At 45.5% G+C, this 52,566-nt stretch overlaps 4 long non-coding RNA genes across 4 annotated transcripts in view; 1 reads left to right on the top strand and 3 right to left on the bottom strand.

Moving 5' to 3' along the window:
• Positions 1 to 6,326: 6,326 nt before the first annotated feature.
• LOC130521738 (uncharacterized) lies at positions 6,327 to 11,226 on the bottom strand. The gene is made up of 3 exons (XR_008949432.1): positions 10,089 to 11,226; positions 7,072 to 9,082; positions 6,327 to 6,982 (listed from the first exon to the last, which is right to left on the bottom strand). It is a non-coding gene; the product is annotated as an uncharacterized LOC130521738 (long non-coding RNA).
• A 12,410-nt stretch (positions 11,227 to 23,636) lies between these two features.
• Positions 23,637 to 25,594, top strand: LOC130521739 (uncharacterized). Its single transcript, XR_008949433.1, has 2 exons — positions 23,637 to 24,623; positions 24,886 to 25,594. It is a non-coding gene; the product is annotated as an uncharacterized LOC130521739 (long non-coding RNA).
• A 2,443-nt stretch (positions 25,595 to 28,037) lies between these two features.
• On the bottom strand, positions 28,038 to 29,405 carry LOC130521740 (uncharacterized). The gene is made up of 2 exons (XR_008949434.1): positions 28,457 to 29,405; positions 28,038 to 28,379 (listed from the first exon to the last, which is right to left on the bottom strand). It is a non-coding gene; the product is annotated as an uncharacterized LOC130521740 (long non-coding RNA).
• A 12,129-nt stretch (positions 29,406 to 41,534) lies between these two features.
• LOC130521795 (uncharacterized) overlaps positions 41,535 to 52,566 on the bottom strand; it is a 20,859-nt gene continuing 9,827 nt past the window's right edge. Inside the window, exons 4-7 of the long non-coding RNA XR_008949454.1 lie at positions 46,857 to 50,693; positions 46,649 to 46,720; positions 43,857 to 45,994; positions 41,535 to 43,323 (exon numbers count right to left, since the gene is read on the bottom strand). This is a non-coding gene — a long non-coding RNA (uncharacterized LOC130521795). The remainder of the gene's footprint in view (positions 43,324 to 43,856; positions 45,995 to 46,648; positions 46,721 to 46,856; positions 50,694 to 52,566) is intronic.

Raw genomic sequence — 52,566 nt, 5'->3', positions numbered from 1 at the left:
CTGCTGCAGAATTAAAGAAGCCAGTGAAAACCAACCAAGGCTCCGATTTACTGCAGCGTGGAATTGCACATCTCAGCAAATCACATTAACTGCGGGGATTTTATTTGCAATACAAAAACGTTTTTGTCCACAAATATATGAGAGAAACACAGATTATAAAACGGAGCATCTCTGCCATCATTATCACCCATATTGCATGAAACATGTCAGCCGTAATGGTATACAACTGACAGTTTTGCTCATCAGTTGAACGAGCGGTGCACTTGCTGTCCGTTAGGGGGCAGTATAGTCTAAAGAATAACGCAGAGGAAAACGCGCGGGCTGAAAAGGTCGTTTTAGGATTAAAGCCTGGAAATTTCTCTTTAATGTTTATTTCAAAGAGTTTGTGTTTTTCTTATATAAGCCAGCGCAAACATGCAGAGACTAAAACTAACTAAAAGAAAAGTGCTGCTCAACAGCCTGCCATGCAGCCTTGCTGCCCCATCCGCCCCCTGAGCCTTGAGTGATACTGTTGTTATTATTGTGCGTAATGGTTTCTGCCAGTGACATATGAGAGAGGGATTCAGCTGCCCCTGACTGTCATGCACTTGGCTGAATATCGCCGCTCTTCTCGTAATGGCTGCTATCAGAGGTGTTCCTGCGTGCACACGCCTCTGAAACAAGGGGTTTTCAGCAGCTTGATTCTAAATGTGCATATTAATAACAAGAGTGACCCTCTCAGACACTTCCTGGATCTCTGATTATACTCCCTTGTTATGGGATTTCTGCTGTAATTACTTCACAAAACCTTCCTCCCACTCTTCACACTGGTCACCAGCTCCACTTTATATCCCTCCGGGTCCTCTCATCACCTTTCTTTCCACCCTCCTCCGCCCACTTGCCCCCTGTGTCTCCTAATGCAATGCACCCTCTCATCCTCCTGCCCTCGGCGTGGAACGTGGTCGCACCTGGCCTATAAGAATGAGCAATGAGTGAGGGTGAGCCACGGAGTGTGTGGCGGCTCAGGGCGCACACTATCCATTAAGGAGCTAAAGTACTGCCAGCTTGCTAGATGAGGGGGAACTCAGGAACTTCACCCTGGGACGCACCATTAAACTCGCCCTCTTTGTCTTCCTGTGATAGCGCATAGAAGTGTGCACGCACACATAGACATATATTCCATATGTGTCACCGATGTGTTTCTCTTCACGAATAAAACATATCTAAACAACAATCACATCAAAATAACCTGCAGCGTTCCTCCTAGTTCTCTGTAAAAAGTATCTCTAATTAGCACAGGAAAAAAGGCCATTTTTTTCAGAGGCTGTTGCAGATCAGATCAAGTAAAACCTCAAAAGAGCTTCTGGGAGAACCTTGGAGGATCACCGTTCACACTCATGGATATCGATCTTGAGTGAGGGCTGTTTGCAGTTGGTCCTGCACTGTTTACCGCCTCCTCCTCATTACTCCAACATCATTCCTCAGCAGAGGAGGCCTGAAAGAGAAATTAAAAAGTGTCCTGTTCATTCAAAACACATCCCCTGCAACTGAGACGATCTGGGGGTTGGACATCTCTCCTCCTCTTCCAGTGAAATTATTCAACTATTAGTAATTAGCATGCTAATAGGCTAATAAAAGGCCTCTGGTCCTGTGTTGCCTTTGGGGCAGAAATATGACAGAAGCTCATTCTAATTAGAATGAGCTTCTGTTATTACTTTTTATTGGGCTCATTTTTCATTAAAAACCTTTTATGGAAACCTTTTGTGTAGATCTCTCTTTTCTATGATGAGAAAGATGGTATGCTAGCGACACAATAACCACCAACTGCCCAAGGTTTCTGTCTTTGACAGGCAACTTGTCATTTTTTCATGACTACAGGAAGAAGGCCAGGTCTTATTCAATCACACAACCTAATTGCTTGATAATGCTTGTCATGATTTTACAGTAGGGCCTAAAAATAGCATAAGAATCAGAATCCAATTTTCTCCCTGTGAGCATGAAACAGAATACTGCATGCCATTCTTTTTATATGATACTCTAGAATAATTGTTCTTGTTCACTTATGAGTCAGACATTATATAAATATTGATGCATGCCCCCTCAATGCGTCGCCATATTTCTGCAGACTTGAACAGGAGCCGTTTTACTTACCGTTGTATTACATTATTATCTCTAAATGTTATCAACTATAGTCAGTTTTGGCCACTGAAGCACAATGTCACTAATTTGATACATCTAAGAAAACGGACCCCTGGAGTGGAAGAACACGTGGACATAGATTTGATGAATCTGTACTTATACACCACACTTGAGGACAGCTCATCCATATTTACCACCAGATGGCGCCAAATCGTACACGCTAGCTCCGATCAAGCCGTCTGCAGAAGATGCATCTTTGAGAGGTTCCAGAGTTTATATTAAATGCTAAAATTGTTCCTTGGTTAGTCTGTTATCATGCTAAGCTACAGCCAATTTAGTTATTAATGAAAAATACCGTTGGCAGAAAAAAGACTTCACACAGAGGCTTTGTATTTGCATTCAGCAAACTTGTCATGCATGGAAATGTTTTCATATTTTGTACCTACCGGTGTGCTGCTGTGATGGGAAACACAACATTGTGATTTCACAATCGAGGCTAACAAAGGTTCAGATCGGGAGAAAAACAAACAGATGATCATCTCCTCCCCATCAGCGCCGGGACGCATCTCAAATGCAAATGAGTCACATTCAAATGCATCTCTGGAAGCACAAAACAGATGAGACTTGAGAGCCGGAGCAAATTTTCAATCCAAAGTGACCGCGTCTGTCCTCAGGTGACGTCCTCGGTATGATAGCCCGACAGCGTTTGGCGTGCACGGAAGGCTCGTCATGAAACCCACAGAGATCAGTGTGGACAAGCGAGACACAAAGCCGAGCGGACTGAAAAGTGACTTTCCTGCGTTATTCAAGACTTTGAGCCACGCAGTCACGTCTTTGTTCGGTGCGTTTGTGTTTGTGCTGCGTTCAGGTCCTCGTGCCTTCACAGGAGCTGCACGCTGGAGCAATGTAGAGGACACGACATCAGGGCGCTCCGGGGGCACGGCGTCAAAATGGGACTCCTGTGCGGACAGGCAGAGTCCCCACCATGCTGATGTGAGCGGCGGCCCTGATCAAGAACTATTAGATGAACAAACAACAGAGATGGAAGTTACAAATTCAGACAACAAATTATACGCAGAGCTCTTCTGATGCCATTCAAACACCGTATGACATCATCACGCCCCGGAGAGGAAAATAATGATGCAATATCTGGCTATAACTCACTAATGAACCATCTCTCTCTCTCTCACACACACACAGACACGCACACACACACACCTTTGTGAGTGCGGTGGCTGACTCAGTCCTTCTCTGCTCACGGAATATTTACTCTGGGTGAAGAGCAGCAGAATCCTGACCACAGTACCAAGAGAGCAGCTTTCGATCCGGCCCTACAGGAACGTCAGTAAGGTTCCACATAAAAGGGCGCATTTGAATTTACATTGTAAAGCACTGTGAGTAGTCCCCCTCCCAATGCTGGGGAGGGAAGCGGCCTTGGGAACATCAAACTGACGACTTTAGGTAAGATGGGTGCACCCTGGTCCTCTGTGTGTGTGTGTGTGTGTGTGGGAGAGTCTAAATAGAAGAGACCAGAGCAAAAGCTTCTGGGGCTCACATCCTCGGGCTTTCATGAGGAAACTCTGACACAAACTTCCTTAGAAGAGGAGGGACATTTATGGAGGGATGACTCATTTCTCTGCTGTTATTTTTGAAACTGCGGCTCTGTGTTTGATGCTGTGTGTGTGTGTGTGTGTGTGTGTGTGTGTGTGTGTGTGTGTGTGTGTGTTGTGTGTGTGTGTGTGTGTGGGTGTGTGATCCGTGACGTCAAACAGAAAAAATCGTTTGGCTATAAGATTGATCTGCATGAGTTAGCCTGCACAATCACATCGTTTCATTTGACAAGCTCTTTAGAAAGAAAAACAACGATAAGAATGACGCTGTTCCAGGGGGCCACATTCTGGATTCCTCTACTATAAAAGTCACCACACAAGAATCACTTGAGGAGATTTCTGAGCACAAGGAGCCGTTCTGATAATGAAGCATATCAGAGCGTGTGATGCTACTCTCCTCCCCAGAAAGGGGGCAAACGTAACATTTAGAATTAGCCTCAGTGCATCTCTTTAGAAAAGAACAACGCTGCTAATTCTTGTTTCCAGGTTTAGGCCCTTAAAGTTAGTTGTCCCAGACTGGCTGCTTCTCGAGCTGAAGACAATGCAGAGGAACGGGCCCTTCATTATGCTTCTCTGATAAACTGCAGCCTTTTTCTAATCAGCTTAATGTAAACCCTTAAACTAATCTTCAATTTAAGATTTTCCTCAGAAATCTGTCGCTGTGCAAAGTGAACCCCCCATGTTAGAACCCTGTGTTTGTCTCTCTCTCTCTCTCTCTCTCTCTCACACACACACACACACCACACACACACACACCACACACACACACACACACACACTTAACAAAAGGCCGTAATTATGGCTAAAGTGTTTTACTGTGTTTCTCCTGATCTAAAACATCTGGTAATTGTAAAGACCAGCGCAGAAACCAGAGCAAAGTGGCTTATTGAGCTTTTACAACTGCGTCCATTAGCCACGCTTAAACACATCGGGGTTCAGATGTGAGCTGCAGACTCCTGGATAAATAATGGCTCCGGGCTATTCTTAGTTCGCCACTTTCTGGCAGTTGATGTCTCCGCTGCAGAATGAGCAGGTCAGAGTCATCTGAGCCCAAATTTCACCCTTTAAGTCAAACTCCAGGACTCGGAGGCAAACCCGTGTATGGAAAACGTTCTGAGAAGAGGAGAATCCTACCGAGTCAAAGGTTTAGTGTGGAGACTGTTAATGGAGTCAGCAGCTGTTGTCCAGACACTTTAATGCAGCTAAGGTAATAATTTGCTGGACTTGTGAAAAAGCCCCGTTTACCTCAGCCGTTCTGAGTCTGCTTTAATGTGAGGCCAGAATTAATCTTGATTTCATACCCACTCTCGTTCTGGCTAATCAGGACGAAAGAGGTCTCTACCCCTTCGTCTCCAGAGGTCAATGACAATATTATTGATTATAATTTTGCCTGAGTGAGATCACAGAGATACTCGGGAAAGAAAAATGATCCGGGAAGTGACGAATCCCAAACTGAAGAACCAGGCCTGCCTTCATCTCTGCCATCACCTCAATTATTTTTTTTCCCCTGCTAACCTTACACACACATGCTGCAATTAGTTTCCGTGACACATTTTTGATTGCCCCTTGACCTCTTGTCTCTGCTCATTAATGAAAACACAGCAAACTGGCACAAGTAGAAAATGTAATCTAATTTTAGTGAGTGTAGCGAGCAGGTGAGGATTTAATATGGGACTGGAAATCGTCCTGTCTTTCACTCCTTTGACCGCAGCTGGAAATGAAAAAGCTAATGTTGCTCTTTTGTTCCGGGCAGGCACATTTAGGTGAATCGGCACTGTCCTCAGCCTCATCAGAGGAGGATGACGTGTCCAACTTTATCACACGCACATAAACAAATTTGGAGAACTTCCAGTTATAATTAAATCTCCCCTCAAAGACACGGCAGTCTTGAGTGTTTTTCTGAAACACTAAGTCCATAAATATAAAGTCTTCATCTGTGAATGGCAGCACTTAACCCACGAAGCTGAGTGTTTACTCCTCAGAGTGTTTACTCTATATTTATTCTATTTTAATTCAATCTTAATCAAAACTAATGGATGCAAGAACTCTACCTGGTAACGAGTATCGACCAGGACAGGAAGCATTCTTGGGAGAGCTGATTTAAAATTCAAATGTATAAAGTGACTAGAAAAAAAGCACTCAGAGTGCAGACCTCCGCCAAGAAGCTCATATTGTGACTTATACCCATACATATATATATTTATTTATTTTTTTGGATCTCTGCTAAGGTGATGACTACTGGGTCTTGTTCTGGGAGGTGGCTGTGCTCAGCCTGGAGGTCTTGCAGCCATTGGGTGGTAGTGTGGTGTGTTGCCTCTTTCTCCCAGATACTCTTCTAGTATCGCTCAGTCTCAGCCCTGGGGGGGGGGGGGGGTCTGTTGTCAACTTGTTGCCCTGCCAATGAGAGTAGACCTTAGCTGGATTGGTGGAGAACACCTTGTTTATTCTCCTTGCCTCTACCTCTCTTGTGTACCTCTTTAGTCGGGTAGCAAGGCCTGCTCAGTAGTCTCCAGTGCCTCAGTTGTGGACAGTTTGTTATATTTCTTGGGCTGCTCTGCCCTTAGATTCAAGCCTCTACTCACCTCTGTTAGAAGCCTCTAGCCTTCTCCTCTAGCCTTCTCCTCATGTTCCTCATCTTATAGCCAACCTTCTGTAGGATTAGTGTTGCAGTTGCATACATCAACTGATTGGTCTCAGTGATGGTAGTGGTAGGGATGGTTGACAGTGCCATGTTCATGTCCTCCAGGAGAGATTGGTCTGGTACTTTGTGTGTTAGCCTTGACAGGGAGGTAGTTGAGTTCCCCCAGGACTCCATGATTCTCTCTCTCAGGTCAGCTGCCCTTGTGTTGAGTCCATCACTGGGGATATTTGGGGTGATGATGAAACCACCCCCAAGCAGACCTGGCGTCCTGGCTCCCCCTTGCCATATTTGTACCCTGGATGGCACAATGCTGTGCCTCATCAATATCTAGCTGTGATAGCAACTTCTTATTGTGGATATTAGAACACTGAGCTAAGAGCTGCTTCTTAGTCAGTGAGGAAGTGGAGTTTCGAAGCACCATTTCTCCCACATCTCTCTGTCACTAGGGTTACACTCCATCAGTACCATGTTCTCCGCCCTGCTCCACGAATGCCTTGTTCCAGTTGCCAATTTGACATGAGGTTCTTTTGTTTTTAAGAACTCTCTGAATGGCTCAGTTTCCTCCAACCAAGTCCTCCTTTAAGTCTGTGTTGTTTCTGAAGTGCTGCAGTGGCTGAACAAAGATGATGAGATGAGAGCATGTGAATTTTGTTCAGAAAATCCAAAGCTGCTATTAAATGAATTATAAGCTTCATACTGTACCTTTTGGTTCATACTACCCGTATTCTACCCGTCCAGCTCCATGACAAGTTTATCGATCAATGTTGTTGAGCGGTCATTGTTATTCTAACATCTGATCCATTTGGACTTTGTTTTTAACGCCATCTTCAGCTGTCTCCGTCCTCCTCGTCTGTGTCTGCATCATCTGATGACAGCTTCTTTGCGGCAGATAGGAACCTGTCAACATGATCCTGTAGGCTTGATATGAAAAGTTCTTGAACGAAAGTACTGATCCTATGGCACTAGAGAGCTTCCTGGAGTGTGGAGCTTGTTTTCTGGACACGCTGGAGCACAGCGTTCCATAGGTTGCGTCTCCTTGTATAGAGCCATCGCTTTACTGCCGCTGCCCCAAGTCGTGTGTTCTCGCCCATTAACTTCCACGTGGGGTCCACCTCTCACTCACCACAGGCTGACAGCAGTCACAGAAAACTGTGCAAATTGAGCCCCTGGAAGCCCGTGCATTTATACAGGCCTGGCCAGAGGTAATACACCCTTTAAACTGGCCTGTCTGGGAAGTGATGGAGTACAAAGGAAGCAGAAGAAGAACGAAATAGAAAAATGTCCACAGGTAGCTCATTCCGACAATTCCTGGCTGCTGCCATGTCAGTACAAGGCACAGTAAATACTAACAGAACTGGTTAGTCAGTTACATCAAGCTTAAGTCACGAAACGACAAAGCAAATGCTTCAAATAACCTGGAGGATCATCGGAAGGTATCTTGCCCGGTTGTCTTCAGCCTGTTGCTGCCAATGACTTCATATAGCAGGATGTGCCAAGCTTCATTTGGGACTCGACGCTCTAACAAGCTGATTAAGTGCAAATCAGACCTTTGAGATAACAATGTTTGATGTTTTTGATCAAACATTCTGTTTCTGCTGTAAAATGAAGGTTAAGAGTTAAAAATGGAGACAATGGCAGTGTTTGAGGTTTCTGCCTACAGTCACCTCCTTTAGATGTGTTTACCATCATCATTACTGTGGTGCCAGCTTCCCAACGAGGGCCTTTATTTGCCCAGCACAAGATGTCACTTTACTGGAAATGCAAAATTTAAAAAAAAGGCGGGCCATTTTGACCTTTCCAGGGGGCCGTCCATGCCATCGCTTTGACATCAGCATCTACTGTACTTGTCATGTTGCCTCATCATGGAACAATAACAATGAGGATTACTTTACTGTGATTTCCCCACGAGGCTGACATTACAGTCACCACACCTGAGCGGTCACCATGACTGATCAATAGCTTCTGCGGCCATGTGCTCAGCTTAATAGGAAGGAAACAAATACATTTTATATCCTCAGAGGTGCCCCCCTTCCACCACGCTGACATCCATTGTGCCCACACATGTGTGAAATTAAAGCTATCATGACCTTACATCTGACTGAGAATGCTATTTCTCTTGCTAAAAGGTTTCATCTGTAGAAATATTAGCGGGGATATGTTTTCGCGCTTTGGTGGCCGCAGAGTCGCCGGGGTAATCGCAACAAGATGCTGGTACATTTACCATCGGCGATGTCAACACACAGAAATGGCGGCTGAGCCGATGTGGATTGGCGTATGAGTGGGTGCGAGTACACAGACTTGTGTGTGAGTATCCATATTCATCAGATGTGTGGAGAGGAATCCAATAATGATTCTGTCAGTCGGGATTAACGAGAGCGACCTTTACCAACTCCTGCCAGAGCGGCCACAGAATAGAGAGAACAGTGTGAAAAAGAGAGTGTACTCAAAAGTCCCAAAGATCAGTAATCTCACCTTTTCCACGGTCATCCACCTCCTTCGCCTCCACTCGTTTCTTGCATCCTGACTGGCTGCTTAGCTGCAGCTCCTAGATGCTCATTTTAGTAAGTAGGGGTCAAGGTTCTTCCAGTCCGAGCCTGTTTTTAACCTCTGACTGCAGGATTCAGAGTTCAGATCTTAAGATTTGCAGCACTGATTCACTGCTCCACTTAGCCTGCGTGTTCAGTCCCCGAGATCAAATGATTCAAGGACGAATCTGTAAACACAAGACCATCATGACTGTTCAGGGAGCTGTGGTTGCATCTGTGTTCCGGAGTCCAAAATATATCAATCTGTCCCGTCTGTGTCGCTTTTTAAACTTTTGCTGAAAAAAAAAAGCATGTAAAACAACAGCTGTGCCATTAATATTGAGCTGTTAAATCCCAGTTTTATTGCAGCTCATCATGTGTCCAAATAAAAGCACAAAGTCAAAACTGGGTCCTAATTGAAACAGCTCAGCGGGGATGGATAGCAAACAATAAACTGATGAACAATCAAAGAAAACATGAATCACCAAAGCATTAGGCCCATACAGAATTACTCCTTCACTTAAGATATTAAAAGGACATATACTTCATTAATGCAATTCTAGGAAGTATATTTTCATTTGACCTGAAATAACCGATTTAAACTATTTGAACAGGCTCATTAGTTAAGACATAATCAATGTGAGTTATGATTTACTGCTTTTGTGATGTTATTATCATTGTCTTGGAAGCCCTGCAGCATTAAAACAGATTTAAACCTGCCACATATGGGTGTTTTTCCACATTCCTGTGATATAAAAGAGAGTTATCGGCTCTAAATCTTTCCTGATTAGCTAGCACAAGTGTGGTGGAAGAAAGAAAAACAGCCAGAGTGGAATCAACATATTCTCCAAAACTGTGAATAATAAATGTGTCATTGTGAAGGTTGTACTCTTATTTTGATACAGTTATCACATGAATGAAGACAGGAAAATAATTGCATTTTCTGTTTCATAAGAGAGCTCAAGAGAGCAATAACGTCTCCAGCCCGCTCAGTAATCACACACACACACACACACACACACACACACTGTATGCACTGAGCCGACTGTCCTGCGACATTTACCTGCCTAGCTCCTGTTGGAGAGTTAAGGTGACTGCTGAGAATCAATGCTTTCTTGTTTACACACACGCACACACACACACACACACACACACACACACACACACACACACGCACACACAAATTTAACCTACTCTCCCCTCTCAGACGTCACGCTGATCCTTTGGGGACCGTCAGCACTTGTCCCCTGGCCTGTCTCCAGCTGCTGAGGTGTCCTCTCTCAAACAGGCCGACATTCAACACGGCAGAAAATCATCGATCCACACTCAACAAAGAGAGAGAGAGAGATAGGGAGAGAGAGCGAGAGAGATCATGAGGGGTGTCAAGCAGATTATGGAGGAGGGAAAAAAATCTGCTGTAGGGCTGATGGAATGATAGCTGGTTGGAGCAATGGATAGCATCAGAGTGTTGATAAAGAGCTATCAGGAAGAGAGAGCAGGGCAAAGAAGAACTGACTGACTGACTGACTGACTGACTGACTGACTGACTGACTGACTGACTGACTAGCATATTCTCCTACTGAGCTGACAGGAAGTCTCACCTCTGAACAAACTGCTCGTGTTCTCGGTCAGAACTGCTGAGTTCTCTGAAACCGAGGGCCTTCGTTTTTCTCTTTAAATCTCTTTGATGCCGTGTATCTGTGGAACCTACAGCTGATGGGAAATGTGAAGGTTAAGATCCCCTGTGGAATTTTCTTGTAAACAAACACATATGGTTTAAGGCAATGTTTCTCAGGAAAGAAAAGGCTCTGTGTGCATCCTCCAGGCAAAAGCTTCTTTTCTCCCCTCTAAAGCAACTCTTAAAAAAAGAGATGGTGGTGGGGTGTGTGGAAGAGGGGGTGGAAGCGGAGGTGGAGGATTTAGCAGATAGTTTGCAGAGATGTCAGAAAGTCAGTCTTTTACACAACACGTGGTCTTTATTTAATCTACTTCCAATTATTACAATGTAATATGCAACAGTAAGCAATCATGAGCAGCTCTGCTACATAAAAAACTCCAGATACAGATTAATGTTTCTTTATTTACAACACTGACTGTTTCTTGCTGTCAACAGTCCTATTTATTCTAAAAATGTCCAGCCTCCAACCCCTAACAGGGTACCTAACAGGGTAACAGCTATTCATTCTGATGTAAACAGATGAGTTTTTGTAGCGGGTGGCTTCAGGGACTTCTGCTTTTCCTCAAATATATTGGAAATAAACTCTAATCACGGGCATAAATTGGTCTCATAATGGCTTTACTGTCCTCCTTATGCTCATAACCAGTTTGACAGTTTGCCAAACTCACTTCCTGGACAACACGAGTCAGGATTTATCTCCAACTGTGATGTAGATGAGGAACACTGAGAGAGACAGCCGTGCCCACAGGGCTTAATTCATTGAACGATCGAAGATTGCACACAGACATCCACTCCTGCAGCATATGTCCTCACTTCCTGCTTCCATCTCACAGCTTCCTGCACCTACAGCACCAGAGTCACTGCTGGTGGCCGTTGTGTCGGGCTTTTCCAAAGTCACAGTAACAGAGAGCAGGGCCGCGGTGTTCATGCTAGCTACTCTATAGCATGTTATTTTATACACTTTTGTCATTTTAATGAAAACAGCAGTTTCCCCCCCAAATTTAATCTTGCTCTCTAATTCAGTCAAAAAGAGCAGAACACATCATTCACACTCTTTCCCATATTTGAGCTGCTTTACTTTATTTCCCCTGATACTTTATATCTCATTACTGTTACGCTATTTTTCATCAGACCGTGTTAGCTTGCTGCTTTGGCTCTTCTTCTGGTTGATTTTTGTTCTCATTTTTTAAAAATCTTTTATTCCTTTAAGATACTTTTAACCCACCCCGACATTTATGTTTTTCCTTCTATGGGTTTGTGCCGTGCAGATGCTAAACTGTACCCACTTTGGATAGCATCTGTGTGATTTTTCCACCATCACACCATTAGATTTTCAGCATAACCAATGTTCCTGTCATCCATTTTCCGTTCTCTTCCTGACAGAGGGCTGCTAATGACTGCTGCTTCTGCTCGCCATCATCCAGGATGATTAGGACTCTGACCTTTAGCCGAGTCAGATAATTCAGAGCTTAGTGATTCTCATCCCTCCTAAATTCTGACAGAGACACAGACAGCGCGGGAGATAAAGTATTACAGCGAGGAAGGCGGGGATTTGATAATTATCGCAGAGAAAGAAGGAGCAGTTTGGAGAAGAAGAGGCTGAGGAGGCAAATGAAGAGGGAAAAGGCGGGTGTGTGGAGGGGGACACAGGATCAGACTGTGCCTCTCAGGCTGAAGGCGCTGACATTATCTCTGAGCGACAGGCATCAAGGCTAGGCGATGAAAGCAATGAAAGGCAGAGGGTGGAGGACAAAACGACAGAAGGAAAACAGCTTCTGATGTTTTTCAAAAACAACCTGACATTTACCTGCTTTCCTCGTGTTCAGCCAGGACAATCCAGTGCAAAAGGCCAGCAGCCTCCATCTGTGCAGCAGGTATGCCGCGCGTCTGCCGGATCCGCGCCATTTTCATCAGGGCTCAAAAAACCAGCCTTCACAATGTGATGCGCCGATCAATGTAGGAGCGAGAACAGCTGTTGTTTGTCAGAGGGAGGTGGGAAAAATCCATTCCCAATCGAATTCTTTTTTAATTTAATAGTGTTGCAGCGTTAGTATCAGAGGGACAATAGAACCGTACATGATCAGTACATTTCTTCTGTGGTCTAGTATTGGGTTTTTTTTTGCAATTATTTGTCTTCCTGTTTCATGGCGTTCCACAGTCGAGGGTGGGGTGTAACCATGACATGAAAACCTGTGGAAAGTTAAGAAGTGGAACAATGAAACCCCTCCTGAATTATGTGGGCGTGCTGTTTATTTCAATCCAAATTTAATCAGGCATAGTAACGGAGCCCCAGGTTATTCTAATGTTTGTGGCCGATGGAGCTCTCAGGCCTTTGCTCATCTAGCCGCTCATGTGGAAAACCTGTCGGCACGGCACTAATTTTCCTTTCTCAATTACAATCTACGGCAGGAAAGCCATTAGATCCTCTGGAAAAGTTCATCATTAATTGCGGCATTAATTTGAGAGACTGACTGACTTTCACCCCCCCTCCCAAAAAAGGAAAAACACCTTCATTATAACAGCCTGAGACCATCCCCCAATTAACCACCCACCCTGATCTGCTAATTCAGCACTATCCATGGCTCCTGGGTGGGGGGTGCTGCTTTAGCCCGACTTGCTGGGGCAAACGTCATTTCATCATGATTAAAACCCAATGGTTTGAGACCTTGTCAAATGCTTCACAATTAGCCTACATGGCTCACTGCCAAACCTGCAGTGTGTGTACGTGTGTGTGTGTGTGTGTGTGTACCCAGGCACATGTACGACTGTGCATCGGTGCAGATCTCCCATAAGGACGGTCTGCACTCTGCAGATAAATGATGATTATCAATCTTGGCTGTCACCGTGAGGAGCAGAACATGGAAAAAAAGCACAAACCGCGGGGAGGAGTGGAGAAACAAAAGAAGCAACAAAAGATGTGCGCACCCTGCAGAGCGTGCACGAAAACTGAGGAATGCTAACAACAAAATGATTCGTGCTTGTACATGTAGGACTTTCTGCAGCGTGTAGCTCATCTTGGGTTACAGTCACTCATAAGTTCTGTAAACTAGAGAACAGGTGCACATTGAAGTGGCGAGCACCAGCTGTTCCACGCTGAACCCTCGTATTAATTGTAGTGTGACAAAATGAGTGGCGTTAATGTCCCTAGGACCATGACAGCAGGATAAAGAGACAGGCAGGAATAGACGCTGAGCATCGGGGACAATTGTTCGCGTGCAAAAAGAGTTTGGGTCAAAGCTTGTGGAAGAATTCCAGTGGCACCTTCATGTGCACGTAACCACACTCTGCACAGCAGCTGTCAAAAATTCCCTGCTGAATTATTTTGGAACTTCTGTCAGCTGCACAGCGGCTTTATCTGTTTTCTTATGCAGCTGCATGCTAGCAAGAAGAAGCAGCTGATGATTTCCCCCTGTATCCCAAAACACAATTGGGAATATTCTCCCCTGCTGCACAGGCAGTAACAGAAAATACCAAAATAAGGGGGGGGGGGGGGGGGGGGAGCTGAATGTGACACGGGAATCGTATCAGTATCAGTGTTTTGCTTTGATTCAGCTGCGCTACCAGCCCGATCATGCCTGTCTCTTGAGTAAAAGAGACCTCCATCCGACACCAACAACAAAGTTAAAAAAGACTCGACGCGCTTTGCTAATTGGAGGATGTATTAAAAGCAATATCGACGGAGACTTGAGGGCAAACAACAAAACTTTCTCAAAAACGAAACCCCCCATCAATTGCATGCCAACGGTGGCACAGACACGCGCAAAGATTATGATGGCGTTCCTTTCGTTTTACAGATCAAATGCTTTGTAATAATACTGTTTCCACTGAACAAATCATTAGCCCACAAACAGCAGCGGCGGAAATCTTCTAATTCTATCGATTTATTCCATACCGACAGGAGGAGCTGTGAGCGAGATGCTCTCCTGTATGGGCCCCCGGAGCAGAGCCACCGTGTTCTGCCGAGGATTCAGAAGAGAAGCCAGATGAGTCAAAACTCGGTGTTGACCCGCATATGTGTGGGATCTGTCCGTGTGCCCGAGCCAAACGCCGCCCACATCCTGAGATCCAACCAACTCTATCGTAATAACACTTGGTAAAATCTCCGGTGACCTGTCAGGTGGATCAAGCTGAAGTTAGTACGGATAACAAAAAAAAATAGGTCAAGTTTCATCAAAAACATTAACACTGAAGATACATGTGGAGTATTTCTGTGCTGAATTTCAAAGCCTTTGGATGTTTAATATTTTGTCTCCAAGCATTGAAATGTAAGTTCAGAGAACACAGAAGCTTTGAGGGAGGAAACGCTTGTTTGTGAGAAAAGGCTGCAAAGACAGCGCAGCTGAAGGAGGACGGCTAATAGCGCAGCTGAAAGAGCCAAAATGTAGGGATCCTTTTGGGCGTCGTGTGGCACGGCCTTTGGATGCAGGCTGCTGCTGCTACTGACGGCTACAACCACTTCCTCCATATTTAGAAGCTGTTAACCTCCTTTCCAGCAATTAGCTAGTTGTCATGGTGTGATTCCACCAGTTCTTGCTTTGGTCCCAGACCTTCCCCTTAACTGATAATTTGGATTATTAGTGAGGGAGCGCCATCTGGACACTTTAATTATACTCTTGTGTTTTCATGCTTTACTCATGTGCTTTCCAAGATCTCTTCTCTCTCCTGGATCCCACTGGTGGAGTTGGATCAGAGGATGGGAGGCAGAGGTGTGCTGCTCAGTTTGCTACTACAAACACTTCAGAAATCATGAAGCAAAACGGAGGATGTTAAACACGATAGATTCAACAAGTCTCTCCAACAAGCCCGTGCCTAAACTATGACATGTTGGTGTCTTACCTGATGAATTCCTTTCATGCTGTAGGGACCTCTTCCATGTTCCTAGAACTCTTAATTGGAACATTCCCTTCTTGGGGTGTTTGTCCCACATTATGTAGGAAAGATTACAGATCTGCTATTCCGGGGCTTTAATTCATCTCCTACTTCAGAACTGCTCCAGTGACCTGCCAGCGATGTGTTCACGGATCTGTGAAAAAGCAGGAAAACACACTTTAAACTCACAAACATGAACAAAGAGGAGCAGCGGCAGATTTAAGTCCGAGCACTTCTGCTGGGGAGTAAATCCAGCGTGGCTTCAAAGAGGCTGAGTGAAATCCACCAACTTCTGGCTCCATTTCCGTGCATGTGGTGGCACCGAGCGTGAGTTATGCCTCTAAACAGGAAATTGGGGAAACTAATAAACTCAAACATTGCTTAACGTTGCATTTAAATAACATCGCTAACATCAGGCTCCTGATGATGATTGCAAACAGAATAGTGGAAACTCCACAGGAGCTGGTTCATGTTCTGTTTGTTAAAACTCACTCCAAGTACGACTCACAGAACTCAGGATTTATCCCCACTGATCAGCCGCTAAAGCGTAAACGCTAAAAGAAAGAATTTTTGAATGCATGGCGTGATGTCTGAGGCTATAAACACAGCTTGGTGTAAGGGCAAAACACAACACAAGTGTAACACTACTGATGATTCAGTTCTTCTGAAGCATCCCGGAGAGCCAGCTTGCACAATACAGAGACCCCCCGAGTCTGAAGCAGCCAAATGGAATTGTCCAAACATTTAGATAAAATAAGATCCATTCATGCACCCCAGCTTTAGAAATAACAAAAAGCTGCTTAACAGCTCGCAACCCTGTCCAACGCTGACATTTCCTTTTAAAGTACGCACTTATCTGTGCAAATTTTAAGTAACGCTCAAACTGCCCTTTGTGTTATTGACCTTTATAAAAATTCCTGTATAGGACAAAACACACAGGATCAACTGGATCAGGCACACAAACGGCATAAAAAGCTGAACAAACCCCGGTAAAAATAATGACTGCCTGTTCACACTGGAGAGAAATTCTCTGGGTGTTTTTGCTGCAGCGTGCAGCAAACATCAGCACGAACTCGACAGTGACAAGAACGCGAACACGAGTCCGTCGGCAGCGTTTCAGAACCTGTCGATGTGCAGCCGACATCAACCAGCGTCTGCGCCGTTATGCTCACGCCCAACAATTAAATGAACTGGAGAGAGCAGAGCCTGAGAACGACAAGGCCAGGAAGCACACACACACACACACACACCACACACACACACACACACACACACACCACACACACACACACCACACACACACACACACACACACACACACACACACACACACAAACAAAGTCACTGTAGTGATTTCTATTCCAGTCTTGGCTGCTGAGAGAAAACAACAGTTTTTATTCTCTCAAACAAACAGCTGCCTGTCAGAAATCAAACACACACACACACACACACACACACACACACACATACACACACACTCACACACGTGTGCGCACACACACACATCAGAATACACTGATGAATTCCCCTGCTTGAATTATTGAATCTGCCACTCAAACTGTCCATTATTCTTGTAAGTTTCGAATCTCATCACCGGAGGATCGGGTTTGCGTGGGAGGACGAGGACACTGCTTCTTCTGCTCCGTCCTTACTGGTGGTGTGGCTGAGTGTTGCCGAGTAACCGTACACTCAGGCGTTTCCAGTCGCTGCCTACTTACAACCGATGGAACCTTGACCTGTTTCCATGGATGGATGTGGGAAAGCATCTGAGCGGTTGGAAGACTTAGACTGTCCAGGGATGAATCCAGGACAGGTTAAATGCTCCAACAATCCTCTCTTTGGAAAATCTTTAATGTTTGCCCCCCCCCCCCCCCCATCTCAGTCTAATTCACCTTGGCAGATCCTTCCAGGCAAAAAGAGGTTCTAAAGAAAGAGCAACTAACTAGCTTGCTCTTCTTCTGAAGGAGCCAATCAGAAGAAGCAGACTTTAATGTGGACTCCAGACGGGCAGAGACCCGAACAGTTTGAGATGAACCACCATCATCTCCAGAGCAGATACTGACAGCCTCAGCTAATCTCTCTGCTGGCCTTATTTCCACTCAGTGTGGCTACATGGTTCCTTCCTGTGGTGGGGGTGGTTTAGCTAATCTGAAGGGGGTTCATGATCAGAGAGGGAGTGCTGTTTTTATGATAACCATCCCCTCAGATTTAAGGCCAGGGGATTGTTCTGACTGCATCAAGAGCCCCTGGAAGCTCCGGGGGGCTAAAGTGAGGCAGGGTGAGCTGGAGGAACCGAGTTAAGACAACAGAGGTTTGGATCAGGCATAAAGAGTGGGGAGGGGGGCTGAGTAATGTGGGGATGGAGTGGGTGGTGGGGGGCATAGTTTATTAAAAGGGCCGTATCACAGGATTCCAGATTAAAAAGGCATGTTTCAGTCCCTGCCAGCGCTCCCACATCGCTGCCAGACAGCACAGCTGTTGGCACGCATGTGCATGAGAATTAAAGCACGCTTTTGTCATCTGTTTCACGTGTCACCGTACGGGCCCGGAAGAGCCGCGTGGCTAACAGCGCCGCTTTCCAGATTCCAGGCGTGATGAAAACAAACAGGCTTGTCTGAGGTCAGAGAGAGGGATTCTGTTAGTTCCGCTCTGAAACGTCTTCCCTTCCTCCTGCTGCTTTAAATGTTCCGTTCTGGAATAGTTTCGTTTCCCCGAAATGACCCGATCATTCATATTGACACTGATGATGTCGTTAGCCTGTCAGATATTTTTCAAAGCTGCAGGCGCAGAACAGAACTCAGCTCGGCGCTTTCTGCCGCGTCTGCCTTTGCTGTTTCTTCATTCAGCGTTTTAAAAGGTCAATAAAAGCAGCAGCGAGGCAGAAAGTCCGAAAAAGCACGGCGGTGTTTCCTTTGTCGGTTAATTTCCGGACGCACATGAAAGAAGATGTGTCATTTTAGAAGGAATTGGAGATGCTTTTCACTGAGCATTTAGGAATTATTTTACAAACAAAAGCATTAAATCGGTGGCGAGGGGGAACGTTGCTGAAACATTCCTCATGTTGCACGTCAGACATCTTTTTAAAACAAAGCCGGGCCTGCGCCGCATCCTCGCCAAACAACACGGACTCAAAAAACCCCACAGCGGCTTCTTTTCCAAGCTAAATGACAACTCTCCTGAAGGCTGTCTGCCCTCGTCTTCCCATCCTGCTCTTCTGCCGGTTTGATCTCAAACCAGAAACGCTGCCTTTCGCTGTGCTCAGCGCGGCCTTTTTCAGGCTGTGACTGTGCACACGATGCACCTGTAATTACAAGCTGCTTGTTTGCAGTTTAAAAAAACAACAACATTTTGTTAAGTGCTAAATTTAACTCTGAGAAGCTTTAGATAAACTCAACAAAGTCAGTGGCTCAAGTTCCACCATGTGGAAACAAATAATGAAGACGAGTTTGACTTTTTAAATGTGTTTCTGCATTTGTGCTCAAGATTTGAGTCAGTTTATAACATTCAACACACGTGATGCTAACATGTGAACGTTCCTCTTTCTTCATGTATGTGTGTTGATGAATTAACGTGTGTTGATGAATTCATTTTGACAAATCTGGAAAGATTTTAAGTCCAAGAAAAAACGTCAATGCGATGCACAAAAGTCGCTGCCGCAGAGGAAATCGATATTTTGGCTTCTTGAAGAATGTGAGCTTGTGTGACACTAAAGATTACTTTAAAGATAAAGCGAAAGGTTTTATTGAGTCTCTAAACTCGTGCAGATAAAAAAGGGATGTGATAAGAGCACAAAGAACCTTCTTCTGATTGCATCCATTCAGCAGAGCTGAGGAGGGGACAGACTCATATCTCCTCTCATAATTACAGCAAAGTAAATATTGAGCAACTGATTCTGCATTTTTGCCCATTTTAAGACAATAGAATCATTTTCCTCACCGTGCGACCAGTGTTGAGCTGAAGCTTGTTATACTCTCGGCCTTTGAGGGTTTTTCTCCACCAAGCACTCCTCCTATATGTTGCAATAAACACTCTTTAGCTGCAAACATTGTGACCTCTGAAAGGGGATTTGGGAGTGGGGGAGATTCATTTAAAACCGATGAGTCATACATCTTGTGCTAAAAAAAAATAAATGCTGGTAATGAATGACTGTAACCATGAAGCAGGCCGTGGCTGGATTTAAAAGTAATGATTTGTCACGGCTCGGTGGCATCATAAGTCCCTCAGCTTGAAATGGGATTGATGGATGTAAGTCTGCAAGGTTTATCATCGGAGAGGAAAAAATAACTATGAAAGAGGCGATCTTTAATGCTCAAATTTGAGATTTAGACCAGATCTCTTAAGGTTAAATTTGTTTTATGACTGTAATCCACACATATGTTTCCGTGCGTGTCCTTTCAACAACAATGCTTCCACGCTGCATGTATTATGCATCCGAGTTGACCCCACAAATATGGGTCTTCCTCCTCTGGGAACCGGACTTCCTATTCTCATCATCATCCAAAGCTTATAGTTAAGTGTATACACAAGCAGACAACGCTAAAGTCTGTCCATAAGGGCACCAGGGAGTCGCTCCCCGCTGTCTCCAGTCGGCTCCATTATCTGCACTTTGCACAACATACACACGAGTGCAGCAATGCAGGCCACCGGTACACAACGTCTTGCACCTTAAGTAGCCTCCCTCAATGCCACGTCATGCATATTTTATGCCAGCCAGCATTAAAAGCCAAAGGAATAAGGAATGCCTGGCTAGGCAGCTGGGTTAGCGCCGCGTCCTACTTCTCTTCCAGTTCACCCACTTTTGGGGCAGAAAAGGCAAAGCTCTTGTTTGTTTGCAACCATTCCGCTTTTGTGGAGCTTTCGCTCTTCCAAATAAGATCTGGAGATAAAATACGATGACTCACGACTGAGTGCGCCTGCGTTTGTGACCATTAGCATTCAGTTTGAATGCTTTTATTTCCCCGTGTTTACCTGCAGACATGCTGGAACATCCTGCTGAGAAAAGGTCCAAGCTGGTGGCTTCACAGGCGTAACACATGTAACACATCTGGCTTTAGTTCAGCTCTTTGGCTCCTGAAAGGCAGCTATTGAGGACATTCGGGTCACCCAGGAGTCACTTCAGTCACGCACAACATAAAATGGAAATTCTCGATGGCCGTTTTTTCCCTGTGCTTCTCCTCATTCCTCCTCACCTCTGGCTGTAAATATTTTATTATCCTCGCTTTGGTTTGACTAGAATGTTAGTTCTAGTTAGTCCACAACAGCAACATAACAAAAAGAGCAGGCAGGTCCTCGGGTGCTGTGATGAGTTTGGGTGAAAGGGACCGGCGCCCTGCTACCTGGTGCAGGCCTGTTTCGTTTAGCCACAGACGGTAACGTCAGGTAAGGTGTTGTTGGACCGACACAATGTAGTTCTTAAGAGACCAAGGAGAAGATGGAGCACTTGGACTATTGCACTGCCTGAGCGAGTCGCGGCATCTCTAGCACACAAGCCCCGAGACCAGGTTCACTCTGGTGGCACAATTGTGCATGTATGGCAGGCCTGGTTTGCCATCTGCGATCCCCAGGGATTCTGGCGGAGGTGGGCATGCACGCTCAAGCATATGTACATGTTCTCCCGTAGAATCAGCACTTGCACCGCTACGGTTGGGGCGCCAGCATGTGTGAATGAAGCGAGCGATAATCAGCGAAGGCGCAGAAGATCAAAATCCCATTTCCAGGAAAGTCTTCGACGCTGAGCTGAACAAAGCCTTGAGCAAAAGCTCGCCTCACTCTCTCACTCTCTCTCTCTCTCTCTCTCATACACACACACACACACACACACACACACACACACACACACACACACACACCACACACACACACAAACACACACACACGCACACAAATTTGTCCTGTGAAATTCTGGGATGTGAAAAATATCCCTCCTGGCAAATTAGCTGCACTGACCAGCGCGGCGCTCAGATGTTGGATTATTCACGTCCTCTGACTCCTGATCAGCTGGAAGCGGAAAATAAAACATGAAATAAAAATGTATGAGACGGAAGTACGACCCCTCAATGCTGCTGGGGGAGCCCAAAGTCCAGCCAGAACATTTTAGTCATTCGTAAGGGATCAATGCCAGCGCACTTTATGGCCCGTGCTGCTGTTTATAGAGCAGGTTCGGCCTGGCCCGTCATTCGGGTTTATTGATTATGAGCTCAACTGAATAAAAAGGTGGCTGATGACACACCGATAAACGATCAGGATGAGAGGACGGTTAATCGATGCGTCTGGAACCACCTTATAGAAACGCACCGCCGCTTCCCCCTCCCCTTTTCCGGCAAAAGCGTCTTATTGCATTTGCACTCATGAAAAGCGAAAGATCGCGTTTGATGAATTCGCGGAGGCTGATTAGTGAGACGTTGAAGGCCCAAAGCTGCTTTTCCTAATCCGAAGATTAGCAAAATAATAAGAGGTCCGTCTTTGTTCTCACACTTGATGAAAAAAGAAATAAAAGAAGAGGCCTGGAACCAGAGCTGGTATCGCCACTGTCTCAGAACAGAATCCTGGCCACTTTTGCGACAATCCGTACTGGGAGCGAGACAGAAAAGCCAGTAAGGCCGGCTGCCAGACCAGTGCTGAACGCTGCCCAGGAGCCGGCTGAGTTATAGCTTAACTGTTGTGTTCGTGGCGCTGCTGTTTCTGATTCGTCTGCGATGCTTCATGAAAACAGAGAAAAAGCTGCGACTTCCTCCAAGTGCGTGTTCACCAGCTGCAAAATGGACATGAAAAATCATCAACACAAACACCAAACCCGAGACTTCAGGCAAGAGGGGAGGCAAAGCGGCTACAATACAATTATCTGTGTCTGTTTGACCCCCCAGGGAATCCAGGGTAGAATCCAGTGGATCTAATTCATTTGCAAAAGAGTCGAGCGGGACTTAAAGCTCGATTCACAGCCGACTCAGACCATGAAAAAGCCTCTTTTCCTTCAACCTTTCACACAGACAAAGAGCCGCTGCCTCTCTGCGCCGAGTACGGAACGCAGCTCGGAGTCGGCATGTGGGACGGAGGCGCCCCGGCGACAAACAAACACTCGCCATGAAGTGAACATACATTCCCCCTCAGTGGCTCGTCCTCGCAGAGGCAGAACAAACCAGCATCCGGGTGTGGTGACCAGCTACTCACCCGGTGAGAGGGACACCGGGGATGCTTCTATTCATGGATCCTTTTTAAAAAGAGCTCCTCGCTGAGTCGGGCCCTTTCATGGGAGCCCATCTCGTACTGGTGTGAAATGAGGTGAAAATAAGTAAACTTACGGCTTTGTAGAAAGCCTCTGGGTGGAGGTTTGCTGAGAGGACCTGGACAAATCAGCTTTGGAGGGAAGCGAACTGGACGCGCTGGGGAGCGAGCGTGCACGGCCGGCAGCGGGGTGTGAGTGTCTCATTCTCCTCATGAGGCTTTTGTCAAGTGGTCCGCCGCTGTCCTGCAGGACCACGGGAGTGGCGACTGTAACCACAACAACGCACATATCAACGAGACACTGTTGCACTCACAAAATGAGTTTAAATACACAACATCAACAACTCCGATAGGAATGCAAACCCAACGGCGGCGGCAGCAGGGGGCTGTGACACGCGGGGCATCTGCGTGTGGCATATTTATCACGGTGACAGCAGGCGTCAGGGATACGGGGGCTCCAACCTAACCACTTACTCACTAATGGCTCACACAGCCACGGATCATTATTCCTCACAGCACAGCACAACAAAACATGGCGCCGCGCGGCACCGCTGCAGTCGGATATGTGTAGGAGGTTGATTAGAATCTCCCCCTCCTCGATTTCATCATCAGAATGTTCTCACGGAACAGTTGGAGGATTCCAAGCCTCTAATCCTCCAATTACAAACATCTGGCTAAACAAAGTTTCAGTGAGGGAACTGTCAAACCTAAACACAACTTGCTTTATACCCTGATATCGTCCAATCTTGTAGCATTAAACTTATGACCTTGAGCTGCCTTTTGTTATTGTGTTCTGTTGTGCAACCATCAGTAAAATAAACAGGTCTCAGACAGCAAAATAATTATGCATGAATCACCCTCCCAACGGTCCAGACGTAGAAAATAGTGCACTCTATACATTAGGACAGTGACTGTGCACATAAATCAATAAAATGGGTGCAGGTACCACGTCACGGCAAGGTCGCGATATCTGTCAGAACGCCGATCTGGTTCCGTTGGTTATACTGACATTTTCCTCCTCAGGTCTAAGCTGCAATCCAGACTTTCACAATAAAAGCATGACCAGTAAAACCTGTTGTTGAAAGTTTGAAATTCTGAAGTTTGTACCTTGATGTTGAAATGCATTGTGGGATACCTAGTACAGAACAAGTACACAGAATTGAAACGTGAAACAGGGGGAACGGGAATGACAGATTCGGGAGGAATACTGACATTGTTGGAGTGTGTGCAGAGGCGCGGGGGTGCTGCACAGGATGGATGACGGAGAGATGATAAAGATAATGAAGCCAGAGGCAAACGGAGGCGGCGCTCCATCTGTTTGCTACAGGCCAACAGAACTAATGATGGATTTATTGTGAAGACCATTAAAAGGTGAAGAGACAAAAGCAGCAGGAAGAGGAGAATATGGGGGAGTGCCTGTGAGGAGAGCGTGATTTCACAGGCTAAGTGTTGACTGGTTAAAATGGGGAAGGTGAGTTGCTGCTGGGACCTGCTCCTGCGGCAGGAAGCAGGTTCAGGAGCTGGGATGAGGCTGAGCTGACTTCCAGGCCGCTCTCTAACCCCCCAAGCTGCTCAGGTATACATGTCGCTCTTCCTTTTCTTTCTTTCCGCCCAGACTTAAATGTTGATATCGTCACCCGAAGAAAGGGAGTTTTCAGAAGAGTTAATAGAGCGTGGCGGAGCAGACATACTGTCACTTTAAGTCAGGCTATCATTAATGTGTGCAGGAGAGATGGAGAGAGAAAAGAAAAGTAACCACATCCCACTAAATGCAAATGTCTGTCAGAGGTAGGTCTCCTTGAGGGTGAGTTACCATTGCAAAAGAGGATAATATGAATAAAATTTGGTTATAATGACCTATAACATCGCGTTCACTCTAGGTCCTTCCTTCAGCATTGCACTGCAGATAAATAATGCTAACATTCCAAGGTCCTAAGTGACATTCTGGACCTGTTTAAAAGGTACATATGATCAATTCATGTCTTCTTATAGATTCTAGCTGACTAATGCTATTGTAGCTGTAGCACTGACAAAGAAAAGTTAATAATCTTGTATTACCTAAGGGGTTATGTCATTTGCTTCCCTTAAAAAATGCTAACACTTAGAATATGGAATACCATAGTCCTGCTTGAGGTGGTGCAACTGCTCTTTTTTAAAAAAAAATAAAAATAAACAGGTGACATGTAATTTGGTATAATTATGTAGATTTTTATCTTTTCACAGGCCACAACTGGAGGGGGACACTGTTTAAAAATGTAACAAACATCAGGTTGTAAAACAGGACTGGTGGGGAAAACAGCTCCTTTTCTGGCCGAGGATGAAGTCCAACTCTGTCTCAACACGTTAACAGACGGACGGGCGGTGAGATCCGTTCCTGTTCTGTGGCCAAATGAGCCTTGAAGAATAGAGAAAATGACCTCGGAGACCTGCTGGAACGGTGATGGACGAGCCAAAGAAGAATAAAGTAGGAGAGAGGAGGAAATTAAAGTTTCAGGGGGAGGAATGGAAAATGAAGGTAACTGTGTGAAAGCCAACAGCCAGGAGATGTGACACGACACACACTGAGTCACTAATGAGGGATGTCACGCTGGAAATGGCTGACAAGGCTGGGGAAAGATGATGTTTCAATATAACCATGAAGGTTATATACATGTCCTGGTTTTTGGCAAAAAAAGATATAGAAACTATTTTAGCTACTGTACAGGCAACCTTTTGACAATATTTGGATAAAAATCTTACTCCCGAATGAACAAAACTCAGCACCTAGCATGCTAATGTCAACATAGATGTAAATCACTGCTTGATTTAAAGATTAATGTTTCCATTTTAGATGTAATTTCTGCTAAAGTATCAGACTTGCAACTTGCTTGACTCGTGTATGGAATCAGTGTCATTTATTTGGAATAAATGTGGCTTGTTTGCCAGAAAAGATCATTTAACCAAGATCTTTGTGACCCTCTGGGAGTCAGGATGCCACAAAAATGCAATCGATCCTGGCAAATTGCCAAGTGAATTTATAACCGAGGTCAGAAACAGAGGAGAAACTTACTGTTATGATGCCGCTTGAACATTTAGCCCTTTATCTTGTTGGGAATCCTGGCAAAAAACTGCAATGTTCGACCTTTACTGTGCAACCACTGCGCAGCAGCACACGTTAGATTAGTTCTCAGCTAAATTCAGAGCCTGACAAAGGAGATAAAGCCCCAAACGCGGTCGAGGGGCAAGCCGAGGACAAGACTACATTTGCCCTGATGAATGATGGGGTAGGCTCCCAGGCCGCCGGAGCCCCTGAGAGGGAGGGAATGTGTAGATTGGAGCGGAGACGTTCTTTTCTGTAAATCAAGAAAACAAACTTAGCAGAAGTTAGTTTGGGAGTTTAGTTGTGTTGATTCATTTCACAACACAAATTACTCCACTCATCTGCTGTAAACACTTCACTGAGTCATCACACACACACACACACACACACACACACACACACACACGCACACACACTCTGCTCCTGTTTATCTGGTCACCAATCTTAATTGCAGCAGCTATTCCAATCCAATAGGCCCTCCTCCTCCTCTTCATCTTCCTCTTCAGTCTTCTGAACACTCCTCCTCATCTTTTGTCCTTTGCCCACCTCCTCCATGTTGCTAATTTGGGTGAATGGAGCCAACCTTTGTCTGTCTGTGGGAGATCCAGAGCTTTCATCAAACATGACATGATAGCGCCCCCCCCTTCCCAATGCTCCTTCCCTCGGCCTCACTTTTTGTCTTCCCCTCCCTCTCTCCTCTGTCCGTCCTTCTCCGGTTTGCCTTTGTTCTCCTCTTCATCAGGCGGGAAGGACACGGGGTTGGGACCTGCAGCGGCGAGCGTTGCTGACTGGAGGCTTTGATCAGATGGATGGCCAGGAAAGGTCGCCGGCAGCCCGTTAGAGTTCATCCTGGGCAGCATCCACACGTGAACTGTAGCTCAATCCTTTAAACACACAGGGGGGAGGCTGTTCTCCACGGAGACGACAAGGTGAGTCTGCTGTTAGCTACAGACATTGTGTTCCGAACCCCCGTCCTGGCAGATCATTTCAAAACGTACACAAAAGAACATTATGCAGGATTCTTCCCTCACAGGGACGTTTCGGGAGCTGAATTGTAGTTTCGATAATCTCCCTCCAAAGCCCCGCGGAGCAGCACCAACACTGGTTCAAAGAGAAGTCTCAGACCATCACACATTCTATCCACAAATCTGATTTAATCCCACTTTCTTTCATTTCCGCTCCACAAAACACTCTCATGGGTTATTTAACTGGAAGTCTGATATGAAGGAAAAATGGGATGCAATGGCAGGTGCCGTAGCGGCGACATTCACGCTCCAACACTCTGATAATACACTAATACGCAGGTCACAACACGCTTTGATGATACCAGGTTCTGCAGACGCAGGGAAGGACTGTTTCCCAAACGAGGCAGACTTCCATTAACGCCGCATTAATTAGCAACGTCAGCAAGACGTCGGGTTTTGCTGCTGCCGAACGTGAAGCTGCAGAAGTAACAGGTGCTGCTCTTTTGTGCTTGTTTAATCTGCACTCCCCAATCAAGCGCTTTTATAATTCCCTCCGCAGGCGGCTGCTCCCTCACTCATCTGTGGACGTTTCTTCTCTTCTGAACACCCGCACCGGTTTCAAAAGGCGGCGTCCTCACAAACGCAGGCAGGGCAGAACGCTGCAGGAAGTTTGCTGTCGGCTCAGATGTTTTATTTAACAAATGAGAAAGATGGATGTTTGCATGTCTGAACACCATCAGGACATTTCCTGGCTCTCCTTGAGCTTGCCTGGGTTTCCCCCAGGTGCTCCAGTTCTCCCACAGTCCAAACACACACACACACACACACACACATCAGACTGGAGATTGAAGGGATGAGCGTGCACGTAAACAATTTGTTCGTGTCCAGTGATGAAGGAGCGGAGGGGGTGGTCAACTGCAGTGTTATATGCAGAAATGTTTAATTCATGCTTAAGCTAGCGTTTTCTGGGTGTGCAGTTATCACATTTCATGTGAACGCAGATTAGAATTATGTGTTTGGAGGGTCGCACAAACTGCCGTTTCCATGCTGAAGTATCCTTGATCAAAATATAGAACCCCTGATTGGTGCCGATGGTGCACTCTGGGGGTACAAATGGCCATAAAGATAACACTCTGTCAGTCTATAAACATGAGAGGGGATGTGAAACCTGTAATACAAAGTGCTCTGAGCTGATAAAATGACTAGAAAAACACTATGGACTGTAGAAGCAGCTCACTTAGCGTTCAGGCTCAATCTCCTGTGGACGGTTGATGCTAATCCATTAAACAAATCTGGAGCGGCTCAAGGTTATTGGAATAAAAAACAATGGCTGCAGTCATCACTGTTTTATTTAAATGCAAGTGAGAAAAACTAAAAGAAAAGTTTAACTTTCAAACTTCACTGTCTCTATTGCAGATTTGTTGTTTCAAGGTCAACAGAGCTGCGTTGGTTCTCGGCTCGCGCGGGTTTACAAAGGGGAGAGAGAAGAACGGAACATTGTGGAGGACTGGGAAGAGTGAGAAAGAAGAGAGGAAGTTCCTGTTACTGGGGACGGTTGTGGAGGCTCTTCTCTCCCACGGGGCTGCAGGGGCTGAGTCAGGATGGAGCGCAGGTGAGTGCTGGCTGCAGGTAAAGCTGCCACTTCCTGTCCGTATTGTGTGTGGGCCTTCCTCCTGCAGAGAGACAGCTGCTCAGTGCCCAGCGTGGACAGGCCGGCGAGGAAAAGACGCTCACACACTAGCGCTCTCACCGCCGTGTTTCCAGGAAGCTTTCATTTCTACAGGATGCAGCGACTGGGCCGTTTTCCACCAGAGCCGAGGAAGAGACGTGCCAGACCAAATGTTACAGTGGTGCTAAGCAGCGCAGACACGCTGGCCTTTTGCTGAACATTAAGCAAATGCTAGGAACAGGCGGCGTTAAAGGAAGCGATCACAGCCGGGGCTCTGCAGAGAATGATAATGAGAGCGCTTGACCATTTCAGCATCGGGCTGCACGTTGTGAGCGTGTGAGTCGATAAACAGGGCTACAGTCATCAACACTACCGACCCTTCATCCCACAGTATGTAAATCCAGCATATGTTCAGTCAGAAGCTGCAGCGTTTATGTTCTCTTTTTATCAGCAGGGGATGATTTCGACAAATATAGAAATGGTCCCGATAAAAGGAGCACCGATTAGCACTCATTACCTCGTTGAATTTTTATCACATGTTTAATGTTAAGTATCGGGGCTCGTCTTTGGCTGCTGAAGACACATTTGCATGATAAAATAATGATAATAGAGGGCTGATGATGGTTAGTGGTTTCAATGCCAGCTGTGCGTCAGGGAAGACAAAACTGCCTGAGGTGGCGCTGAATAATTCACCGCGTGACAAAGCGGCGCACATAGGACAGCCAGGAACTCGTCTGGTGCCACTTTATCATTTCCATAAATCATTTCAAAGCTATTTAAGCACTTAAAGGGACATTTTGACATTTCACCAGCTGCTATTTCACGGAGATAAGACAAACAACGAGTGTTTTTTTGTGTTGCTTACATGGGTCTGATGGTCTGAGACACCTGAACTGAGTCCCAAATGTGCCTCCGCAGAACACATCTGGTGCCTGGATACAAATGCCCCCAGGTAGGGGCTCAGGTGAGAGGATTAAGGGGGGTAATTGGCAGAGTATGTTGGTGTTTTCTTCATTCACACGTGCACGCGCACACCCATTCAACTACTGGTCTTCGCCAATTAGCTGCGGTGGAGGTCAGCGGAGGTGAGCGAGTGCTGAGGAGAGATAAGTTTTCCATTAATGGGCGAGTCTCTGGCTGGACTGAGCCCCTTTCAAACTCACACGGGCGCTCGTGTGCATTTTAACACCATTAGCGTTGGCGGTAACTTTGTTTAAAATCCACCTTTAGCTTGTTCGCCGACAAACAAAAACATCATTTCTCCAGAACGCTAAAATGTCCTTCTGGGTTGGACAGTTCAAAGATGAACTTTACTGCACACGCGGAGGCTGTGAACGTTGGAACTGAAGGTTTCTACTGATTCATGTGAGATCTTGGATCATTCATCTCAGAAAAAGAAGCTACGTTCTAGCAGCGATGGTGGCCTCCATTTCTCATCCTAAGAGTTTCACTTTTTGACACAGTAAATTTGTGGGTTTGATTCCCAGACAGAGACTTTAACTCCGTGCCGCTTCCATTATTACACGTTTCACGGATGTCAGCTCTGCCCACACAGAACAGAAATAACACGACACCGTTATCACAAAAAAACCTACACACCACTTCCAAAAAACTACGAGAGCCACAAATTTCACACGTTTTTAGCTAAATGATCTTCCACAAATGATTCATAGCTGTCGGGGCGGAGACGTAACCGCTGGCTGAAAAACAAAAGCCTGCAGGCCCACGCAAACATCGACGATATCATTTCTCGCTCTCTCTCGTCGCAGCCTTCCTGATTTCCCACGCCTTCACAAACACCCCGTCTCCTCCACAAACATATTTCACACTTCATCACACTCATTTCCCACCGTTCCCGCTCCCCACCACCCCCGAACCCCCCCCTCAGGTCCGCCTCAGTGCAAATTCGTATTGGCTGATCAGAGCGGGCGTGAATCAATAGGTGCTTTATGCTGACTTGTGGTGTGGCGAGAAATCAATGGCGAGGGAAAATTAAGACGTAGTCTTTGAATAAATTGGGGAAGCTGGTGCAGAGCACAAACAAAGCTGGCAGCATGAGTATAAACCAGGTCGGATTACGATGCAATGGTTGTTTGTCAGGATGAAAGACTTTCCTACGACTTCATTTTTCTGCACACTCAGTGATGCTAAAGCCCGTGTAATGCTGCTGAGCTGCTGTTGTTCCTGTCACGGGAGGGATGGGGGACTGAAAGACCAGGTTTTGCTGTACTGTAATTAGCAGTTAACACAAAAATGAAAATATAAGTTTCTTATTCAGTGTAAATATACAGTGGGGCCTCTACTTACGAACGTCTCTACATGCGAATTAGGTTACGAAGCATCTCAACGGGAAAATATTTCCTCTTGTTACGAAAGAAATTTCAGGATACGAAGGTCAAAAATACGCTACCGCTGCTACTCGCAGCTCGCGGCGTTTAGCGAACACAAACAGGCTTGTAGCTGCTCTGCCATTGGCTATCGCCTAGCATCTTCCTGTAATCCCATTGGCTAGGAGGGACGTCAATATGTATGTCAATATGTGTATCCCAGTGTCGCCTTCGTTTCACTTTAATTTATTGTAGGTGTTCGTATGTTTGTCCATTAGATGGCGGTGTTACCACAAGTGTTAACGTTCGTTGCTAGTAATGACGGCTAATGTAAGATTAGCCTGTAATAAAGTTCATTTTGTTCCTGAAAAAGCCTTGCACTGAATTCCTACATTTATTGTGCGGTAATCTAATTGTAACATGTATTTGTTACATGTTTTGATGCATTTTTATGAGTTATAAAAAAAAATTATGTCCGAATTTTTGGGGGCTTGGAACGGATTAGGGCATTTATGTGGAAAACGTGTCTCTACTTACACAATTTTCAGGTTACGAAGCAACTTCTGAAACTAATTCAATTCGTAAGTAGAGGTCCCACTGTATTATATATATAATGTATAACTGTCCATGCAAATGCCTCAGGGAGCATCGGTGAAGGCGAGTGGGATAAAGGCGAGTGTGTTTGGCAGACATGACAGGAAGTGGAGTGTAATGATTCTCTGCAGTGTCTCGGCTAATTAAAAGATAACTGTAACTGACTGCAAGGCGTGATTAAGGTTTCCCCAAGACTCTCTGCCATAATCAATAATTCACTTCAACCCTGGCCGTTTATTCAAATCACTTAGGTTTGGGGAAACAGCATCAAACTGGGGGAGCAGAGAGAGCGAATGTTGAACGGCAAAGCAGGGAGAGGAGGAGAAAATGATGAGACAGAAGACGAGGAAAAAGTCAGAGAGAGAACCTGACAGCGTGCTGAGTGAAACAAAGAGTTGGAGAGGTAAGCTGTGTTATTTCTCTGAGGAGCAGAGCGGGGGAGCTCGTACTCGGGCCTCTGGCACCACATCACTGCATCCGGCCTAATTGCAGTCCGACGGGAGAGGAAAAAGGCCTCGCGTGGACCCAAAGGATTCCTGCAAAAAAAAAAAAAAAACACCCTCACCAGAAACCACAAACTGACGCGTTGCATAACCAGGTTCAACTTTTAGAGTTTCCAGCATTTCCATCAGGCTTTTCTTCCCCGTGTTTTGGAACCCGGCGCCGGCAAAACTCACAACAAACGGCTGAGGGGGAGCTGAAGCGGGAGCTGACGCAACTTCGTGAGAAGTTTTGGATGGAGGCTCGGAGTAAAGCAGATAGTAACCACAAAGGGAGGTCTTTGAGCTTGTGATCCTTCCAACGAGCGAGTGCAGCATGTATAAAACCTCTCCTCCCACTCTTATAACTGGACATATCCTGTATAGCCTGATGACTGTAATTATCAGCCGCACTGACGCCGTCTAAAATAGATCTTCACACTGACTCCCAATCATATGAGTCTATATTTTTCCACGACAAAGGAACCAAAAACAGCGACAAAACCCATAATTGGGAAATCCTTCCTGTGTCTTGGCACCATCGTGCCAGAAGGACCGGAAACTGCCATCTGGGAGAAAATAGTGGGGTTGTTTCTGGATCCACCATTTATGGCCTGGAGGGTGAGAGTGGGAGGCGATATCGGGGGGGATGACAAATATCAGTTGTTCAATATTCATTACTGTCTTCACCTCACATGTAGGCATCTGTGACCCGTGGGATGGTTCCCATCACACTCCTCCAAATGTGTTCACGGGTGGCAGAATGCATTAGGAAAACGCTGTGAACTGGGAGGGTAGTTTTGGGTGAGGGGGTGGCGTCAGGGCAGAGAGAAAAGCACATGTGAGGGGAAGGAAATATCTGTGACGACATGAACCAATCCAGCGTCATCGATCACATCCACGGTGATGTGCAGGACTCTCTCCAGGAAGGAGACACAACCGTCCAGCGTCTCTGGAACAGTCCAAAGTCCAGATGTGGCCAGAAAACTAGGAGGGTTGACCTTAAGCAGAAGAAGCATCTGAGACCTTTTTGCCCAGACTGAAGCTCCTGAGGTGAGACAAAACAACACCCAAGTCCAGACGGACCATCACCAGCAGCTATGGTCAGAGGAGGGGGAAGGGGGGGGGGGGACAAGCACAAACCCCAATCTGATAAACTTCTTTGGAATGAAGGTGCAATTCCCACCATGCGGCAGCAGCACAGGACACACACTTGTTGTGTCTGTGGCCTTTCTGAACTGAAAGGACCTTTTGACCCCTTGGATGTCTGCGTGTGTGGCAGACGCTCAGCCTCCAGTTGAGCCAACAAACAGCCAAACGCAATAACTGGCTGTTATTGGACATAATCAATATTTTTGTGCCATCTGTACATGTAGCAGAAACACAGACAGAGCGAGAGTGTGAGCATGTGCGCACGCCTGCGCGCACGTGCTCGTTGACCCATTAGAAATGTCTTTTTCTGCAAATTATGAAGAGGGAAGTTAATTTAGTTAGAAACTAATTAGTATGAATAAAAGATAGCCTGGAGTCCCTCAGGCTGCCACACTGTCAGGACTGACTTCGGAATATTGGCATATTCTCCTCTCCTCTGCAACATCCTCTTAGTTCAAATTCAGTCTGACTGCACTCGCGCTCAGCTGTCACATGTAAAATAAAAAAATAAAAACAATTTGACTGCTCCGAAATTGAGAAACTACTCATTTGAAGGGAGAAAGGAAGTCAATATTCCTCTTGAGAATAACGTGATCTGAATTTTCTGGAAGAAAAGTTTAGAGTTTTGCTGAACTGTATAATCACAGGAAATGAATACACCCTCCCATGAAGTGTCACATGAAAAGATGGCGTTCTTTTGAAGCGATGAATACAGTTTTTAAAGGGTTTTATGGTTTTCAGTCAATAATGTGCCATGAAACTGACACACATCTTTTTAATGTCGATGCGTAGGATTTGGTGGCATCTAGTGGTGAAAAATGCTTCGCTGTGGCACAAAATACATGTGGACATTATTGTATCATCGACATATTGATACATGTTGAATGCAGACATTCTATTTAGGTTTGTTTGTCAATGCGCAGTTACCGTAGAAACAAGGGGGAGCAACACTGTGTCCTGAGACCTAGATCATCGTCACGCTTGAGTGCAACAGTATTAGTGAAAGTATTATGATCTGGTTATTACACGTGAAAAAAAATCCCATGCATGACTGAAAAGAGTCCTTGGCAGCTTTGACCTTAACTGATTTTGACCTCAGTTGAGTTTATTTTGCAAGCCGGGAAATTAAAATTGGAAAAGCAACAATGAAGCTTCCCTTCTTTGTCTGGAACCAGCGGAACAAACCAGAGGTGTCAGCACAGCCCAGTGTGAGTTTCAAAGTGTTGGAGGAGTTATTGTAAGCAATTATCTCTTTATTGTTCATGTTGCAAGTCAGCAGGAATCCGCTGCTCCCCCCCTCCCCCCACCCCCAGTCTCCCTGTTCTCGTTCTTATCATGTTGGTGTGTCGGTAGGGTGTGGGACCAAATCAAATTGGTTTCTGCCCCGTGTGTAAAAACGTGTTAATGAAAACGATGCTCACATTTAATCTAAATTTAAGAATATTTTCGATGACGACTAATATTCCACATTATAGCTACAGCGTATCTAATGCTAATGCTAATAAGTGTAGTAGTGGTATTAGGAACAACATCTCCTCAGGTCAGGACCACCTCCCAGTTGTTTCTGTATTTTTCCCAGCCGTTCAGCAGCAGGAGTGCGTCCTCATCCGAGCTTGGTCCTACTTAAGGTTTCTTCCTATTCAAAGCGGTATTTTCCTGCCATTGCTGCCTGACTTATATTTCAACAAGAGAACAGAGGAAATTGAAGAGTTGACCAGAACAGGTCCTCCTCTAGGTGGCGATCTTTTCAGAGGGTTAATACGCTACTACTGCCCCATCACAATAACATGGAGTCACGCAGCATTTTGAGGAACAGGAAGATGGATCATCGAACAGGTTTGTTCATGTCGTGTGTAATATTTGCGTTACTTATTATATGTTATTCCTGGTGGTCATGGTGAATTTAATGGTTTTGTTCCAAGTTTAGGATTATAGTGTACATGCCATCAATTTCCAGCTGCATTTTCTGGGTGTCTCAGTTGGATAAGGAGGAGTCTAATATTAGTGTTTAAATGCACTTCAGTTGTCCACTTTTAATCGGATTAAGGCCATAATTCAGTATTTCAGTCTCAAGTGTTTTGTAAATGTATTGTGTGATCATAACAGGTGCTATTTAAGCTACAAAACGTGCAAACCTCCCACAAACAGCTCATTTCCCCCACATATTGTGACTTAGTGTATATATATGCAGAGAGAGAGATACAGTTATGTAACCTGTAACAATACAGGTTACATAACAGCAGGTTTCTTTCCTCGAAGGAGCAAAGGTCAAAAGTCCCACTGGAATCTGGAACATTAACAGAACTGAATCAGTTCTTCCTTAGCCCATTATTAACATTTCATAGGAATCTGTTCATGACAGTCATCTTGGTCATCCAAACGAGCAAATAAACAAACAAATGCGTGCTGTCTATGCAATAATAGGGCTGAATTCAATTAGAATTCAATCAGAATTTCCCTTTCAGATAATGTTTTAAACATTGAAAAAATATAAATGGTTTTTCTTTGGGTCAACTCCATTTAAGCTGCAGGGTATAGAAAATGATTACAGATAGAATTCAATTATGGAAATATAGAAATTAGGAGCTGGAATGATTATATAAAATTAAAGGATGACAATTATGTTATTATTCTTAAAAGGCACGCATGAATGCTAAAGAATAATGGTTGTTTTTCTGTGAGTTCCTTATCATCAGGAAGCGTGTCGGTCCAGCTCAGCATCTTAAACGAACAGTGAAGGCACCGCATGCCAACATTAATGGAGTAAGACATTAAAAAGTCAGGCATATAAATGCTGATTTCAGATCATGTTAACAGACTTGTTGTAAGTTTTATGGTTCTAATTACAGGCCCATAGCTGGGGAGGCTAATGTTCCCCTGTCTAAGAACCAACAGCAGATGTCTAGTGTTCCAGCCATCGTACCTCATATTTTATCCAGTGATTTGCTTGATAGATGTGATTTATCTGAACGCTGAGGGAGAGAACGCTTCTCCCCTTGACATCTACACCCGACAATGTTTTTACAAAAAAAAGAAGTCTCCCCCTCTCACGTGCAACGCCGTCTGTTCTCAATTCCCACCTCTGACATTTGGTTTCGACTGTTCCCCGTTTTTTGGAACTCGGAGGAGATAATTCACGCTCCCCTTTCCTTCCTCCATCCCAGCGGGGACATTGTGAGGTGACGGCATCTATCACCCCCCCCCAACCATCACACATCATCTGCTGACTGGTGTCTCAGAACAGGGACTTCTTATTAAAAGTCCCATTTAACACCAATAAGTGTGGATTGTGACCCCTCACTAATGTTCTTTTTGCCTTAAACACATGCAGGATTGTGCAACTCTCTTTCTGAGGCTTTTAAATGAACAATTCATTTGCTATTCATTTGCAATGAGGCCCCAAACCTGAACCCAAGAAACCGTTAATTCGTTTTTTGTAAATTTGTCCTTATCGAACCATTGAATGCAGGCAGGACATGCGCACGTACACACACACACACACACATTATTGCCATGATTCCTTTGTCCGTGCCACATTGCTGTCAACTGTCATTGCCTGACCTCCACCTCTGTTTAGCTCTACGGTGCTACATTAGCATGATCAATACAATCTTGCTCTGACCGCGATTGTATTGATCATGAAAGTGTGAATGTGAGAATGTCAAAAACAGGCAGCAACAGATCGGTTTTTCCCAACTTTGAGAGGCGTCTAGAAGTGTCGAGAATTGGAAGCCCTCCAACATGGAGGAGACGACTGTGAGTTTGTTTATCCGAACATTTGTGTGTGTTTGTGTATGTGTGTGTGACAGAGATTATAAGCATTGCGGTCAGAGGAACTACAATATCTTTGGACGTAAACAATCATGCTCAAAAACAGCTAAAACAGAAGGCTAAACGAACACCAGCAGCTTGCAGAGCCTCCGAGGTCGCAGCGAAGCGTGAAACATTGGTGTTCATGTGAGTCCCGTTCGGCCTTGAGAGGCTTCTGTGTTCCGTACATCAGGTCTGCTATCACACATGCTCTCTGCAGCTAAGGTGTCATGTAGCAGTAACTGCGTGCATATCCTCATGCTCATTTCCTTGCCGGTGTGTGGGAAGGACCTGCCGTATCACTGGAAAGCCACCGCAGCGTTAATCTTGTAGACAGTGAGACGTACCCAGAGGGAACAGCCGCACTTTAAAAAACCAAACGTCTCTGTCAGCGAAACAACAAACAGACCTGCGTTTTATGATTAAAGGGGGACAAAACAGACTGAAATGAAAGTGGGATGAATTTGTGCAGAGACACAAACAGATGAGCCGAGGAGGAGGTGAGCTCGGCGGCGGCGTTCCCAGGTGTGGAAAATGTGAAAATTGAATGAAGATTAAAACAGGAATTTGACATTTTACTCTCTCATTTTCCACTTAAACATCCGATGATGGGGAAGAAAAACCTTTTAAAATGCTTTGCTTTGAACTAAAGCCTGAAAAGGCAGCAGTATTTTATATATATATTAAACTGCTGCTGCAGACCGGCCAAGATGGCTTTTAAAACTCATCTTTTCTCTCCGGTGTCTGAAGGGATGTGAGTTAGAGCTGCTCTCTGAAGGGCTTTCTTTACTAAAATGAATAATTGTGATCCGTCGGCCTCTATCTGCGGCTGCGATCGTACGCTTGCCTTTGAGTTTTCTGAGCTGTCAGCTGCCACCGAGCACAGACAGACACAAACGGCCTCCACGCCCGGTCCTATATTAAGGTGCTGTTCTAATTCAGCGGAGAATGACATTAATTTATTGGAGGCTGACATTCGGAGCAGCAAGCTAAATATAACTGTGATTGTGCGTCTAATAACCCCTCATGGTTGAAGCAGAATGAAGGCGGAGGCAGGGGGAACGTGGCTTTTAGAAATGGGACCAAATTTACTGTGACACGAGTGTACTCAGATGCTGACACCGCGGACAGGTTGTGCCTACACCTGTGAGAGGAAAACATGGAAGCAGCTGAAAGAAAGATGGGGAAACAAAGACTTGTATAAACCGGGACCGGAGTTTAGGATCTGTATTATCAGGATAACAGAGCTCTAAGATGGGAGTACAGGCGTTGGTGATTGTGTCTTTACCTCCTGATCGCTGTCATGCCATGCAATGCTGTTTCCAAGTTCTCTTAGTTTGGTCTGCTGATGTTCTCTGTTTTCCTTTGGTCCTGTCTGTTGTCACTTCCTGTCCTTGTTTCACTCCTTTGGAATCACACGCCCCGCCCCTGAGGGTTCCCAGCTGGGTCTCATTGTCTCTACCTGTCTTGTATCTCAGCCCCAATCTTTGTGTTGATCATCGTGCATTTGTCTGTCCAGGTTTCTTCCTTGCCTAACCGAGAGCACGTGACTATTCCGACGGTAAGTTTGACTGAGCGATTTTGTACATTTGCTTTTTTTTTTTTACCTGACCTCTCGTGTGTCATACTGTTTTTGTATTATTAAAATCCCTTTTGGATCTTTACCTTTTTGGAGTTGTGGATTTGAGTCCATTGAACTGAGCATGATAATAGTTGGATATTAGAAATGACTTTTCTTTAAATAAATTGAGAACTCGTGCGATCAGGATTCACAATGAGTGAGAGGGAGCGCCTGGAAATCTGGAGGTCAGACATGAAGTTCATTCACAACAGGTGGCATCAACCAAAAGACTTGAAAAGAGAAAAAGTTCACATCTTACACTTGACAGACTGGGAAGAATGCGGAGGAAGAGAGCAAAGCCCCAGTTGTGGCTCCGTGGTGGCATTCGTCAGGGCAATCAGCTGTTGAAATCCTGCGTTCATTAGGCTCCCATACTGGTTCTAATGGACTCGCCCTTCTGGAGGAGACATCTGATTAAATTACACAGGCAGACCTCCATCAAGGCCATCCATCTAGGTGAGGGAGCCATACTCCGGCTTCTCCGATTCTCCTTTCCCGACATAAAGGAAACTCACCAGTTAAACCACTTTATATAGCAACAAAATCAAATGTCTATTGAAAGACAGTAACCCAAATGGGGCATAGTTTAATATTCACTGTTGCACCGAAACCAATCCACCGAAACTCTCTGTGAGAGTTGTGACTGCTTACACAGAAAGTGTTGAGCTTTCGGCGCCTGGAGACAATTTTGGATTGTAACACATGCAATATAAATAAAGATGAATTGAATTTTTTGCTCAATATTTCAATTAAAAACAGGCCTATCTTGAGAAGCAAGACTCCTGCAAATCCCTTCTCCAGGGAAGATCTTTTGTGGTCTTCTCATCAACACACCAATTATGGCTCCCGTATTATCTCCTGTGATTGAAGAAAAAAGTATCACCACAAAAGTGCCACATTCTCCTCTTCTAGAATGACTCTTTAGCTTTCCGCCCCATAATTTCATTACGGGGAGATAGTCATTTATCAATTAGAATGGTAATTTTCATTAATGGCGCCCAGCATTGCTGAATATCGAATAAACCCTCCATTAATGTGGATCTCCTCTCCTGCTTCAGTAATATCTCATGAATAAACGGACGAGGTGTGAATACAAACACATTAATATCTCTGCAGAAATGCACAGAGAGCCATGGCAACATACAACAACTGCCCATCCATGTGGGTGGAATGTATTCACGCCGCCTGCTGCGCTCAGAAAATTACATTCAGGTCCTCAATCATCCCGTTAAGGCGCTCCTTTAAACTTAAAACCGCAGTCTGACGTCTGCTGCATCAACTCAAGAAATCTCACCTTGATTATTAATGTTTAAATGATGGTTAATTAAGAGATTGCGACTGCGTCACAGCCACACTCTCAATAACGTCAAAAGAGAAATGATTTAATTAAACTCCGCCGCTGATAACAGTTTGAAATAATTATTGCAAATAATGAGAAATCCACCACGACATCGAAGGGAGGGGCGGCCTGGGAACAGCCAGGTGTGATAACAGAAGTCAAAGAGTATAAAAAAGCCGAAATGTGAACATAAAAGACCAGGAAACAGCCAAAATATGCAACCGCCAGGCCTGCGGCACCCTGGAGACAACAGTGATTGAAACAAACAGATCTTTGAGTCAACAGGCCTGCACACCTGAAACGATGGTGAAGTCGGAAGAGGAGACGCAAACTCATTCAAAAGCTGGAGACGTCTTCAAACGTCTCGCGAAGTGACTCATAATACCGGCGTTGGGAGTGTTGCTGTGGGCGAGAACAGCCAGCAGGAAGTGAACGGACATCGTACGCGTGGGTCATTTGCAGCTCCTGTAGAAGTGGTCCTCCCCCACACCACGAGAGACGTCTGTTATCGGCCATGACGGAGGTGTCCGGCTGAGCTGCCAGCCTGCGTCTTTATTGGTCCCTCAGAGGAAAGGTTCCCAGTCTCGTCTGGAGCAGCGCTTTCTCTATTTTAGAAACCCCAACCTGCGATTTGCTGCTCTCCTCGCAGCAGAGTTGCTCTTGCATGAAACCACCAGCTGGGATTGGCAACGTCTCTTCTTATTGGATCAGTATCGGTTTTCTCTGATGGCTTTTAAACAACACTGTGAAAACAGTGTTTAATCACAATAGAGCATCCAGCCTGCAGACTGCAGGCTTTTTATAATATATTTAAAAAACAAGCAAACCCTGAAACATTCTTAAACATTATTAAAAATGCATGTGCTATGCTATTTATCCCCATCACTTATCTCTTCCCAGTGTGTTAAGGTGATAAATGTCACTTTAAGAGATGTTTTATGACCCCTGTTGGACATTCACGGTTCTGCAGAAGGTCTCTTCTCCAATGCTGACGTCCTCCATCGAGAGCCAGGCGGATCCGATTGGTTTGGGGTTGAACGTGCAGTGTTAAGATGCTGCACGTCCATCCCCACGTTGTCAAGGTGCATCACGGTGGAACAGAGCTGATGGGAACCTTTGGATGGTAACCCCTGGCCAGCCCCACTGTAGAACCCACTGCATCTGCTGCCGTGGAACTCCTTCTCCTCCCAGTTAACCCATCGGCTGCCCATCCATCCATCCCAAATCCATCCATTCATCATTGCGTTCTTTAGAGCCACCTGATGTTCTTAGTGAGGAAAACCTTCACAGCTGCGATACTTTGAAAGTGCCTGCTGCAGCCGCCCGGGCTTATCCTGGAAGCAATAGTCGGAATTTAAAGTGAGCTCTCACACACTGAATTTAAACCCAGGCTGGCTCAGGCGATGATGTCATCGGGTCGACCGGTTGATAAGAGGAGGGAGAGAGGAGGGAGACAGCCACCAGGTATGAGCAGCTGGGACATTTGCATGTCAGACGTCTCCTTTCAGACGGCGCCTGAGGGTCCTGCCCAGTCTCACCTGTTTGCTAACACTGAGCTCTTCTGGACAGAGATATCAGAACTTGTTCCAGGGACAGTTTTTAAAGTTTAAGGTCCCAAAACTGGTGCCACTTCAACCTTTACTTACTTTTATTCTTTTAGGTAGTTAGTTATTTTGTGATGCAGCTCTCAGGTGTTGCAGCAGTTACAACTGCCCTTTAACCGAAGGAATCGAGAAATACTGGGGGCAAAGCAGCATCAGCATTGGTGTGATTGTTGCATTTTTCTTGCACTACAGATTAACATGGATGGCATAAAAAAATGCCCAAACCAAACCTGTGAGTCCAAATGATCTTTTATTTTATAACGCTGCTTTCAGTTTGTTGTCATCACTGGCCTGAACGGAAAATGTTCCTCCGTGAGATCGCTGCTAAAGTATCTGAATCCAAGAACATTCGGTTCAAAAAGAATGGGCTGTCTCGGCTCGATGGGTCTGATGAGAATCCCGAGATGGCTTGGTGTGTCTATTGAGGCTACTCGCTTTCAGTTATCGTCCATTAGGTCTGGGATTCAAGGATCTAACAGAGCCAGAAGACTGAGGCCATAAAGAATATCATTACAGTCAACACGGCAGTGTCTGTGTGTGTGTGTGTGTGTGTGTGTGTGTTTTCAAGTGACACAGTTGCAATATTGGCTCCAATGACTCTGATGAGACCAATTTGACGTTATGACTTAAGGTGGTCATTACTGAAATGGAAGCGAGACCTTTGTTTACACAGCATTGCAACTGAACCTGCTGCTCCCTCTTGGTGCTCGCTCCCTTCTCTTGCTTCCTTCTCTTTCTTCATGTCTTACTGCTTCAAAACCACACGATTGGGGCATTTTTGTTAATGACTAATTCATTCATTTGAAGTAAACTAGAATAGCAAGGTGGAACTGTGGTTAGCATTAGCATAGCTTTGATGTGAATGTATATGTTCTTTCCTGTACCTGTCTGGCTTTTCTCCAGTTTCTACCCAGTGTGTGTCTGTGTGTATGGATGGACTGGTGACCTGTACTAATGTACAGATTTTAATAATCAAGAAATACAGCAAATCAAAACAGAAAATGGAAATACCTGGTTGTGTTAGCAAGATCGTGTTAGCGTGTAATTTGCATTCCACTCTGATCTGTAAGTTTCCTCTTGTTGCATCACAGGGATCAGGTTGACTGACAGGTGCTGTCACATGATCACCCTGAAGAACCGCGAGCACTTTGTTTCAGTAAAGAAAGAAGCCTGAAAACTCACTGAATTTAAAACCAAACAACCTTGAATGTAAGTGCAGTTAATGAGACTAACCTGGTGATGATCTCAAAAAGAGCAAAGGAAGTCGAGTGGAGATGATTAATTCTGCACTCTCTGGAATAAGCAGCATTTCACCTCAGAGCTAATTTCTTCATAAATAATTACCACTGAAATAACTATTCTCAAACAGGCATCAAGGACTTTATGATGGAAAATGTTCCAATTCATTATTCAACAAAAACACCCGCAGAAGCGCGATGAAACATTTATCAGCCCGCTGAAGAGTAGAGTTATTGTTAATTCTACATGTCACACACACCTTCTGACCTGCAATACTACATCCTGTTATGGATGTTAGCTACAGCAATTCAATTAATCACAGCAGAAGACTTAACCGCCGGTGTGTTAACAGTCAAGTATGCCCCCAGGCAAAACAGGAAGAAGAGTGTTTTGGAAAGTGTGTTTGAAAAAATATATCTGCTTTGTTGGCTTTGAGTCCGTCTGAGGTCTGAACTTGAGCTTTGAGGTTTATATTCTATATTCTGCATCCTCTGTGCCATGCACGATGCATGTATGGCGCAGACGTGTGCAGCTGCATGTCATCGGTTTAGAAATGGTCGATTGTAAATGATCAATGTTGTCGAGTGCTGAACTCAAATACATTAAAAGACGTCTACCTGACATGAGCGTTTCCTTTCTCTGCTGCTTTAAATTCTCTCTTTGCAGAATATTCTGATGTTCCATGTTCCCACAGCTGCTCCTCCAGGTCTGAGGGGAGCCGTTCGAGCAGGCCACTTCTCTGGGAAGTCTCCTCGGGGGGGGGGGAGGTTTGCTTTAGTCCAGCTGGGAAGAGACAGTGAGGCATATCCAGGACATGCTGGTGTAGCACGAGAACATAGTGGTGGTCTCCCAGAGAAAATGTAGGAAGTTCTGGGCGGCTGCCCCCACAGCGCAGATAACAACAGTCCCTACATTTACAGTAATTAAGTTTGTTCAGTGTTTTTCTGCCCCCCAGATTTATCAGTCTGTTTTTTTTTTTTTTGCAGTCCAGATGGTAAATCTGATGAGCAGAAATGGAATAAACGTGCTGATAATCGGAGCGTTAATGCCGCTGGGGTCAGAGGAAGCAGGTGTGCGGAGGAGCTGAAGACAGAGGGGCAAATATTTGTCCATTCCATACAAGAATGAGCCACTATGACCTGTGTGTGTGTGGGTGTGTGTCTGCTTGTGGGTTGAGGATCTGTCAGCCATATATTTCCATTTTATTTATATATTTCCATGTATAGAACATGCCACAGTTGTGTAGGACAATAAATGAACTGCTGGTTGTAAGTGTTGAAATGACTCTGTGTGTGTGTGTGTGTGTATGAACTCACCAGTGTTGTTAGCAGCTGCACACCAGCCTGTGACATGTGGCTTTGTCTTCATTAAACCACGCAGGCCCATCCAACATGCTGACTCCAATGGGGTCCGATGAGGTGCTGTGAAGTGCTCTGCAGTTACAGGGGTCGCGACCCCAGCGGGAACAAACCATCACACGCTCCTATGATGAAAGACTCTGTCAACAATCCGCTTCCAAGCTGCACTAATCTCTGTTGCTAATAAACCCCTGCTGCAACCTGCTTCCAGCTTTCCCTCCCAGTAGTCCAGAGCCTTCCTCTTTCATGTTGCTTGGCTGTCGACCTGCGTTTTCGTGATCAGCAGGTCAAAACTGCTCTTTAATACTGCAAACTTTCTAATCCTTTCTAAAACCTCATCACGGGTTATTCCCCTTATATATGTGCACCCCACGTTGGATACAAGTTTGCGAAGCCTGCAGCTAATTAGCTTAGCTCAAGCGCTGGAGTTGAAAGGGTCACCTGCGCCTGTCAGTGTCAAGCGTTTCAATCGGAAGTTCTGGTTTTGCACCGAAAAAGAAGAAAAAGAGGAATTAATTCTTCAGCAACCTCAGATGCTTGTGACTTTATGGCTCAGGTCTCATGGGTGGAGAAGACGACTGGGCCGTGCTCTTCTCAATCCTCACTGAGCCCTGTGATGAAGTTCCCCTCTGAAGAGTCAAGATGGAGGTTTTTGGTGACTGTGTGGTTTTTAAAGCTTCTGCGATGCTGCAAGTGTGACTGGGGCCACAATCCAACACAAGCAAAGCTTGTCGACGTGATGTATGATTCCAGTGCTGATATGATATGTCCAGTCTGAGGAGATCCGTCTTTTTGTCCACATTAATTACGCCGACGGTCCGTCTTACGTTTTCACTGCGTCCGATTCATCCATCATGGCGCAGCATTTGCATCCGTGTGCACGGGCGTGGCCGCGGCGGTGCGCGTCAACCTGATTGTTTCTCCCTGAAGGATGAAATGGTTTTTCTCCAGATAGTAACTTTTAGGAGGAGATTTATGGTTCCATGCATGATGGTGGGAGGGGACCCTGTGAGGGGACTAAGATATAAGTAGGTGAATGAGTTCCTGCTCCCCCTCGGATCGGTTCCTCATCTCACAGCCTGGAGAACTCTTTGGCGAGATGGGCTGGGTCAGCGGTCCTTTGCTAAGCAGCCCTGCTCGCTTATTTGCCGCAGACGTACAGCTCAGTTGGTGACACACATGGTGCACGTTGTCTGTTTGTTGGAATTCAGGGGCTTAATCTCTGTTCTGAATCACATTAGTTCTGAGGATGTCGTAAGCGAACACCAGCGGGGGCCGTTAAAAACTCCCAATCTGACAGAGATACGATGGAACACAATAAAAAGCATTTTATTGTTATTTGCGTGACCTTCAGGTCCGGATTCTCTGAACTCTGCTGAGATCCATTTGTGAAAACTAGATATGCTAAAGACTTTTTTACTGGATGCATTTTACATGTAGTTATTAAAATGAAAGATCGGAAGGCCCGATCCAAAAATCTCCTGTTGCTTACATAGCAGCAAATATCGTCTCCTTTTTAAATGAGAGCGTCAGCACACGGATTAACCTTTGGATAGACTAGACATCAGGTAAAATCAGAATGATTTAACAGGGATTGCTGCTGGGAGCTGGACCTTTTCCAGCCTAAAATGAGCCAGTGAGCAAACAGATCAAGACACCCCCCCAGACAGAGCGACACCTCTCTCACCCGTGGCCTCCCCCTCACTACATCATTGACTTTCCCCAAGTCCTTCTGAAACGATTCCTTGTGCTGGGGGAGGTGTCTCCGAGGACAATATTCTCCTAAAGGACAGTCTGAAAGTTGATTGACCTGAAAAGGGCTGCCTGTTTTGCTTTCTCTCTCTGGTTGCTAGGTTGATTCTCTGCACAACATTGCCAGGGCCTTTATGGGCGCCCGCCTTGCCTCGCTGCCTCTGAGCGCTCCCCGACTGCGTGTGAGAGAAAGAGGGGGGGTGGTCACCCCTCTCACGGAGGGTGGCGTGCTTGGGCTTCCCAGCCGCCTTTGTTCCCACTTCTTGGCGGTGGCATTCCCTCTAGTGTGACCGGTCCTTTTGGCCCTGCTCTCTGGCTCCGACCTCAATCCGTCTCTTCTAAATCTATAATTGGAAATGAAGAAGACATTTACTTCTCTGGGTATCTACCTGTGAACCGCTCCTCCTGTGGGAAATCTCCACCTTTGTTTCTAAATCAAAGGCTGGGATTTCTCGCTGACAGCTGAAATCATCCCGCCGTCTCTGAGCCGAGGCGAGCGCTCGTCCTGACGCTGAAACATATTTCAAAGCCTTTGCCCCAAGGTGCTCTGGTGTGGCTCCAGAGACAGTGGGACAGACACAGCCACACTGTGCTCTTTTAGATGACAAACTGAGGCAGGACAACACTCACGGCGCTGCAGCTGTTTGCTGCCATAAATCATGGGCGGGAGCGATGTGTAATCAATGCTTACTGGTTTACTGTTCATTCTGCACCAGGAGTCGCGCTGCTGTTCAGTATTCTACGCGACTGCATATTGCATGAGGAAATGTCCCATTGCTTGAACAAAGGGGGTGGGGTTGGGGGAGTTCTCATTACGCCGAAGGCTAAAGTAATACCAAAAGGCACATACTGCAGTCCCCGACTCCTGCATTTAAATGTTCATTAAGTAATGGCTGCTGAAGGGGGCTCTCTGGCCATGAATATAAAAGGCTCCTGTTGCCATTATGCCCACTCTATTATAGAGGCAAAGATGCATGCAGCAGGAGCAGAACACTTACTGTGGGCAAACACACACACTCCTCTAATCCCATGGACGAGCTGACCGCCACATACAGATCAATGGCGCTGTCCTTGGAAATGGAAGCACAAGGTGAGTCCTCCCCCCGCGTCTCTCTGCCTCATGGCTGCTGTGTATCTTTTCATCTGGCATGTCTGTGCGTGTGCTTGTGTTAGGACTATTAATCCAGCAATGCAATATTTTCCTACCTTTTGCTGCAGTCCACAAGAGACTTTCCCTTCAAAGTGGGCAACACTTCGGGACTCAATGCTGCAAAACCCACAAACAAATGGGTGGAATACCTGCAAAATCTGGATTCAGAGAATTTGGTATTGTTCAAACACTCCTGGGGGAAACCAGGCTAAAAGAATGAAAATGAACTAAAACAGTAAAGGCTGTGAATCACCAGGAGTGCATGCTAGTCTCGAGCAGAGGAGTTGACATATTGCAGCCTTCATCCGCTCAACATGTGGAAAGTAAGACTGATATGGTGTCTGATGATAGGAAATCACTCTTCTGGCTGCCTGTTTCTTCAGTGAAACAATATATTATTGACACACTGTAAATTGGCCATTTTAAAAAAAAAACATTTTCTTTCACAAACACAAAAACTCTCTGTTTTGTGGCAAGTCATCATCAAAACCAGTCTTTCCCTTCAGGATGAAGTACAATGAGCTGAATCTCATGCCTGAATAACAATAATCACAAACACATTTTTTATAGAAATACACAGATGTGTTTATCCCCTAGACGTGAAAAAAGATCCATATTTATATGCTCATTTCCATACTTTCCTGACTGCGTATGTTGAATTTAAATTGAATCCATATTTTTGCGGCGATTATTGCTGAGGTCGTAAAGAAGCTCATTCAGCCAGGAAAATCACAATCTGAGCCACGGCGGAAGCATTATCAAACAGGTGGAGTCAAATAAAGCCATGATTTGTGTGTGAAATGAAATTTACGTGCGCTCCCTCAGTACCTTTACTGTCTAGCGTAGCATATCCCGGCTACGTCCTGCCAGCGGGGACACGTTTGCATGGGTTAGTGATGGTGTTGCATATAAATGGACTTTGATTAAATCGGAGCTCCTTCGCCTTCCCCCAGAGATGAGCAGAATCGGTTACACGCCAGCTAATAATAGTGAATCTAAATGTGGCCTCGTCTAAAAGCGTCAGAGATAACGTTTTCAGATGAACAATCATAAAGTGTGGATGTTAATGAACACCGGGCTCCTCTCTGCCCTCCTGAACTGACCTCTGTAAGTCTCATCATGATGATGAAGCCGCTGTACTAATGACTATTCCCCTACTGGATTAGAAAGTCTCCCCTCGCCGCTGTCCCCCCGGCGCTAGCTGAATGCGCCAGCCGGCACCACTTGCCGAACAGAGTCCTCCACCTCCACAGCTCAGCGAGAGCTGCGTGGAATTAGTCACCCGAGATCTTTCTGAACATATACAACACATATTTCCCCTCCCGGCCCAGGTATACTTCCTGTTTCCTAGAGACAAAGGAAGGGATGGGAGGGGTCTTGCTCTGCTCTCCATTATAGCACCGGCCACTAACTTGTTCATTTCTCATTTCAAAAGTAAAAATTAGATTAGAATTAGAAAATTAGATAAAACTAGATAAAAGCAGACATACAACCATTTGGAGTAACAAAGGAGATAAAGAGAAATGGATGGATGGATGAATTCCAGGGCATCAAAGCAAGAGGGGCTCGCAGGTCGGGACTCATTATGCATTTTTATGATTTATAAAAAAATTATGTCCGAATTTTTGGGGGCTTGGAACGGATTAGGGCATTTACATGGAAACGCGTCTCTTCTAGCGTAATTTTCAGGTTATGAAACAACTTCCGGAACCAATTAATTTCGTAAGTAGAGGTCCCACTGTATTTGCATTAAGCCCCGCCTCTTCCCGCCTCTCGGTCAGTGAGTGATTGGACGCGCTAACGGGGCTGCCTGCAGTTGAATGGCCTGACATTTGGAGCCGCGTGATGGAGAGACCGGTGAGAAGTCACTGAGGGCATATAAATCTACAAACAGCCTAAATGATCACCCGCCGGAGTCGAGTACAAACATTTAACAGATGAGCCGCGCAGTCTTAAACTCCGCCGAGCCGCCGGCGAGCTCAAGACGAGCATGTATCATCGTGGATTATTGTAAACAGGGCAAACGGCTGATGGAGGACTGCAATTTTTATGTTTGGCGTGTCGGATAGCTGGTGATAGCTCTTCCCAGCCTTTCACTCGCGCTAGGAACAAAACCAAACCAGCTAAAGCAGTCAAGTCAATGTTGTTATAGATAAAATGTTTCAACTCCGTGCACGTTTGTGCTGTCTGTCTCGTACAAGTTCTACTACTGTGCAAGACCAAAATGGAACAGAATCAAGAGCTTCCAGCCATCCACAGCTTTAGCGTGGGGCGGTATAGTAAGGCAGGTGTGGGCCTGTTCACGGTGTTCGGGTGTCCAAAAATCTAATCTTGCATCGTCAAGTCAAATAGGCCCCAGTCAGGGGACATATAGGCTTCTGTCCCTCTTACCCTCCCTGATGTGCTTCCTCAGTCATGCTATCATCACTCACTCCCTTCTACCTAAACGTTTACGCAGACTCAGCCCAGACAAGTGGGACGGTGAAGCAAGTGTACGTCCCTGACAGAAGCCATCTGCCTGCTTCTCCCCTCCCATCATTAGCCCGTCCCTGAGACGATTCCCAACACATATCACTGGCTGCAATCTGTCCGTCTGCTTTTAACGCCAACCAAACATCTGAGCAGCCAAGCACTCTGATGGGTGGAGGGCTGGAAACTTCCACAGCTTTCTGGCTCTGCGATTCCTCCCATTTCTTCTCCCCGTTCCCCTTCTTCTACTCTACCTCGTCTCTTTCCTGATCAGGCCTTTAAATTGACATTGCACCTGCTCCTCTTTCACTGCTCCTCCTTCACGACCCTCTGCCTCCTTCCTTCCTGTTCTCCTTCCCACTGGCATGGCGCAGACATACATTTTGACTCTTCCTGCGAGGGAGTGAGCGATGTGCGCGTCGCCCAACGCGGCAGAGGGAGCAGCAGAGCCTGACGCGAACATACGCTGTGAGAGCTCCCATTTATAACTTCTCCTCCTAATGAACAACAAGCTGAATGCATCACAGACGCAATTACGTCCAGAAACTCATTTTCACGAGAACAAACAAAAGTGTTTACTCTTACTACAAAAATCAGGATGGATGCTAATGAGCTTTTGGCAGAAAATAATAGGAAATTGTACATTTCCATGCTAAAGTAGCTAGGACTTGGACTGTAATCCATTTCCCTGTTCTCTGCCCTCCTGGCAAACAGAAGCTTAGAGGGAGTCGCAGCCAGGTTTGCCATCTGCATTTATAACCTCACGTTGTGTGTCAGCAGGCACGTTTACACCTCTCTGGCTCCCCCATCCTATGTTACCACCATTGTACTTGGTGACATGTGACACTGGGTTTGGCTTTAGATTTGGAAATTTGCTGAATCATGTTTGCATCCTGTGTCGGCTCCAGCGCACTCCCTGGTGTGACATAGGGGAGAAAAATAATTAGCCATTAAATCTAAAGTATACGACCGTTTACAACAGCCCTGGTTAAAATCCTATAAATTCTACTAGGTCTTTGGGGTAATGCATAACAGCACAACATTTAATGATGATCATAAACATATTTACGCAGGAGAAATATTCAAGGATTTAAAAAAACATTAAAACAGCGAGCTCAACTGCACAGCCAGGAATACAGGTATGAATGCATGTTTGAATTGTATAGTCATAAAATCAGAAAAATCGGAATTAATCCTCCAGCTCTATAATTGAACTCACCTGTTGTTAGCAGCTATTCCCATTTGCAGAGTCTCCCACTCCCAGTTTACACAGTAAAGAGGTGTCAGCAGGTTAATTAGAAGGAAGAATATGTTGAGGGGCCTGGAGACACGGGAGATAAACAGAGGGGCCTCGCTCTCCGCGGCCACTTCCTCGCTCGCAGGTGCTACTGGCGCCAACGCCGTGACCCCCAGCTTTCACACTTCTGGAGAAACCAAAAAAAAAAAGGGTGACAGTGAAAGACAAACAATTACGATGCGTCTTCTGGCGGCCATTTATGTCCATAAAGCTCCACCTGGACGTGCATTGTGCTCAGGCTCCACAGTGTGAGCTCGAGCACAGCCTGTGGAACCAGGAGGAGACCAGCAGGTGGGTGGAGGTGATGGAGTGGCTTCATTACTGCAAGTGAAGGGTAATCTGGCTTCATGTAGAGGGGGGGTAGGGGCATGACATATATAAATTAATGCACATATGAGTTAATTTTTGGCGCGAGGGTGTAATCCCACAACCAATCATCTGATAAAAATACCCAGTCGCATATGAAATCATCTTTAAAGGTCAGTAAATTGCTTCATGGAAAATGTTTGCCAACTTCATAAACTAATCGGTCCTACACTTTTTGATGTAGGAATTCTCCACTTCACCCTGTTTATTTACCAACTTTTATCTCCTATTGACTGATTGAGATAGTATTTTTAATTTCATGGAAATCTTTGAGAGCAGGACAACTGACCCCAGTCGATCTCTTTTTTTAAAGCCAATTTTAGTAAATGGATGATGCTGCAAGGCCAATTCCTGTAACCTGGCATGCTGGTTTCCAAGGCTTGGACTGAATCCATTCATTAACAATGAGTGTGTCTGGGGTGTAACACACAATAAACCAGATTTCCGTCCCCCACGAGTCCTTTCAAAAGCAGCTGCACGAGTCTCAGGCTTACAGCTTTGATAATACAGCAAAACATTCCGAGAAGAGCTGCTCTCCGAGGCGCACACGCACAGGGTTTTAGCCCAGAAGCATGTTACTAAAAAGGATATTTATTTCAATTGTTGCATATATTTGCCCTCTGTGCATCTCAAGGAAGATTCGGCACGCTTGTAAACTGCATCTGTGCTGCCATGAACGTAGCACAGATGCACAACACTGATGGAAGGTTAAAGAAATGTAAAATAAATTGCACGGCGAGACATCAGTCGTGACAGAGCAGATTTCCGTGATATGGATCCTGTTTCACTGTCTGGACCCAGTTATCTGCTGCTGTTCCAGGCATTACAGCCTCCACAGCCCCTGGTTGCATTAGCACGGGCGCACGCACAAAGTGGAAAAGTAAACCTATACCTCCAAGAATAAGGCCAAGTCGATGGAGTAATGGGCTTTCCTGATGGCAAGAGACCATAATACTCTCTAAAGAGGTTAAAGCTGCAGACAGGAGAATGAAGAATACAGGATTCTGTAATGTGGGGGGCTGGGAAAGAGCAAACTCTGTAATATCCAGAGAGCGGCTTCAGCTTAGCCTCCATGATGAATATTCCTACTTCCCTGCTTCTTGCTCCTGCTCTCCTTGTCTGTTTTATCTTCTGTTAAATAAAAAAAACCCACCTCACTTGGCGTGCTCGTTGGAAAGTAATGATCCGCCTATCATGGCTGGACCACTGGCCATAACTCAAGAGGAGAAACATTAGGAGAACTCTAATGGGGACAATCAGAGCTACTACATCTGATGACTTCATCCACTCCACCTGTTTGGTTTGAGTGAACACTTCATAACTCCTCCAGTGAATACGGTAAATACAGGCGTGAGCCAATAAGACTATAAACCACGCTGATGAAAGTGCCGCGGCCGGCTGAAGGGTGCTCTCTGAGAAAGCCATAAACGAGGCCTGTTCCCAACCCCCCAATTTACATCTAAAACGTGATGCGGTGTTTGCCAACATCACAGCAGAGATTGAAACACCAATCAATAAGCAATACAACCCCCAAAAATGTCTAAACGCTGAGCCGGAAATCAACCTAACTCATAGCAACGCACCAGAAAACAAGTCATCCCAGATAATATAAAACCCAAATCCTTTATTTTTTT

Source organism: Takifugu flavidus, chromosome 2, assembly GCF_003711565.1.
Source record: "Takifugu flavidus isolate HTHZ2018 chromosome 2, ASM371156v2, whole genome shotgun sequence".
In the NCBI taxonomy this organism is placed as follows: Eukaryota; Metazoa; Chordata; class Actinopteri; order Tetraodontiformes; family Tetraodontidae; genus Takifugu; species Takifugu flavidus.
This window is presented reverse-complemented; position numbering and strand designations above follow the sequence as displayed.